At 35.4% G+C, this 72,089-nt stretch overlaps 1 protein-coding gene and 1 long non-coding RNA gene across 2 annotated transcripts; one reads left to right on the top strand and one right to left on the bottom strand.

Moving 5' to 3' along the window:
- Positions 1 to 29,436: 29,436 nt before the first annotated feature.
- LOC141396312 (uncharacterized) lies at positions 29,437 to 35,752 on the bottom strand. The gene is made up of 2 exons (XM_073971690.1): positions 35,646 to 35,752; positions 29,437 to 30,412 (listed from the first exon to the last, which is right to left on the bottom strand). Exons 1-2 carry the CDS (start codon positions 35,712 to 35,714, stop codon positions 29,711 to 29,713), a joined length of 771 nt encoding a protein of 256 aa, XP_073827791.1. The 5' UTR covers positions 35,715 to 35,752; the 3' UTR covers positions 29,437 to 29,710.
- Positions 35,219 to 36,262, top strand: LOC141396313 (uncharacterized). Its single transcript, XR_012411141.1, has 4 exons — positions 35,219 to 35,502; positions 35,689 to 35,926; positions 35,992 to 36,049; positions 36,119 to 36,262. It is a non-coding gene; the product is annotated as an uncharacterized lncRNA (long non-coding RNA).
- Positions 36,263 to 72,089: the final 35,827 nt, after the last annotated feature.

The following is a 72,089-nucleotide window of genomic DNA, read 5'->3' as shown; positions in this document are numbered from 1 at the left end:
TTTAGCGATTTCTTCAAATTACAGATGTTGAAATTGAACAGTTATGACTTTCATTGATTTGCAAACATTTAGTTATTCACGACATCTGTTGCAATGGAAGATAACAAATGTCTTGTCTTTCTATTATTTAGTGGTTTACGATAAAATAAGTGCGCCTAGAAGTAAACTACAAAATTTGAAATTATGTGTGATCGTTTACTGTATCATGAAGTTATAGCATTGTTAATTTGACACATGTCTTGCAGAGGGCCAACTAAGTGCATAAGTACGTAATAATAATGAAAAATAAGGATTTTTGTTGTAGTTATTTTTTGTGGTTCCAGGACGAATTTTCTAAAACCCGGCCTTATCTCGCACATTTGCATCAACAGTGACCCACTGGTAAAATTTCAAGGTCCTAGCTTCAGCGGTTTTGGCTGGGCGTTGATGATGAGTCAGTCAGTCAGTCAGTCAGTCAATCACTTATCACCAAGCTCATTTATATATATAGATATACTAGCAAAATGCCCGCTACTTCGTATGCGGAAAGCATATAAAAAAGGAATAAACAATATATAATATGGAAATGACAAACACTGAAAATTTGGTCGCACTAATACCAATTTTAATCAATATTTATTTTTATCTTAGTACTGTACGTACCCCTTAAGTTAGATTTTCAAAAAGATCAGCCGTATCTCACCCTTACACATTAACAGCGAGATCAACGTTGCACACCAATACACACCCTAACTCCAAAAAATAAAAATTCCAGCACTGTCCCTACACCCAAAAACAAATTGAGTACCATTAAGTAATTTTGCTATACTTATGGTACGCATTTCGACGACATATCTCAGCCATACACGGACATTAATACAAAATAATTACAGTAAATTCCATAATAATTACAGTAATTCCAAATCTCAAGATTCCAGCTGTATCCGTTCGTCCAATTCCAAATTGTACCAAACTTAGTATCAAGTCGAACTCTTCGTATCCATAAGTAAGATTTTCCAAAACTACCTCAATCCCTCACTTTAGTAGTAATCTTACTTCCAAATTTCAGGATTCAAACTCTATCCGTTAAACCAAATTAAAATTGTAAAAAAATTTAGAACAATTTAGAATTTTCGTACCAATTTTCAAAACTTCCTCAACGCAACATGGCTACAATAATCATACTTTCAAATTGCAGGATTCCACCGCTATCCGTTCACCTACATACAAATTGTATTAAATTTAGTACCATAAGTTTGCTTTTTCAAAACAACCTGAATCCTACTTTTCGATTGTAATCGTAATTCCAAATTTCAGGATTCCAGCTCTATTAATTCACCCGAATCCAAATTGTATCAAATTTAGTACCATTTCTTTCCCAAACAAAAATTTCAGGATTCCAGGTCTACCCGTTCACCCAAATCCATATTGTACCATATTTAGTACCATTTAGTACTTCTCGTACCCATACGTACGACTTTTCAAAATTTCCTCAATACTACACTCCTGCAGTAATCTTAACTCCTAATTCCAACACTATCCGTTTACTAAAATTCAAATTGTACCAAATTTAGTGGTTTTCTTACCCATAAGTACGAATTTCCAAAACTACCTCAATTCTACTGTCCGGCAGTAATCTTAGTTCCGTTCATCCAAATCCAAATTGTACCAAATTTAGTACCATTTAGTACTTTTCGTACCCAAAGGTACGAATTTCCAAAACTATCTCAATCCTACACCTCTACAGTAATCTTAATTCAAAACTTTAGGATTCCACCTTTATCCGTTCACCCAAATCCAAATTTATTACTGCTCGTAATCATAAATACGAACTTCCAAAACCATATCCTTATTTCAACGCCATTTCCCTACCTTGATTCCCATACCAAATTTGAAGATTCTAGCTTTATCCATTAAAAATATGCAATTGGTTCCAAATTTAGAAAGTTTTAGTACCTTTCGTACACTTATAGGTCGAGTTTCTAAATACCCTTTGGTACATCTTCCTAACTCTCCATCAATTCTAGCTCTTCGCGTTTGCCTAATACAATGGATTCCATATTTAGTACACTTTAGCACTTTTCGTACCTTTCTACGACGAATTTCCAAAAACCCCTTTACACAAAAACAAATTGTACCAAATTCTGTACAATTCGATTTTCCAAAACAACCTTAATCCTTCACTTAAACAGTAACCATAATTCCAAATAACAGGATTCCAGCGCTATCCGTGCACTCAAATCCAAGTTGTACCATTTGGTACATTTCGTACCCATAAGTACGAATTTCAAAAACTACTTCCATCTCAATCTTATACTCCAACAGCAGTCTGACCGAATTCCAGGATTCCAGCTCTATCCGTTCCCCCAAATCCAAATTGTATCACAGGTAGCACCACTTAGTAATTTTCGTACCCTTACTACCTCAGTCCTACACTCCAATAGTTATCTTAATTTCAAATTTCAGGACTCAAACACTATCCGTCACCCTAATCCAAATTCTACCTCTATAGCCTACCGCGAACGGGTTGCAAATTCTAACTCTTTCCGTTTACTAAAATTCATACTTTAAATTAAAATAAATAAAATTAAAATACTTAAAATTCAGGATTCCAGTTCTATCCGTTCACCCAAATCTAAATTGTAATAAATTTAGTACCATTTAGTACTATTCGTACACATAAATACGAATTTCCAAAATTTCCCCAATCCTATGCTCCAACAATAATCTCAATTTCAAATTTCAGGATTCCAGCTCTGTCCGTTCACTCGAATCCCTATTGTACCAAATTTAGTGCTTTTCGAACACATAAGTACGAATTTCCAAAACCACCCTCATATCTCAGTCCTACACTTCACAGTAATCTTAATTCCAAATTTCAGGTTTCCAGCTACATACATACGTTCACCCAAATCCAAATTGCACTAAATTTAGTACCATTTAGTACTTTTCGTACCCATAAGTACGAATTTTCAAAACTACCTCAATTCTACACCCCACCAGTAATCTCAATTCCAAATTTCGAGATTCCAACTATATCCGTTCACCCAAATCCCCATTGTCCCAAATTTAGTACCATTTAGTACTTTTCATTCACATAAGTAAGAAATTCCAAAACTTCCCCAGTCCTACACTCCAACAGTAATATAAATTCCAAATTTAAGGAATCCAGCTCTATCCGTTCACCCAAATCCAAATTGTACTAAATTTAGTACCATTTAGTACTTTTCGTACACTCAAGTTTCCAAAAACCCTTTAGTGCATCTTTCTTACTCTTCATCTGTGATCCTCAGTCCAAATTTGAGGAATCAAACTCTATCCGTTCACCCAAATCGAAACTGTACCAAATTTAATGCTATTTAGTATTTTTCGTACCCTATGTACGAATTTCCAAAACTTCCACAATACTAAACTCCACCAGTAATCTCAGTTCCAAATTTCGAGATTCCAGAGCTATCCGTTCACCCAAATACCCATTATACAAAATTTAGTTCCATTTAGTACTTTCCGTACACATAATTACTAATTTCCAAAACCACCCTCATATCTCAATCCTACACTTCAACAGTAATATTAATTCCAAATTTCAGGTTTCCAGCTCTTTCCGTTCATTCAAATCCAAATGGTACTAAATTTAGTACCATTTAGTGCTTTTCGTACGCATAAGTACGAATTTTCAAAACTACCTCAATCCTACACCCCACCAGTAATCTCAATTCCAAATTTCGAGATTCCAGCTTTTATCCGTTCACACAAATCCCCATTGTATCAAATTTAGTACCATTTAGTACTTTTCATACACATAAGTACGAATTTCCAAAAGTTCTTCAATCCTACACTCCAACAGTAATCTCAATTCCAAATATCAGGATTCCAGCTCTATCTGTTCACCCAAATCCCTATTGTACCAAATTTAGTACTACTTAGTACTTTTCGTACACATAAGCACGAATTTCCAAAACTACCCTCATATCTCAATCCTACACTACAACAGTAACCTTAATTCCGAATTTCAGGTTTCCAGCTCTTTACGTTCACCCAAATCTAAATTGTACTACATTTAGTACCATTTAGTACTTTTCGTATACATGATTGGTAATTTTCCAAACCATTTCCTTTTAGAAGCACCACTTCCCAACGTTGATTTCCATATCAAATTCCTATATTCCTGGGGCCTATTATTGATTTCATTAATTATTTAGCGATTTCTTCAAATTACAGATGTTGAAATTGAACAGTTATGACTTTCATTGATTTGCAAACATTTAGTTATTCACGACATCTGTTGCAATGGAAGATAACAAATGTCTTGTCTTTCTATTATTTAGTGGTTTACGATAAAATAAGTGCGCCTAGAAGTAAACTACAAAATTTGAAATTATGTGTGATCGTTTACGGTATCATGAAGTTATAGAATTGTTAATTTGACACATGTCTTGCAGAGGGCCAACTAAGTGCATAAGTACGTAATAATAATGAAAAATAAGGATTTTTGTTGTAGTTATTTTTTGTGGTTCCAGGACGAATTTTCTAAAACCCGGCCTTATCTCGCACATTTGCATCAACAGTGACCCACTGGTAAAATTTCAAGGTCCTAGCTTTAGCGGTTTTGGCTGGGCGTTGATGATGAGTCAGTCAGTCAGTCAGTCAATCACTTATCACCAAGCTCATTTATATATATAGATATCATGATTTTAGTATCAATATTGCTGAAAAAATTGAAAATATTTCCCAATTTTTGAAGAATTTTTTCCCTACTTTTTTTCGAGTTGAAAAGAAAAAAATTTAAGAAAATTAGATTATAACTTTATATAATTTGGTATGAAAAATGTTTGTTCTAATTTTGAACTATTAATTTGACATAATTCCATATTAGCACAAAATGTAAGAAGATCCTTTACTGTTTAGGGATATTGTTAAGAGACTAAATTTTCAATATCACACTTCAATATGAGTCTGAACAAAAGAAATCTGTAACCATAGCATTTAACGTTCTTAATAGCCCTTTGTTTTGGTATATAGTTTAAGGCCATATTTTACGATTTCTGGTCAGATTGTCGTTACCATTGAATACTAAATATATTTCATTGACGTTTGTTAGTCACGAATTGACCAGAATATGTTGTGCGCTCCATTTAATCAGCCTTGTACATATTTGGAAATATTTTCATGTTTTTTTTTTTCAGCAAAATTGATACAGAAATTTTTATGATATATAATGTAAACGGAGACTTCATTTCTTTGGTGACCTATAATGAATATCTTTGTCTTTGATGTCATCCCTCTAAAACTATGAAATGTGGGACAATTTTTAATAAACTCAGATGAAAACCGACTTTAACTTTAAAATGTGTTTTTTCATTTCTAGATATTTCTGGATTTACAGAATTGGTGTATTCTGAGACCTATAGTAAAATTTTATGACTACCGATTTTGTAGAATTTTTGATGTGACCACTAGGGTTTTGGTTTTTCCCGGTTTTTATCATTCCCGGGAAACGGGAATCAAAAATTCGCCACTCCCGGGAATCCGGGATTTCCCGGGAAATTTTGAAATACGAGAGTGGATCAATATTTTCGTGATTTTTTTATCTTCTCATAGTTACTTATATGAAATACAATATTTTCAAAGAGTTGCGGGCTCAAAAATGGTTAACACGTTTTCGCACTATCGATTAAAAACGAAAAAAATATGGAAAAAATGCACCATGTTGCCCGGATTTTGCTCACACTGACCATTTCCATTATTCAAAGCTAATGAAATCGCTCTATGCAAGTGATATGGCTCAAACAATGAAGTTATTGATGAGAAATGATAAGATTGCTTGAAACAAGTAAGAAAGTATCAGTCAGCTGTGCCGACTGAGATAAACCCTCAGCCTCGCACCTAAAGAAAAGAATCAAACACAATACTTCTGACGTTTCTAGGGACTTTTTGTGTTTTTGAACAAATTTCTTAGGAAGTATGGATTTGCCCCGAAAAAAATGTCTACCGTTTTAACTAGGGTCGCACACAAAACATGTTGCCAAACATTTAAAAGAGAGAGAGTGTGGGAAATTTCTCTCTTGGACGGCTATCTTACGTACTACCCAATGTAGTTGGTATCGGCAGGCTTTTTTTTTTGAGATTTTGTGCTTTTACCTCAGGAAGCGTGGATATGCCCTCCCAACAAAAGTTGCGCCATCGTAACAGGGCCATCAAGTAGAATTTTTGGGAAAGAATTTCAAAACGATTCGAGATGAACTGTTAAACTGCACTTTTCCTAAATTTTGTGTTGGAGGTGCCCGAAGGGATGGACCGATATAGTCCATATTCCAACCTGATACATGACTAGATGAAATAATACGATATGCAAAGTTTGGACCAATCAGAAACTTCCTGTCACGGTTTCTTGGAGCTTTTTAGACATTATCTCAGGAAGTATGGACTTGCTCCCGACAAAATTTGTACTGTCCGTACAGAGGGCCGTAAGACAAATTGCTGAAAAAAAACTACCCGAGAAGAGCTCTAAAACTTAACTTTTTCCCAATTTTGTGTGGAACCCGTTCTAAGCCTGGAACTAATATTACCATACGCAAAATTATGACCGATTCGGTTATTCCCTTCAAGAGTTATCGTGCGCACCATTTTAGCGATAATTGAACTTTTGTGGGAAAGGTACCGGAAGTAGTGGACCACCGATATGGTCCATCTTCGAACTTAAAAGTAAGTTTGAAAAAATCTCGAATGCCAAATTTTTGACTTGATCGGTGGCTTCTTTCGAAAGTTATCGTTCGCACCAGCCAGGAAGCCGGATCCTTTTTAGCCCAATGGCTGAGGGTACAAAAATGGGACTTTAAAATAAAAAAAGTCCCATTTGGTGCGGCTCTTATAACTTTTTCCCTGAAGAGATTTTTGTAGATTAAAATTATTTCCAAATAATTTTTAATTTATTGATTCTGTAAAATCTGATCGAATTTTGATTCTATGGTATAAAAGTGACGGGCATAGTTTATTCATTAATTCAATATTAGTTGTGATAAATGTAAAAATATATTTCCCGCTTTCCCGGGAAATATGATTTTGTTTCCCGGGAAAATCCCGTTACCAAAAAACCGAGAATTCCCGGGAATTCCCGGTGCGGGATTTCCCTACCCAAAACCCTAGTGACCACATTTTAAAGGTTTCTTAATGATTTTCGAAAAAAGGACCAAACAGACCCCTTTGGTGAAACTAAAATGCAAGGATTTCAAGATATCTTAACTCGAACTTGCCCCGCCTACTTTGGTTACTTCCCGACGTAAACACTAAAAACGCCGATACGCTTGTCTCCTATTTTTAGCTCTATTTCATGATATGTGCAGTTTTCCTTGTCATTTTTTGTTGTCCCACAGTGTAATACAATAGATGCACTAACAACGAACATTATTGTGGTAACCACGAATTTACAGTGATTCTTGAAATAAAACAAGCAATAATGAGGTAAATGGACGAGAAAAATTTTACCAGAAACGACCCATCCATGTAATTCTATTTGATCTATAAAAGTAGAAAAATAAAAGACGTCTGAGGTCCACAAATCTAAGAAAAAAGCATCGAAATAAAGCATTAAACAAAAGGAGAAATATGCGAAAACCCATTTACCGCATAACATATCAAACAGCGCTTTTAAAAGCCATTTGAACCTTTTTCATATTATGCATATTAGCACCATATTACACTTCAATACAGTATAGAGTATTTGGCATTACAAGGGCAGTGTAAGTTTTTGCGAAATTAAATTTTGCTTAAGTCTGAAGTATTTCCCCATTGGCTTAACTTCATCATTACCTTTGAGAGTAATGTTTACAAAACGCATTGACAGACTATAAATACTCCATTTAAAAATATAATGATGGGAAGACATTGCTGTTCTTTCCATTGACCTTACTTACTTAGCTGGCCCATTATAGAACATTTGTTCCATAGCCCGAACTAAGAAGAGATCTCCATTTCTCTCTATTTGTTGTTTCGCACTCTGGAATACCGCGCCTTTTCATCTCATCATCCACTTGTTTGCGCATCTACTCCTTGGCCTGCCAATTCTGCGTGCACCGCCAAGCGGTCCGTATTTATAGGCTTTTTTGCGGGTTCATCATCATTCATTCTTATGATATGGCCTAGCCAACGCAATCGCTGCATCTCGATATGTTTAACAATATTGGTGTCGTTGTATAGCAGATACAGCTCGTGGTTCATGCGACGTCGATATTCACCGTCAACGCAGATTAGTCCGCAATGCAATGCTTTGCCATTGCGCTGATTTGTTATCGGGATGAGGAGTGCTTTGATCAAGCAATTGGGCTAGTTGAGTGGAATATGCTGTGGCTATCTGTTGTGATTGCAGCTTGCCGATGTCTAACTTTCGTGTTGTGTCTGTTCGTACTTTGTTTGCAACGTTTAAGCGGGTGCGAACCTTTGCTGCAACAAGATAGTGGTCCGAATCAATGTTTGCGCCTCGGAACGATTGTACATCCAACACGCTCGATGAATGTCTTCCATTTATCACAACACTAGCTGACCCGGTCCGTTTTGCTGGCCCGTTGTTTGGGTTCTCCGTGTAAACTTTAGTTATCTATCCAGTATTGATACACCCATAATTAGGCATCCCTCTAGAAACTTCATAATATAAAGCAATGTTTTGACATAAATTCCATATAATGGTATCCCCAAAATTTAAGATAAAAAATCTCTTTTATTATACCCTTCACCATAAATCGACAGTTTAAAGCACTTTGTGACCCACATATAATGGTCGGTGCACGTCAATTGACATTGCTATATATTGGATTGTTGGTCTCGGTTGGGGTCGTAATTATTACTGCAAAGAATTGTTGGTATAGGTCCACGTTTTGATATAGCTCCCATAGAACGGTGCCTGCCGATTTTCGTTATTTTTGAGGATTTAACATCATTATCATACCGAAATGGCTGAAATCTGATTTTAATATATTTTAAAGAGGAGAGCATAAATATTCGTATCGACGGAAAGACACGCCTTTTTATTTGCGCTCGGTATGTAACAGTAATAGGTTCACGTTTTGATAAAGCTCCCATAAAACAGTACCTCCCGATTTTCGATAGTTCAGAGATATAGCCACTGTTCAGTATACGTCCTCGTTTTGATATAGCTCCCATAGAACGGTGGCGCCTGATTTTCGCTATTTTTGGTGGATTTAATCTCATCCAGCCCGGTCGAACGTAACGCCTTTTTTCTTCGCGCTCTATATGCAATAGTGGTAAAATACCCCTCAGCGAAATGTATGTTCCTTCGGGATATGTATGGCAACATTTATATAATTCATAAAAAAATTACTTCTATAAATTGTAGTTATTATCGAGATTTTGCTGTATTTAGAAAATGTATCTTTATCTAGCTATTCCAATGATTGAAATCAATGCTCATGAAGTTTCACTTCCCACATTTTGAGATTTTATCCGTAATTATATGTTTATTTATTTATGTTTATTTATGTTTTCTACACAACAAGACATTAATCTTATAATTAAAGTGTAGATGTATAATCAGAAAAAAATATCCTAGTTAAGTAGGGTCACAATGAATAAAAAAGGGACGAATTAAATAAATATAATTAAGTTAAAAAAAAGATATATAATCAGAAAGAAATATCCTAGTTAAGTAGGGTCACAATGATTAAAAAGGATGAAATTAAATAAAACCTGATAAATATTAATTTGAAAAATATTTGAAAAAGCATTAATATCCACGTTGACTAATAATGTGCTGAATGTGCTGAATAAGGCGTTTTTTAAATGTGAGAGCGTTGCTGATGCTTTGAATATTGTGTGGTAAATTATATCAAAGACGTATAGTGTTGATATAAATAAGTAATAGTTTCAAAAATCGAACACGATCGCGGTATTCTGATTCCAATGATGATATTGTATTGTATATCAATAACTGTGTCTGATTTTCAATCGATCTTTCTGGAATTTCGATCTTGTGACATCTGAAGTTATCGGGATTTTACTGTATTCCAAAATGTGGAGTTGATCGCGCTATCCCACTTATTGTTTAGTGTTCAGCGTTTATAGCGTTTATAGGCACGCTTACAAAATAATGTATATTATCTGAAATAATAAATGTTTGCAAGTTTTGTGATGACCGCGATATTTCACTTTTGGCGATATTTCAATTACCATAGCATTGCAAACAATTTGTAAACAATATATTAAAACGTACCTTGAATTTCGCGGTTTTCCTAAAAAAAATTGTAGGGAGGACCACCGGTCACTACACTTAGCGGGATAAAAAAATAGATTACGACCTATTCTCAGACCTAAAAACTCCACATACAAAATTTCATAAGATTTCCCAATCGATTTTTCGGAGTTTCTATATAGTGACATCTCAATTTATCGGGATTTTACTGTATTCCAAAATATGGCGTTGACCGCGTTATCCCACATATTGAAGCCAGTGTTATAGCGGTTTCGTAGTCACGCTTACTAAAATTAGGTATATCATCTGAAATAATACATTTTTGAATTATTTGGACTAACATACACACATTGCCTTTTATATATTAGATGATCAATTTGATTTCTTGTTTTCTGATCTGGAGACAGCCAGGTGCCCTTATGAATATCGAGATGATTAAATCTGGTACTGCTAACTACCATGTTTTTTGCAGCTGCAAAGTCTATCAGCCTTATACCATTGTCAGATGTTTTACTGTGGAGACTGAATTTCCCGACTGTTGGGCCAAAGATGTCCTCCTTTCCAATTTTGGCATTAAAATCGCCTAGAATGATGTTAATGTCATGGGCTGGGCAGGGCAACGGTCATATGTTTCTTCTAAGCGCTCGTAAAATATATATATCTGTTCGTCTTTTTCTTCAGTGGGAGCATGAGCGCAAATAAAGCTGATGTTGAAGAATTTAGCTTTTATTCACTGGGGTAAAGCTGGATACCAGATGTTTTAGTCTCCGACAAACTACGAATCCGCAACCGAACTCATGCTCTACGTCATGGCAGCTATAATACAGTGCGTCACCTTTAGTTGTTGTTGTGACGCCTTTCCCAATCCCAGTATTTCCTGTACGGCAGTAATATCGGCCTTGTACTTTTCAAGTACGTCTGCCAATGCGAAGACTGCACCTTCTCTATAAAGAGTGCCAACATTCCAGGTGCAGATTCGCAGATCGTGGTCCCTAAAACTTTTGAGGGGTTCGTCAACTTTAGAGGGGTTCGTTTTTTTTTCTTTTCTTTCGTTTTTTCATAGTAGGCTGTTTTTTCTAGGGGTGGGTTACTAACCCGACGCCCAAACCCAAAGTTTTTAACGCTCTTATGGGTGAACGCGCGGCACACGTTAGCTCACTACCTTTAACGGGTGTTAAAGGCAGTTCCCCAGGTGACACTACGGGGAGGTCAGTGTCCACTTGAGATGAAAGAGGGACCAAGATAAATCCTGGGCTTTGCCATGTTAAAACCGGTCAGGACCGTTGATTGGTATCTTCCATCCCCTACGTCACCCAATTTCTTTCTTTCTTTCCATGGACCATGTACAATAATACGTCTCATGGGATGCTAGGTGCATCCAACAGTCAACAGTCAGTGGATAGATTAATAAAATTAAGCAAACGGTCTGCTTAGTTTGAGTGGTTGTAAGGCACTAATTTTATTTAAGATATTTACAAATTAGTTGCTTACATACAATTTATTTCATAACTTAGCAATAGATAATTCTTATTTCTAAATTCTTCATTGATCAAACCAAACAATCCGCTGATCAATGAACATTTTTCCCACATTGTGTGTGTCATAAAAATGATCATAAACGTTCATAAATGCAACCACAATGCACAGACAATATTAGTGATAACACCTACTGCTGCATGTGGGATCTTAAACACTATCTTCTATTTAATGTGTTCACGAAATATAAAAATATAATTTATCACTTATGATAAGAACTCATAATTGTAATAAAATACTTATTTACTTAGGCTACTGAAAATTCGAGTGGAAAATTTATTTGTAATTATCAAATTTTCCAACGCCTCGACATGAGCCGAACGTTCACATGTGGAATACCTTGGCCTGCCAATTCTGCGTGCACCGCCAAGCGGTCCGTATTTATACGCCTTTTTGTGGGTTCATCATCGCTCATTCTTATGATATGGATACAGCTCGTGGTTCATGCGACGTCGATATTCACCGTCAACGCAGATTGGTCCGTAGATTTTTCGAAGAATTTTTCTCTCAAACACACCAAGCACTGCCATATCTACTTGCGCAAGTACCCAGGCTTCGGAGCCATACATCAGCACGGGTAGTATCAATGTTTTGTAGAGCGTTTGCTTGCTTAAACCAAAGTAGCATCTGTTGGCCAATACAATTCTTCTTTTTATTTCACAACTGATGTCGTTTGTTGTGTTTACGGAAGTGCCGAGGTAGACGAAGTCTTTTACTACCTCAATATTATAGGAACCAACTTCCACAGTCGGTCCGAGCTCAATGGACGCATTGGGCGTCGACACCATCAACTTGTTCTTCTCACCGTTTACCGCCAGACCCACTTTAGCAGATTCTCCTTCGACATTCATAAAGGTATCAGTTACATCTTTTACTGATCGGCCCATGATGTCTATATCATCAGCATAAGCAAGTAACATGTGACTATTGGTGTAGATTGTGCCACTTCTTTTGACGTTTGCCTCACGTATAACCTTTTCCAGCAGGATGTTGAAGAGATCACACAAAAGGATGTCTCCTTGTCTGAAACATCTTTTGGTATCAAACTCTTCGGAGAGGTTCTTTCCTATTTTAACTCAGGACCTCGTGTAAGTTAAAGTCATTTAACAAAGCCGGATGAGCAACGTTTAAGCGGGTGCGAACCTTTGCTGCAACAAGGTAGTGGGGTGAATCAATGTTTTCGCCTCGGAACGATTGTACATCCAACACGCTCGATGAATGTCTTCCATTTATCACAACATGATCAATTTGATTTCTTGTTTTCTGATCTGGAGACAGCCATGTGCCCTTATGAATATCGAGATGATTAAATCTGGTACTGCTAACTACCATGTTTTTTGCAGCTGCAAAGTCTATCAGCCTTATACCATTGGCAGATGTTTCACTGTGGAGACTGAATTTCCCGACTGTTGGGCCAAAGATATCCTCCTTTCCAATTTTGGCATTAAAATCGCCTAGAATGATTTTAATGTCATCAGCAGGGCAACGGTCATATGTTTCTTCTAAGCGCATGCAAAATATATATATATCTGTTCGTCTTTTTCTCCAGTGGGAGCATAAGCGCAAATAAAGCTGATGTTGAAGAATTTAGCTTTTATTCGAATTGCAGCGAGTCTTTCATTCACTGGGGTGAAGCTGGATAACAGACGTTTTAGTCTCCGACTAACTACGAATCCGCAACCGAACTCATGCTCTAGGTCATGGCTGCTATAATAGAGTGCGTCAACTTTAGTTCTTGTTGTGACGCCTTTCCCAATCCCAGTATTTCCTGTATGGCAGTAATATCGGCCTTGTACTTTTACAGTACGTCTGCCAATGTGAAGACTGCGCCTTCTCTATAAAGAGTGCCAACATTCCAGGTGCAGATTCGCAGATCATGGTCCCTAAAACGTTTGAGGGGTTCGTCAACTTTAGAAGGGTTCGTTTTTTCTTTTCTTTTGTTTTTTCATAGTAGGCTGTTTTTTCTAGGGGTGGGTTACTAACCCGACGCCCAAACCCAAAGTTTTTAACACTCTTATGGGTGAACGCGCGGCACACGTTAGCTCACTACCTTTAACGGGTGTTAAAGGCAGTTCCCCAGGTGACACCACGGGGAGGTCAGAGTCCAATGATAAGAACTCATAATAGTAATAAAGTACTTATTTACTTAGGCTACTGAAAATTCGAGTGGAAAATTTATTTGTAATTATCAAATTTTCAACGCCTCGACATGAGCCGAACGTTCACATGTACAAAAATTATTTGTACAGACCAATACTTGCAATTTTCCGAACTGAGCTTTAGTATCTTCTGGCAATACACAATACTAAATTACAGCAATCTCACTTTGAAGTTTTGAAAAAATCTAAGAAATACATAAAATTGGGCAATAATCTAGGATATATATGGAAGGTATATTTGCTAGAAAGTTTTCTATCTTCTGGAAACACAAAAATCCAATAAACGACCAATTCGGTAAAATCTTATATGGGGCTATACAAAAACGCGGACCTATACTCTGTATAAATGTTTTGTACCTTTAGCGAAGACTAAATACCAAATTTGAATAATGTGGCTAAAATTTTCAAAACACCGAAAATCGGAGGGTACCGTTCTATGCGGGCTATACTAAGACGAGAGCCTTCTTCTTCTTTATTTGCAAATTCGGTATTCGAATATAAGCGACCATACAATTGTAGCATATTTCATTTCAATTACATAGATTACAAATTTGATATTTTTTCGTGGCATTTTTAAATTATTGACAATTCTTTCAAAACTGCTTCTATTTCTTGATATACTAAGAAGGATAGCCGTGTTGTTGATATTTGTCCAATCTTCTATGTTTTTTATCCAAGTCATATCTTTTCTGCCTCTGGTACGGCGTCCTTCAATGGTCACTTTAAGTATTGCTTACAGGAGCTTATACTTTCCATGTCGCATGATGTGTCCTACGTATGCCGTTTTTCGTTTTTTGATGACTGATGCAAGTTCTCCCCGTTGGTTCATTTTTGTCAGTACTTCGAGATTTGTGACGTGTGCGATCCAAGATATTTTTAATACTCTTCAATAAATCCACATTTCGAAAGCTTCTAGTCTTTTTATGTCAGCAGCTTTGATGATCCAGACTTCTGCAGCGTATAATAAGACTGACCATACATAACATTTAATAAATCGTACTTTTGTCTCAATGTTTAAATCATGGTTGGTCAAAACTTTTTTATATTTGAAGAATGCATCTCTTGCCATTTCTATACGACATCTTATTTCCTTTGAGGGATCCCATTGGTCATTAATTAAATCCCCGAGGTATTTAAAACTTTGTACTCTCTCGACGTGCGCGTTGTTTATTTTTAACATTGTTTCATTGTGCGAATTTTTTTATCAACAATTATCAGTTTTGTTTTGTGTGTGTTAATTTTAAGACCATATGATTCGCTGCGTGAAGTGAGTTCATTTACTAGTTTTTGAAGTCCGGATATACTATCGGCTAATACTGTGGTGTCATCTGCATATCGGATGTTGTTAATATAAGCACCGTTTAGTTTTATTCCTTCTTTTATATTTTTGACGGATTCTTGGAAAATTCTCTCTGAGTATATATTAAACAGCAACGGAGATAAGATACAGCCTTGCCTGACCCCTCTTGATGAAGAATAAAAAAAATTTCCTTGTTAGCCTCTGGACATTTTTGAATAAGGAACTGAACACAGTATAATGCTTCCCTCGTCCCCATGCCTTCTTTGAAGCCGAATTGATTAACACCCATAGCTTGTTCACATTTTTTACAAATTCTGTTGTGCAGTTTTAAGGAATATTTTAAGAGCATGGCTCATTAAGCCGATAAATCGGTGGTCACCACAGTGTTCCGCATGACTTTTCTTAGGAATTGAAGTTGATTTTAGCCTATTTTGAGGGTAGTGTCCAGTATTATATACATGATTCACTAACCTTGTTAGCAGGTCAATATTATTTTCATAGGTATGCCGACTATTAGAACAGGCCAGTTTTTATATGGTTCCAAACGTCGGCCACCAATAAAAATTTAATTGATATGTATTTTATGTAGAGTTGTACAATCTAGTTCATTTAAAAGATCTAGTTCAATAGTTCAGCTTTTTTAACTGAAATAGTAGAGTAATTTAGTTCATAGCTCAGTATACAGTTCAATCATTCGGATCCACTACCTTGATCCAAAACATACAGAAACACATCACATTACGAGGGCATCACATAACACAGACGGGCGTCACTTTATGCATTTGTGAACGACATGTTGAACTAGATTGTGAATCGTTCGTTCGTTGATGGTTCTTCGTGAATCTTTCTATGGCGTTCAGTGAACTATTGAACTTTAATGAACTATATTGACTGATCTAGTTCATACGCTCTTTTCGATGAATCGATCAATTGAACTAGTTCCTTCATTAACTATACAAATCTGGTACTTAGTACTTAAAAAAAAAAATTTATCTATATTAAAGGTGTGATTTTTTGAGATTTGTCACCCTTTGAGTTTGGGGAAATAAATGAGTGATATGAGAAAATAAAAATTCAATAAATATAAATGTTAAAATGATTAAATTAGCGATATAGAGAAATAAATGAAATTAATTTGATATTCTATAAATATAAATGTTAAAATGAATAATTTCTTGCTATATTTGTAAGGCGTATTAATGTAAATGAATTCGTCAGATTTAAGTTTTATTAATTGATATAAATATATGTATTTAAAGGATTTAGTCGAAATAAAATCTTATTTTTTTAAGTTTCTTCCTTTTTCTGCAACGGTAAATGGGTGCCGACTATGGGAACATCAGTGGCCGAGCTTAGGAACATGCATGCCGACTATTAGTACACAGGGTGTTTTTTTTTTTCAAAAAATGCAAAATATAATTAATAAAAAAGTTTATAAAACCTGAAACATAACCCTTTTGTGAAGTGTAAAATTAAATATTTACAGCACAATAATATTCCCACAACCTGTGACACCAGTATAAAAATGAAAAAAAGTTAAAGGGCCGACTTACCCTATTTATTATTTTCCTTTTATATTCCTGACAGAATTGGATTACCCTGTCGCCTCTCTCATTCCTTTCTCCTAATCCATATTGTCCAGTAACAGCGGTCACTACTTCTCGTGCAAACTTTGCGTTAAAGTCGCCTTGTATAATGGTTATCTCATGTCGTTTTGTTAAGGGCTGTTTACACCATCTATCAATGTCGTATGAGATGCCAAATTTTCTACCTGCGAATGTTGTACACATAGTGTAACCACTATGAAAATTTTCATCTATCAAAATGATTTGGCAACTCATATGTAAATTTTTCATTTAGGGAGCGCTCTATTTGATACGGCATTCTCGTATGTAAACATGAATTTATCAGCTGTTTTCTGACATTCTCAAACAAAAAATGAAAAACAAAATCTTTTAAAAAAGAAAATGGAAAGGTATGTATATTTAAATATTCAGTAAAGTAAATAAATGGCGTTTATAATGTTATTTTCAGATCGATTAGTCGAAAGAAGCAGTCTTTGAAATGAATGTTTGGTGGCAAAAACGTGAATGCCTCTATAACTCCAAACACCAATTCTACCAATTCAGTTTCCTTCAACCAAAATTAAAATTTGCGCAAAATTGCAACTCAATAATAAGTGTAAATAATGACAAATACAGCTGTTTTTATATTTTTAGGTTATGTCATACGAAAATAACACTTGCAGGTATGAACGCACAAATTGAAAGTTGTATGGATGACGTCAATTTTGACAAACATAGAGAATGTCGAATGGGTGAAAGAAATGGCAGCTCATATGACATTGATAGATGGTGTAAACAGCCCTTTAGTTGTAGCAATTCTTCGATTTCATCGTAAAATGTTCGACTTCTTCGTTACTTTTGTCCGACGTTGGCACGTAAACTTGAATAACATTAATTGTAATTGGCTTGGCACCAATTCTTATCATCATATAAATTCTCCACAATCTGGCCTCCACGTTTCGCATATTCCAAGTATATCAATTTGGAGTCTGTGCATTCCAGTTAAGATATTTGTAATGCATTTACATTAATAAAACCGCTTTGGTTGGAGTTCAAATGCTTAATGTACTTTTATTTCGTTTATCAACATGACAAAGCTTAGAACTAGCAACCTGTATGTATGTCTATGTGTGTATGCATATAAGTTCCCATGTATCTTTATCACTCAGAGATAAATAGATGAGAGTGAGAGTGAGTGAGGCTTGTAACTGCATACAGTAAATAGCATTGATAAATAGGAAGAAGAAGATCAACTTGTGTATAAGGTTGAGTCATACAAAATATAGTTAATATAGTCATACAATATATTAGGGTGGAAAGAAATACAAATACTATATATGCTCCCCTAAAGTTGCAATTAATATAAAATTGAAAAATTTGAATATTTATGTACAAAATAAATTCATTGAATGTGAATAATAAATAACATTAATTTGATTTCATAAATATGTAATGCTAAAACAATTTAAGAAACAATTTTTTTATAAATTGTCTTTAAAAATGATGAGATCATATTAACATATTTTAAAGAGAAATTTGAACCTTTTTTTTAAACAATTAACTGAGATATTTTAATTTTTCTTTACAACTCTACCATCTTTTCTTGGTCTGAGTTCTCTTCTAGGGTGTATAATCTCTTCTGGAGCATGGTTTTCATTATCAACAAGTGAAGAATTATCATTATTTACATGTGATTGTAAATCAGGCTCAATGACGTGTTGATTTTGTTGTCTACGTTGTCCTCGGATTTGGTCAAGATTTGGACATAATTGTTGTGATTTAAAATGCAGGAATAAGATTGATGTCCTAGTTGATGTTTTATCGTTGCTTTAGTCCAACTAGGTTTGTTAGCAGGGATGCCAACTGTTCCGAGGTAAAAATCGCTACAGCCACATACGCACCATAGGTCGGTAGCGATTTTTACCTTAAAACAGTTCACATTCCTGCTTAAACAGTGGTTTTTGTACGCCAAAAATCACCACAAGTAGTGGGAAAACCACCAACTTGGCACCCGTGTTTGTTAGGGTTGCGATAATCACGCACCATTACTTCCTGACCTTCGCAAAACTGGCTGTCACGCTTACCTTTATGATTTAAATTGTGCTATTGTGAATTCACGATCCTTTCTTTTGTTGTTTGTCAACTTGACAATAGTGAAATTTGTTATCATATCCTTTGTCTTAAACACTTCAATAAACACTTCAATAATAGGCAAACTTTTGTTGCTACCAAACAAACATAAGAGGGGACGATGATCCGTTCGTAAAACTAATGGATTTCCCAATAAATATTGACGAAGTTTTGTAACACAAAACACTATAGACAAAGCTTCTTTCTCAGGAATGCTATAATTTCTTGAAACCAAAGCAATTGGTCTTAAACCATCGGAAAAGTTATGCGATAAAATCCCAGCTACAGCATTATTTGATGCACCTGTAGTTAAAACAATTGGCAGATTAGCGTTAAAATTAACCAAAGCTTGGTCTGAGGTTACAGCCTTCTTAATTTCATCATAACACATTTTGCATCTTTCTGACCAATCGAATGCTACATCCTTACTGAGTAAATGATAAAATGGCGACATAATTTGCGCAAAATTTTTAATAAATTTTGAATAATAATTTGCCAGACCGACAAAACCTCGCCATTCTGAAACATTTTTGGGAGCAGGAGCAGAAATCACACTCGAATTTCTCTCATGCTATAATTTCTTGAAACCAAAGCAATTGGTCTTAAACCATCGGAAAAGTTATGCGATAAAATCCCAGCTACAGCATTATTTGATGCACCTATAGTTAAAACAATTGACAGATTAGCGTTAAAATGAACCAAAGCTTGGTCTGAGGTTACAGCCTTCTTAATTTCATCATAACACTTTTTGCATCTTTCTGACCAATCGAATGCTACATCCTTACTGAGTAAATGATAAAATGGCGACATAATTTGCGCAAAATTGTTAATAAATTTTGAATAATAATTTGCCAGACCGACAAAACCTCGCCATTCTGAAACATTTTTGGGAGCAGGAGCAGAAATCACACTCGAATTTCTCTCATTATTCTTACGAAGTCCGTTTTTGTCAATATTAAATCCTAAATAGGAAATTTCTGATTGTAAAAACAATGATTTGTTGACATTAAGTTTCAATCCAGACGATTGAAGCTTCTGAAGAACCAATCTTAAAGTTCTGATATGCTCTTGCATATTCCTGCCAGTGACTGTAATGTCATCGTGGTAAAAAACAACATATGGAATATCTCTTAAAAGGTTTTCCATAGTTTTCTGAAAAATAGCCGCAGCTGTTTTGACACCAAAAGGTAATATTTTAACTTTTAAAGTACCAATATGTGTACTCCAAGAACATAATAAATGTGATTCATCATCTAAAACGAGCTGATTATAAGCATTTGGTAAATTAAGCTTTGTGAAAAGTTCACCACCCTGCAATGATGCAAAAATTTCATTAATTCTGGGTAATGGATACTTAAAATCCAACAAACATTTTTTTAGGGTAACCTTGTAGTCACCACAAATTCTTAAATCGCCATTAGGCTTCAAAATTGAAACTGAAGGAGTTCCCCAATCAGGATTATCAACCGTTCCTAAAACACCGGATTTAATCAAATCTTTTAATTTTGTTTCAACTTTACTTTTCCAAGCCAACGGTAAGGGTCTTGTTTTGCAAAAAATAGGAATTGCGTTTTCGTCAACTCTCAACCAAACTTTAGTGACATTAAACTCTCCCAAGTTTTCTTCAAAAATACCAGAAAACTTGTTTTTGATTTGATTAATAATCATAGAATTTGAGTTTGAGCAATCAATTTTGTTGACTTGCAACAATTCAAAATTAAATGAACGTAAGAACGTACGACCTAATAAAGGAGGATTCGATGAATCTACAACAACAACTATGTTGTTTTACCTTGAAAAGTAACCGAGGCATCATACTCACCAACTAGGTTCAACTTATCACCGCTATAATCTACATATGGCACAAGGCATGGACGAAGCCTCTTCTGAATATTATTCTTCTCAAGGAACGACTCAGGCAACAATGTACACGGAGCACCTGTATCACAAATATGTTGTTGTTGTTTTAAATTTTCTCCTCGTTGCCAAATTGTAATGTATTTACATTAATAAAACCGCTTTGGTTGGAGTACAAATTTGAATGTGTAGTTTTTCAGCTTTGTAAAGACTGCGTACATTCCATGTACCTTGCATTGCCGGAGACTAAGGACCGTGTATTTTGGTTTGTATTCATAATTGTATGGTTTTCCAGGCAGATTACTTCAGTGGTTTCCCGTTGCCTTCTAAAGGGTTCAGAATGTTCCTTTTCTATATCCAGCCGCTCCTCCTGGAGTTCGGACGCTGTTTGTGACCGCTCAATATGAGACAGACGTCGCATTGTTGTGATCAGTTCATCCGCCGTAGTTGCATATAACTTATACCGTTGACTTCCCACGTTGCGGATTGTTCTTGGCTTCAGCGTTCACCATCGACCTTACCGGCATGGGTGGCCCTACCAGTAGCTACGCTACCGCCGGTATAGCTCTTAGGATCTTCACGCTTACTAGACCAACCCATCGCGCTTGAGATGACAATCCATCGATGAGAGCCTATACCGACTAATATCCGGTGGAAAGTTTTATACTCCAACGAAGACTAAAGACCAAATTTCAGCCACTACCTTTAAAATACCGAAAACATGTCGTTTTGTTAGTTGTATCAATTCTTCGATTTCATCGTAAAATGTTCGACTTCTTCGTTACTTTTGTCCGACGTTGGCACGTAAACTTGAATAACATTAATTGTAATTGGCTTGGCACCAATTCTTATCATCATATGAATTCTCCACAATCTGGCCACCACGTTTCGCATATTCCAAGTATATCAATTTGGAGTCTGTGCATTCCAGTTAAGATATTTGTAATGCATTTACATTAATAAAACCGCTTTGGTTGGAGTTCAAATGCTTAATGTACTTTTATTTCGTTTATCAACATAACAAAGCTTAGAACTAACAACCTGTATGTGTGTCTATGTGTGTATGCATATACAAGTTCCCATGTATCTTTATCACTCAGAGATAAATAGATGAGAGTGGGAGTGAGTGAGGCTTGTAACTGCATACAGTAAATAGCAACGATAAATAGGAAGAAGAAGATCATCTTGTGTATAAGGTTGAGTCATACAAAATATAGTTCATATAGTCATACAATATATTAGGGTGGAAAGAAATACAAATACTATATATGCTCCCCTAAAGTTGGCAATTAATATAAAATTTAAAAATTTGAATATTTATGTACAAAATAAATTCATTGAATGTGAATAATAAATAACATTAATTTGATTTCATATTTAGATATTGACATAGTGATTGAATGATAAATATGTAATGCTAAAACAATTTAAGAAACAATTTTTTTATAAATTGTCTTTAAAAATTATGAGATCATATTAACATATTTTAAAGGGAAATTTGAACCTTTTTTTTTTAAACAATTAACTGAGATATTTTATTTTTTCTTTACAACACTACCCTCTTTTCTTTGTCTGATTTCTCTTCTAGGGTGTATAATCTCTTCTGGAGCATGGTTTTCATTATCAACAAGTGAAGAATTATCATTATTTACATGTGATTGTAAATCAGGCTCAATGACGTGTTGATTTTGTTGTCTACGTTGTCCTTGGATTTGGTCAAGATGTCGTTTAATGACATAATTGTTGTGATTTAAAATGCAGGAATAAGATTGAGGTCCTAGTTGATGTTTTATCGTTGCTTTAGTCCAACTAGGTTGGGCTGTCTGGCTGTCACGCCTACCTTTATGATTTAAAATGTTGTGCTTTTGTGAATACATGATCCTTTCTTTTGTTAAGAGGTTTGAAAAGTGAAAAACGTGTTTTTAGTGTTCTACCAAAGAAAATTTTTGCTGGAGACTCACCAGTACTACAATGTACCATGTTTCGGTAGTCCATTAGAAAACGACATAAAATTTGGTCTAAATTTGAATCCTTATTTTGGTCCAAATTAGCCAAAATAGACTTTTTGACAGTTTTAACACAATGTTCTGCCTGTCCATTCGTAGATAGATTTCCAGGAGCAGATAATATATGTTTAACCCCATTTAGAGATAGAAATTTTTGAAATTCGTGGGAATTGTGAACCTTTGTCACTTACAAATCAACAAGTCCATAACGAGAAAACATCTCTCTCTACTTGACAATAGTGAAATTTGTTATCATATCCTTTGTCTTAAACACTTCAACAAATTTTGAAAATGAATCAACGACTATTAAAAAGTAAAATGTTTTCATTGGGCCAGCAAAATCAATGTGAATTCTACTCCACAATGAATCACTAGGCACCCAAGGAATTAAAGTACTCTTCTCAGGACTTCATTGAAGTTTTTGGCATGAAATACAATTTGATATTAAATGTTCAATATCCTTGTCAAGACCAGGCCACCAACACAACATAAGAGTGGACGATGATCCGTTCGTAAAATGAATAGATTTCCCAATAAATATTGGCGAAGTTTTGTAACGCAAAACACTATAGACAAAGCCTCTTTCTCAGGAATGCTATCATTTCGTTCACTTTTTGACAAAGCTCTTGAAACAAAAGCAACTGGTCTTAAACCATGCACGTGTAGTTAAAACAATTGGCAGATTAGCGTTAAAATGATCCAAAGCTTGGTCTGAGGTTACAGCCTTCTTAATTTCATCATAAGAATTTTTGCATCTTTCTGACCAATCGAATGTTACATCCTTACTGAGTAAATGATAAAATGGCGACATAATTAGTGCAAAATTGTTAATAAATTTTGAATAATAATTTGCCAGACCGACAAAAACTCGCCATTCTGAAACATTTTTGGGAGAAGGAGCAGAAATTACACTCGAAATTCTCTCATTATTCTTACAAGGTCCGTTTTTGTCAATATTAAATCCTAAATAGGAAATTTCTGATTGTAAAAACAATGATTTGCTGACATTAAGTTTCAATCCAGACGATTGAAGCTTCTGATGAACCAATCTTAAAATTCTGATATGCTCTTGCATATTCCTACCAGTGACTGTAATGTCATCGTGGTAAACAACAACATATGGAATATCTATTAAAAGGTTTTCCATAGTTTTCTGAAAAATAGCCGCAGCTGTTTTGACATCAAAAGGTAATCTTTTAACTTTTAACGTACCAATATGTGTACTCCAAGAACATAATAAATGTGATTCATCATCTAAAACGAGCTGATTATAAGCATTTGGTAAATTAAGGGGAGTACACACTATCATTCAAAACTGACAGTCAACGTACTTTTAGGAAAATTTTCGGGCAAATAACAGCTTTTATTTAGCTAAAACGTTTTTTCAGTTAGGCTTTGATATTCACGAAATAGACTTCGATGACTGTCAGTTTTGCTTGTCAATGTGTACTATACTTTAAGCTTTGTGAAAAGTTCACCTCCCTCCAATGATGCAAAAATTTCATTAATTCTGGGTAATGGATACCTAAAATCCAAGAAACATTTTTTATGGTAACCTTGTAGTCACCACAAATTCTTAAATCGCCATTGGGCTTCAAAATTGGAACTAAAGGACTTCCCCAATCAGAATTATCAACCGTTCCTAAAACACCGGATTCAATCAAATCTTTTAATTTTGTTTCAAATTTACTTTTCCAAGCCAACGGTAAGGGTCTTGTTTTGCAAAAAATAGGAATTGCGTTTTCCTCAACTCTCAACCAAACTTTAGTGACATTAAACTCTCCTAAGTTTTCTTCCAAAATACCAGAAAACTTGTTTTTTATTTGATTAATAATCATAGAATTTGAGTTTGAGCAATCAATTTTGTTGACTTACAACAATTCAAAATTAAATGAACGTAAGAACGTACGACCTAATAAAGGAGGATTCGATGAATCTACAACAACAACTATCGATGTTGTTTTACCTTGAAAAGTAACCGAGGCATCATACTCACCAACTAGGTTCAACTTATCACCGCTATAATCTACATATGGCACAAGGCATGGACGAAGCCTCTTCTGAATATTATTCTTCTCAAGGAACGACTCAGGCAACAATGTACACGGAGCACCTGTATCACAAATATGTTGTTGTTGTTGTTTTAAATTTTGTCCTCGTCGCCAAATTGTTATGTATTTACATTAATAAAACCGCTTTGGTTGGAGTTCAAATTTTAATGTGTAGTTTTTCAGCTTTGTAAAGACTGCGTACATTCCATGTACCTTTTATTTCCGGAGACTAAGGACCGTGTATTTTGGTTTGTATTCATAATTGTATGGTTTTCCAGGGAGATTACTTCAGTGGTTTCCCGTTGCCTTCTGAAGGGTTCAGAATTTTCCTTTTCTATATCCAGCCGCTCCTCCTGGAGTTCAGACGCTGTCTGTGACCGCTCAATATGAGACAGACGTCGCATTGTTGTGATCAGTTCATCCGCCGTAGTTGCATATAACTTATACCGTTGACTTCCCACGTTGCGGATTTTTCTTGGCTTCAGCGTTCACCATCGACCTTACCGCCATGGGTGGCCCTACCAGTAGCTACGCTACCGCCGGTATAGCTCTTAGGATCTTCACGCTTACTAGACCTCCCCATCGCGCTTGAGATGACAATCAATCGAGGAGAGCCTATACCGACTAATATCCGGTGGAAATTTGTATACCCCAACGAAGACTAAAGACCAAATTTCAGCCACAACCTTTAAAATACCGAAAACCGGAAGGTACAGTTTTATGGGGGCTATATGAAAGCGTGGACCTATACTGACAAACTTCAGGTGGAAAGTTGTCCAACAACATATACTAAATTTCAAGTATTTCGGTGTGCTAATGAAGTTAAAACTTTCAATATACCAACAATCGGTAGACATTGTTCTATGGAGGCTTTATGAAGGCGTGGACCTATCCCGACAAATTTCAGGTGGAGTAGTGTTGTGACCCCTAGGAGCCTTAAATGTCAAATTACAGCTTGTTAGGTTAAAAACTGTAGCTGAAACCCTCAAAATACCGAAAATCGGGAGGTATCGTTATATGGTTGCTACACCTAAACATGGTCGTATGTTGACAGTTTTTGGTGGAGTAGTGTTGTAACCCCTAAGAACCCTTAATGTTAAATAACAGCTCGTTCGGTTAAAAACTGTAGATAAAATTTTCAATATACCGGCACTTGCCAAAACATGGGCTGATATAGCACATTTTTGAAACTTGATATGCCCATGGAAAAAAGATACTCGGCTGCAAAAATCTAGCCTACTAGACCAATTTTTGCGGACTATGGAGTGATTACAATAGACGGACAGACGGACAAACTTAATATACCATCCATACTGTTGTGGAGGATATAAGAACATCGTTTTTTTTTAAACCTTTCTGAATTACGTTCAGGTTTTGATTTAAAATGTCTGTTACTCGAGCTACTGGCGCTTTGGTTAAATTTGACGCCAGATTAAGTGCCCAACGGGACGATGAGGTCGATATTTACATATAAGAACTGTAAGAAACTGAGGTCAAGAGATTATGGGGCAGAGTTAAAACTACTTTTTACGACTGTCCCAATTATTAATAAAGAAGATGAAAGTTGCGTTAACGAGGGTACTGCTGTTGATGGATCTTATCTAAATGCCATCGCCTCTATTAATAGAAGTTTAGATAAACTTCGGGCTCCTCCCACGTCATCAGTAGCAATATCTTTCCTCAGCGTGGTGTAGGCAATAGAGCACGCCGTTCCGACGTTGCATTTCCAATTTCTGATGCCACGCATCATTCTCACCATTCCTCCAATACATAATTCACATCTTGCGGTGGTGAACATATTGGACATATGCTAAATTTAGCACCCTGCGACACTGGAGTATTTAACAGTGACTTCCTTTCTTGGTCGACATTTAGAGACCTATTTTCGGCAGTGTATATTAGTAATACTGTCTTAAGTGACATTGAATGTCTGTGCCATTGAAACAAAAATACCATTGGGCACGTTCATAAAATTGTGGAAAGTTTTCACTAAAACTAAACTGTGGTCCTGCGTGGAAAGCTCTTAAACAGACTAATGACACTCCGCGTATTTTGGTGAACCACCAACTTAAACTTTTATTTGACGTACCGGTTTTAGATCGTGAGACTAGTTCAGGGTTAAAGAAATTACAGAGGGGTATCAATGGATGAGTTTCTTCCACTCTCCACTGAAGACTGGGGCCCGTAATGTCCATATGTCTTCAGAGACTCAGAAAAAACAGTGTCACAAAATGTTAAAGATAAGTCTGCTTTGTCTTCCTGGGAAGATTTGGACTTGTTCCTTACAGAAAGAATACAAACTCTTACCTGTCTTCGTGACATTAGGGGTATAGACATTAGAAAATCATCAACAATAAAAAGAGTTAGTTCGCATTTTTCGAATGCTGGCACGAACTGTACCCCTAGATTTTCTCCTCGGAATTAACAGTAATAAGAATGAACCGTAATTCCGTTTTTCAAACTTTATTCATTGAACGATATCTTAAGACTAACTTATAGCTAGATGCTTATTTCATATCAATGGTCAAAATGCTTAGCTTGACTTTTGACTATTCTGGATTGGTCTTTGGTTGTGTGTACATATGTCTTATTGTAAAACTGTATTAATGTATTGAAACTTGGGTGGCTATTTGCTGTTTCTTAATTCTTTGTTCTGCAACATTGTTGCAGATTTGAATTTCTTTGTTTTGATCTTTATAAATATTTCCACTTGGGTGGCAGTTTATTGATTTATGTTTAGTGTTTTTTAATAAATTTAGTTATATTGATATTTTGTAATAGTTTTGTTAGGAGATCAGCTAGCATGTCTTCAGTAGGACAATACTCAAATTTTACCTCTTTGGATTGCTTGATTTCTTTAACAAAATAATATTTATCGTCAGTATGTTTTGTACGAGGATTAATTTTTTAGCATCTAATAATATTAAACAACTTTGATTGTCTTCTTTTAAAGTAATGTCAGCAATATCGATTCTCAGATCTTTAAACATTCGTCTTAACTAAATTAGCTTCAGCCAATGAAACAAATTCCGCTTCGGTAGATCACAAAGTAACGTGGTTCTGTTTTCTGCTAGCATACGAAATTGTTGCACCGCCAAGTTGAAAAACATATCCACTTGTAGATTTTCTACCTCTTATATCCCCGGCAAAATCAGCATCAGCGTAACTCTTCAATTTGAGATCCTCGATATTAATGCACAACTTAAGACTTTTAGTGCCAATGAGATATTTAAAGACTCTCTTAACTTCGTTCCAGTCTCTTTTTGTTGGAGCTGATATTTTACGGCTTTGTATGGAAACAGCAACGCTAATATCTGGTCTTGTATTATTTGCTAAATATAGTAAAGACCCAATTGCACGTATATATAAGTCATTTGATCACAAAACCTCTTCACTTGATGAGTATTCTTTTATATATCCGACATCTAAAGGATCTTTTGATGATTTATAGCTTGCCATATCATAATCATTCAAGATTTTGTTTATATACCGCTGTTGGTGTATGTAGGACTAGTTGTCTTCTTTTTCAACTTGTATTCCGAGATATAATTTCAAAGGCCCCATATCTGTGATACTAAACTTTCTTGAAATGTCTTCACTGTGTCATCAATTTATTTTTTATGCTTCCTAAAGATCAGTATGTCATCAACATAGACAAGCAAATAAATTATGTTATCATTGTCTCCGTTTGTATAAAGACAACAGTCAGCATCTCCCCTTCTGAATCTTAAACTTACTAAAAATTCGTTAAGTTTCTGATTCCAACATCTGGCTGACTGTTTTAGTCCCTACATACTTTTGTTCAGTTTGCAAACTAAATACTGTTTGTCTAGTCTTGAAACCTTCAGGTTGTTTAAGAAATATTTCATTTTACAAATCCTTATTTAAAAAAGCAGTTTTAAAACCAATGTGGCGTACAGTCAAATTTTTGTAAGATGCCATAGCCAAAAGTTTTCTAAATGTAGAATGCTTCACCACTGGCGCAAAGGGTTCATCATCTTCTTGACCGAATTTTCGGCAAAATCCTTTAGCCACCAGGCGAGCTTTGAATATATGAGAACCATCGGATAATGTTTTTATTTTGTATACCCACTTACATCCTACCCACGTATTGCTTGCATACATCGATTGCATCTCATCTTCCAAGGCTGCAATCCATTTTTCACTGTCAGGGCTCTGAATTGCATCTTTATATGTTGATGGTTCGCTCGACGATACAATTTTGCATTCATATCTAGCAGGTAATTTTCCCTTGTTTACTCCAGTCGATTTTCGAATGACAGGTTCTGTTTCAATTTCTCCTGATTCTTGACCATTAACTAAAGTATCATCTGCTATTAGGCTATTACTGGAACCTTCAGTATCGCTATCAGCCGTATCGTAAATATCATGATCATTGATCACTCTTTAATTTAAGGTGAGTATAAATTATAAAATCAAATTATTTATAAGTTTTAATTAATTATTTTTATTTATTTTCAGGTTACGGATTCTTTGGACGGTGAGAAGAAGACGAGAGAGAAACGCTTGTAGTTGGCGGGTAAGTATCAACACAACTGAATTCATTTTATTACTTCATTTTCTTAATTCTATTTTGTTTTCTTTACAGCTAACTTAATGGAGATTTACATACTAATATACTACGTTAATTTGCATCCAAGGAATTCATATTAAGCTACGTTAACATTAAGAAAACAAATTCAAATTAAAATGTAAAACAAAGAAATCAATAAAAAGCAATAAATCAACAAAAGCAGCAAAATTAAAATTAAAAAAAATAAACAAAAACAATAATAAAAAAGGGAAATTAAAATTCAAAAATAAAAACCAAAATTAAATATCCATCACGCTCCAACATTCCGGCCCCATTGAATGGCCGCAGGACTTCAAACCATTGGTAGTGGAGCTAGCTTCGCAATTGGCCTCTTATAAACTCCGGTCTTGGTCCTTACTTCCGCCACCCTGACTCTTCCGTCCTTTCCTTCGGTGACGCTGACGACTCTGCCGGTGAGCCACTCCTGAGGAGGCAGACTGTCCTCGTGGACCAGCACTAGGCGCCCGACCTCGAGATTGGGCTGAGGATGATGCCACTTCGCCTTGCCTTGAAGACCCAGGATATAGTCCCTGGACCAAGCCCGCCAGAACCTCTGCTTGAGACCGGAGAGCATCTGCCAACGCTTGCAGTACCTCACCTTGCTGTCGCTGTCTTCTACGTCGTATTCTGGCGGCAGCGAACGCAGACCCGCTCCGACTAGTAGATGCCCGGGTGTCAGAGCTTCCACGTCGTTGGGGTCTGGAGACAGCGGTGCTATGGGGCGACTGTTTAGCACCGCCTCTACTTCTGCGAGCATCGTCACCATCTCTTCTTGTGTCAGCAACACTTTGCCGACAGCTCGCAGAAGCAGGAACTTCGCCTGTTTTACGGCAGCTTCCCACAGGCCCCCGAAATGAGGAGCCCTCGGAGGAATGAAGCTGAACTGCACGCTGCACGAGGCTGCGTATTCCTCCACGGCTTTGTGGCTTGCTAGGAACCTCTCTTGCAGTTCCCTCAGCTCTCGGCTGGCTCCTACGAAATTCGTCGCATTGTCGCAGTACATCTTCTTTGGGAGCCCACGGCGTGCGGCAAACCTTTTAAATGAAAGAATAAAAGTATCAGTGGATAAATCAGATACTAATTCTAGGTGAACCGCTTTGGACGTAAAACAAACGAAGACGGCAATATACATTTTGGTAGGTGGTCGCCCGCGTATTTTTAATGTAATATCAACGGGTCCACAAAAGTCTACGCCTACTATTAAGAAAGGACGTAAAGCTCTCACTCTATCAGTGGGTAGATTTCCCATTACTTGGGTCATCAGCTTTGGCTTATATCTATAGCAATGAATACAATTCCGAACTATTCTGTTACATTCTTCTCGGGCATTTATTAGCCAAATTTGTTCACGGGACAAAGCAACTAGGGCCTTTGTACCAGCGTGACAATTTTTGAAATGTAAATCTGTCAAATATACTGAAACAAAATGATGCTTTTTTGGGAGTAAAAGGGGAAACTTCGTATTATGTGGTAACTTCGCATTAAGTAACCTTCCACCTACTCTTAAGAGAGAAAATGTTCTTTTACACTCAGATAAATCGTGTATAAATGGCGTCAATTTTTGAAGATTTGATTTTAGGCAGATTGATTTCTTTATTTTAGAAATATCCTCTGAAAAACTGGACTTTTGAACTACTTCGACCAATTTCAGGAAAGACCAATTCAACTCTTGAGCTGTAAGACAGATAGAATTTGGAATCTTTCGCTTCTTAACCCTATCAACGAATCGAAAGATATATGAGACCACTCTAAGAAGCTTTTTATAAGATGAGTGATCATTTATTAATTTTAGAAGAATGCTCTCAGAACATTCCTTATCTGTCTTACTATCTGACGCCAATAAAACTTTGGATTTTCTTACTTCCAATGATTTTTCTTCCTCAGTCAATTCAAAGTGTTTATTGACTGGCCATTTAGACATATCGTCTAATAGAAATTTAGGTCCTTCGAACCATATTGAAGACTTAAGTTCTTCAACACTGCATCCTCTCGACACTATGTCGGCTGGATTTTGTTTGGTGGGCACATGGCGCCAAATCCCGCTCTCTGACCACTCTTGAATTTCTGCGACTCTATTCGAGACGAAAGTGGCCAGAGTCGAAGGATGGGTTTTTAACCAATACAGTACAATTTCTGAATCGGACCAAAAGTATATATTTTCGACTTCAAAGTTCATCATTGGGTTAATTCGTAACCACATATTCGCCATTAAATGTGCTGCTGATAGCTCCAACCTCGGAAGAGACATTGTTTTGAGCGGTGCTACTTTAGATTTGGCCGTCAAAAGTCGACAAGAAACTCCATTGGAGTCCAAAGCACGCACATAAAAACAGCAGCCATAGGCTCGCATCGAAGCGTCTGAGAATCCGTGAATTTGGATCCTCGAGGAAGTGGTCGTGTTTACGAATCTTGGGATTTGAATCGTATCTAACTTTGAAAGGTTAAATTTGAAGTCTTCCCATGCTGAATTCAAACGCATAGGAATCGATTCATCCCAGTCTAATTTATTTATCCAAAGTTCTTGCAAGAGCATTTTGGATTTGGTTATTATAGGGCACAAGAGACCGAGGGGATCGAATAATCTTGACGAAATGGACAAAATGTGTCTTTTTGTAGCCTTCATATCTTGAAAGCCTCCCTCAATATAAAATTTGAACACATCATTTCTTGGAGCCCAATGTATTCCTAAAGCTCTTGCAGTTTCTGAATCTGAGTGCAATAATTTTTCACTGCAACTTGTCTCATTAAAGTCAGGATGATTTGAGAACCATTTGGTCAGTTTGAACCCTGCAGAACTAAGAATGTTAGTCACTTGGTCACGAATTGTGATCAGACTACTCAAATCAGCAGCACCAGTCAATAAATCATCCACATAAAAATCGTTGCGAATAACTTTAGCCGCAATTGGCAAAGTCTCTTTGGACAAATCGCTTAAATGGCTAAGACAACGTATTGCCAGAAATGGCGCAGAAGATGTGCCATAAGTGACCGTCTTCAATTTGAAAATTTGTAACGGATCACTATCGTTTTGTCTCCAAAGGATTAAGTGAAAATCTCTATCTTTCTCGTCAAGTAAAACTTGACGGTACATTTTCTCAATGTCTGCAGTAATTACATATTTATGTAGACGGAAACGAAGCAGAGTGGAGTACAACTCTTCTTGAATAGTTGGACCAACCATCAAGAGATCGTTGAGCGAAACATGTGAAGATGTCTTGCTCGAAGCATCAAAAACGACGCGAAGTTTAGTAGTTGTACTTTGCGGTCGGAAAACACATTGATGAGGAATGAAATAATGTGGCGTATTAGGAATTTTATTATTTGTCATTTCCATGTGACCTAAGTCAAGATACTCTTTCATAAAGGAATTGTACATTTCTTTAGATGTGTCGTCATGAGAAAGTCTCCTTTCCAAAGAGAGAAACCGCCTTTTTGCAGTTTCAAATGACGAACCTAAACGTTTCACATCTTCCTTGAAAGGTAAAGACACTTGAAAGCGCCCTGACGGTAAACGTCGCACATATTTTTGGAAATGTTCCTCACATTTATTTTGCTCATCAGACCAAATCTTTAATGAATTATTTGGAATCTCTTCCAACTCCCAGAATTTTCTAACAATTGCATCAATCGTTTCACTATTCCCTATTGAACTATTTAAATGGCATATAGTAGAAGTGGACCCCTTTGACTCATCGTATTTTCCAGCTACGATCCAGCCAAGCGAAGTTTTTTGTAAAACTGGAAGACTCGGATTTGGTTTGATTTGGCCTACACAAAGAAGTTCGAAGAAAACTTCAGCACCAATTAACAAATCAACTCTCCGAGGTTCATTAAAACTAGGGTCAGCCAGTTCAATATTTTTAGGAATGTTCCAATCAGAAATTGATATCCTTTTATCGGGTTGAATATTTGTTATTGAACTCAATACCCAGAACTTAGACGAAAATTGGGTAGAATTGAGTCTCGACATTATAGACAGTTGGACACTATTCTTTGAGAAAGATGATAACTCAGAAATCCCAGTTAAATTTAATCTGCCACCTTCTCGTTTTACCTTAAGCCTCTGTACCAGGTCCTCAGTAATCAAATTAGGTTGAGAACCGGAATCTAGAAGAGCTCTAGCCAAAATGTATTTCCCAGAACTACTTCTTACCTGAACTAGTGCTGTGGCCAAAATTACGCCTTCACTCGACGCCGAATGGTTGACCGAAGCACTGGAAGTAGAGGGCTGCTCTTGATACAGATTTGAATTTAGATTATCAGAAGCATATCGATGCAGTAAGAAATGGTGTGCACCACTGCATACTCTACACTTCACTCCTGAATTGCATTTGGCCACCGTATGACCCTTCTTCAAACAATTAATGCAAGCAGGGACGGCTTTAATGAATTCAAATCTTTGGAGAACTGGTACAGCAGTAAAAGAAGAACAATTTGTTATGTTATGCTGCAAAGATCTACAGAAGACACACTTTTCTGGAGATTGTTTCTGTTTAGAAACAGAAAGTGAAGTCTTGAAATTCCTTTTAGGCTGATTATCAAATTTGGGTTTGTTTAATTTGGGTCTTGCACCAGAAGACTCCTCAGCAGAAATATGCTGGTATCTTTTATTTAATGCAGCCTCGCAATCAGACCATAATGGGAGCTTTTCGAAGTCAAGCTGTTCTTCCCATTTGGACTTAGTGATTGGATCGACCTTTGACATAACTAAGTGGATTAATATTGCGTTCGTAATCTTCTTGTCATCACCAATAGACAACAAAGAATCATAAATGGCAGAAACAGTGTCAATCATGCTTCGCAAAGCAGAAGCCGAAGGTTTGGTGATCTCAGGAAGATCAAAAAGTTTGGCAATATTATCAAAAAATATTAAGCAATCATTATCATAAACCTTTTTTAAGCTGGCTAATGCTTTGGGGTAATTTTCTTCAGAAATCTGAAAAGCTTTGACTGTGCCAAGTGCTTCATCGGACAAGCATGAAATTAAATGGTTAAACTTCTCTATGTCTGTTAATGTCGGATCTGTATGAACTAAGTTTTCGAAAAGACTTATGAAATTCTTATATTCGGAATATTTTCCGCTGAATTTTGGCAATTTCATGTTTGGCAATCTAGATTGATGCGATTGAGCACAAAAAGAAGTCTCAGGCATACTGCTCCTCCTATTTTTAGATAAAACTCCTAAAAATAGGGACTTTGCCGATACACATAAGTCTTCCAATTCACCACGATCATCATTATCGGGATCTAGAATATCTAGTTCGGATTGCAAATGCATTGCCTCATCAATATATTTGTTTAAAATGTCTAATCGACATTCTAATTCAAATGAATTGAAGGATATTTTCTTTTCTCGGAAAGAAGTCTTAATTCTTTCAATATTTTTTATTATTTTTTCCTGTTGTTGCTTCAAATTGGCTATTTCCGTATCAGGATTACTTTGGTGTTTCTTACCACCAGCCATTTTGATATTAATCAATAAGTTTAAAGGAGTTTCAAACAACAGAAAAACTCTACACACTTTTATATTTGTTAGTGGTAGGAAATGTCAAGTTTATTATCAAATAAACTCTCGCTTTTTTGTAATAAAAATATAATTGTCAGCTTTAAAATAGTATATTAATACTATCTCAATTAATTAATTTTAGTTCGACAATTGAAAACACAAAAATTTCAGTAAATTAGAAATTTTGGAAAATTGCGTAGTCTAAAGCACCCTTAAGTATTTTGTGTATATCGATAACACCGATAACACAATTGATCAAATTGAATAACCGAAGATGGGTATTCAATTACTCACAAAGTATGTGGCACTAATGAAATTAAATCAAAACAAAAGAAAAATATTAGAAAAGTGGCAAATGTGCGAAAATAATAATTAAATTATATCAAATTGCCAAAAATAATAAATATTTTGTGTAAATAATTTCACTCGCGAAGTAAAATTGAATAATAATCGCGGAGAGTGGTGCTTTGAAAAGACCAACAACACAAACAATTGGAACGGCTGACAAAGTGAAATACAAAGCGGAATAGGAAAAGAAAAGCAAACTTAATTTAAATGTAATAATTAAGTTTGTGTTATTTTGCCGCGAATAACTATTGCCAAAGCGTTTCACAAAATGTAAATATGTTTTAATGATGAAGCGTATAGTGATAATTTGTGTGAAGTGTATATATTACAGACAAATTTGAACAATTTACAAATTCTCTAAACCTGAACAATTTACAGGTTAGGATTCACACAAATTATTACAACGCTTTTACCTGTGAATCAGAATCACTCTCCTGATTATGTTTGGATTTGCAGAGACGGCAATCACAGAATCGGGGCATTGATGAAGATCTGCAACACAGCAACAGGCAATAATGCGGGAAGTATATATTTTATGTAAAAGGTCTTTATGTTAAGCACGGTTTTTTATTAATGTTCTTCTTCTTCTTTTGCAGCAATTTAGCAAAATTTGGTTTTATAGAAACTTAATAAAACACAACCGACACTTTATATCCCGGGTTTCGGCACCAAAATGATCACTCTTTAATTTAAGGTGAGTATAAATTATAAAATCAAATTATTTATAAGTTTTAATTAATTATTTTTATTTATTTTCAGGTTACGGATTCTTTGGACGGTGAGAAGAAGACGAGAGAGAAACGCTTGTAGTTGGCGGGTAAGTATCAACACAACTGAATTCATTTTATTACTTAATTTTCTTAATTCTATTTTGTTTTCTTTACAGCTAACTTAATGGAGATTTACATACTAATATACTACGTTAATTTGCATCCAAGGAATTCATATTAAGCTACGTTAACATTAAGAAAACAAATTCAAATTAAAATGTAAAACAAAGAAATCAATAAAAAGCAATAAATCAACAAAAGCAGCAAAATTAAAATTAAAAAAATAAACAAAAACAATAATAAAAAAGGGAAATTAAAATTCAAAAATAAAAACCAAAATTAAATATCCATCACGCTCCAACAATCATCACAAATGCCAATATTTTCAATATTATCACTAATATCTTCTTCAGCTAGATTTGACAACCGTATATGAACCTGTTTAAAATTATCTTTACTTTCAGATATGCTGCCGCTGAAATTTTCTTCGAATTTCGCATCTCTTGAAATTATGATCTTATTAGTGTCGTAATCCAATATCCGGTATGCTTTTGACTCGTCACAAAATCCAACTAAAAACACCTTCTTTGAAGCATTGTCCAGCTTTTGCCGAAACTTTTTATTAATATTGTAATATGCATCGCAACCAAATGTCCTAATATGTTTCATACTAGTTTGTTTAGAGAACAACAATTCGTACGGCGTCTTCTTAACCGATTTTGATGGCAGCCTGTTTTGCAAATAATTCGCTGTATTTACTGCTTCGGCCCAATACTTTTAATTAGTACCGGATTGAACAATCATGGTGCGAGTCATTTCGATTAAACTTCTGTTCTTCCGTTCGGCCACACCATTTTGTTCAGGTGTGTAGGGCTCTGTGAACTGTTAATAATTGTCCATATTCTTATTCATAAATTCACTAAACCTGTCTATTCTTAATATTTTTACTCCTTTTTGAAAGAGAGTTTCGACATATTCAAGATATTCTTTTATCTCCCCAAATATTTGGTTTTTACTTTACAAAAAAAATATAATACAGTACCTGGTATAGTCATCAATCATCGTTAGAAAATATTTATTTCCACTTGGATTAACTTCCTGCATGGGCCCGCACAAGTCAGCATGCACCAAATCCAAAATTCCTTCTGCTTTATTTGCGTTGCTTTCGGAAATTCTTGCCTTGTCATTTTTCAGAAGGTTCATATGTTCTAGGAAGTTGTTAACTGACATCTTACGTACATTTTGGTAGTTCTGTTTATTCTTGAATTTTGCACGCTTCGGTATCTATGGACCAGAATCGGAGAAAAAAGTATAAAAATCGAATATTTTCTAAAGTTTTTTGCTATTTTGACCTTTAAGAACAGTTCGTAGTGGGCTCTGATGTTCCACAAAGTTGTATACTGATATATTCGCTACATAATTGTGGTTGAATGTTTTCTTGAATTTTGAATGGTTTAATTTCCATGGAGCAGAAACCGAAAACAGAAAACAAAAATTGCATTTGTTTTGCTATATTGACCTTTAAGAACCATTTCTACATGGTTCGTATGTTCTAGAAAGTTGTTTATTGAGATCTAAGGTACATTTTTGTAGTAGTTTGTTTGATTCAAATTTGATCGGTTTGATATCTGTAGGCCAAAATCTGAGAAAAATTATAACGGAAACTTGACCTTAACGATTTTGACTTTGAAGAATGGATTTTATGTTTTCACAATTATTATTCTTTAAGATAAGAGCTACAACTTTGCCCCCACGAGCAAACCAAAATTCTTAGCGGTTTAGGAAATATGAGCCTGACAAAATTGTCCTTTTTGACATCAAGGCCTCAGGTCTTTGGGTCCCATAATCGCGAAATTCGAAGTAACAGGGAAAAACGCCGAGACACGTGTCTTCTTATTTTTAATCTTCTATCACGCTGCGGTGTTAGAATGTGGTTAATTTTTTCGTGTCGCACAGTGATAAAAAGTGTCGCACAAGAGATTATCTTTCTTTAAAATCCAGCTAGACAAAAAATGATTACAAAGGATGAATTTGTAAAAATTTTGATTTTCAATTTCAAATTAAAACAAAAATTCTTTCAATAATGTTTGGTTTGTCGAGCATATGAGATGCTGTTGAAGACAAAATTAGGGTATAAAATTCAGAAATCGGTCAGAAATAACAAACATAATTTCTATCAAAAAAATAGTTTTAATGTTGAGATTTTCTTTATAATTGTGTCACTTCCGCTAACGAAGTAGCGGGCACATGCTACTGTTCATGTAAAACGCCGTTAAAAGAAATCAGCGAAATATTGTAATAATGTACTGTCGTTAAGACTTAACGACTACTTTTTTTTGGTTGTTAACTTAACAATCATTTTCGGTAAATAACGACAAAATTTACCGACAAAAATCGTTAAAATTGGTATACAGAATAGCACATACCGAAAATTGTCGTTAACTGCCGACATTTGTCGTTCAGGAGTTACAGAATAGCACTAATGGCATAATTTATTGTATTGATTTCACGATGACCGAATCTTCGATGAAGTGTGTGAACGCATTCAACTTCGCTTCCCTTTGCAAGATTTGCGCGATGTTCTTGTTGAAGAATGTACAGATTGTTCGCCAGTTTAGCCGTTGCCAGCACATTTTCGCCATTCAAGATTTCAAATGCCTTTTCTCTGAAAATAACTTGTAACCCTATTCTGACCATTTTTGACACTGATAATAAATTTCCTTCGAGTTCAGCTACAAATAAGACGTTTTTAATAGTCAATTTCCTGCCACAACTTTAAATGACTCCTTATCCACAACCTTGAGCGTTTATATTTTTACCATTTGCCAAAAAAATGTTACCCCCAATTTCCGTATTTAATGATGTAAAGAAATTTCTGTTACTACTCTTATGACAACGGGCACCAGAATCGATGTACCGTTCATCCTGACATAATTTTTCACCAGAGTTCAAACAAAATTCAAAATTTTTGTCAGTATCAGATTTTTCAGATGTTTTCTGGGCTTAGAACTTATTGGTTTTGTTTCCTGCATTCTTGTTAAATTGACATTCACGTTTGAATTGTCCATATTTACGTGTTTGATATTTGGTATTATTCGACATTTTTATTCAATGTAACAAATAAGAAGTTTTTTGAGCTTGAGGTCATTATATTTGTTTCTTTATTTCTTCATTCTTTTTCCCAATATTTCGCAATTATTTAATTGCATCATCAGGGGCTAATCTACAAACAATATAAATATTGATATTTTATTGTATTATCACAGCGGTATTATAATTTTTAGACATAAACATCAAAATAATTTTTATAGAAAACAAACATCATAATATATCTAACACAAAAGAGTATAAATTGCTTACATCTACGTAAAAACTAAATTCGTCAAATATTTCCTACAAACTACCGTAGTTTCACTACTATTGTCGGCTGTAAATATTGCACTAAAAGTTCTACGTATTGCACATTCTCTTTTGTGTTAAATGTCTGTAACAATAAGCTGCATTTTCTGTGTCGCTCTTGTAGTTGATCTTCTTCTTTGTTGGTATGTTGTTGATATGCAGCATCTCAAGAGTCAAGCGTGTGTTGTAGTTGTTCTCTGTTTGTAGTATACTTACGTTGTCGAAATTGGGTATATGATTGTTAAGCTTACAATGGTCCGCAAGCGCTGTTTTTTGTGTTATGTTTTGATGCCTTAATTTAATGTCCGATTTATGTGCTGATAATCTGGTTTTTAGTTTATTTTTGGTTGTTCCTACATATACTTAGACACATTCATTCTCTTCATTTCCACTACATTCAATCTTATATATAACATTGTGTCGTTGTAGGTTTGTAGTATTATCTTTTGTTTTGCTAAATAGGCTTTTGACAGTGTTGTTGCAGCTTTGAGCTATGTTGTATGTATTTTTATCATACATGTAGGAATTTTGGAATCTTTCCGATATTCCTGGGATGTAAGTCATGGATTTATAACATTTTTCAGAATTTTCTCTCGTCGTACTTGTGTAAAATCCAGATAAAAGGTTTTCAGTTATTGTTTTTGGAAAACAGTTCATTGTTAAAATATTTCGAATGTTTATCCTTATCACTAATATTCAAAATTCTATTTACGAGGTTACGTCCAGTGTTAAAAGTTAATTATACGTCCAGAGGCAGTTGGTTTTTGGTACCAGTCTATCAGTAATTTACCATCTTTTCTTGTTATGTATATGTCAATGTAGGGAATGGGCCCATTGTTCTCTTCTTCCATCGTAAATTTAATATTATTGTTGAAATTATTAAGTACTCCCAATGTGTATAATATTGTATTTTGTTCAAGATACAGGAATAAATCATCCACGTATTTCGTCAAAATTATAAGTTTGGTCTTAAATCTATCCATACCGGTGTCAAGTAGTTTCTCCATCACTATATCAGCTACAATCGGAGAAGCAAGAGATCCCATCAGTAGTTCTTTCTTCTGTTTGTATATTTTATCGTCATATTTGAAATATCTATTGTCCTTAATGCAGAATTTAAGAATAGGCTCTTCGTAATATTTGTGTATTCCTTTATGGTATCCCACTTTTTTTCTATTATCGTCAATGCCATATCCACTGGAATGCTTGGAAATAAGGAAACTACGTCAAATGATACCATTTTCTCGTTGTCCTTAATCGTCAAGTGTTGCATCTTACTCCTAAATTGCACCGAATACCTCACATTGTACTTTGAGTTACTAGTCAAGTTTTTTAAAATTGCAACAATGTATTTACATAGTTCCGATGATGGCGAGTTGATGGATGAATATATGGGTCCGAGTGGGTAGTTTTCCTTATGGATTTTTGGAAGTCCGTATAACGGTGCTGTAGCTACGTCAGTTTTTTTTCTCTCTAAAGGTGAAATAACGTTATTCTGGAACATCTCTTCAACGAGTTCATTATTCCTTTTAGTTAGATTAGTGGTGGGATCTTTATTTAACCTCTGGTAAGTCGTCATGTCTAATGTTATATCTAGCATTTTACGCCTACATTCATGGTAGAACAAATACAAGGTAAAGTTAATACTACAACAAATACAACTCGAACAACAACCACAAAGGAATTTGTTTTTGTTTGTAAACCTTAGTGTCAACGTAAATGTAAACAAAACAAGGAAATGTCTATAAATTATTGGAATTTAAAAAACTAATATTTTTTCACATTTGATTGAATATTTTGGAAAACATGAATGAAAACTCGTTAGATTTTCAATTTGAATGTTTCCATATCATTCCACTAAATGCATAATTTCTCGCAGAAAGTAGAATACTTGCAAAAATGTTTCGGGTCGCTGGTAATTCATTGAAAAAAGAGAAGATGTTTCAATCATTTGCTTTTGAAAACAAAAAAGCACATGTTTATTAGGGCTTTATTCTTTTCAAGTTTAACAAAATACCACACATATTAACAAATATTGTACCGCCTCTATAAGCGATGTTTTAGTGTGCGGCATGTCGTTCGGACCTGGAGGAGGTTACATGTCAATGATATGAAGCCGTCTTTATGGGAAATAGTTTTTTTTTCTGATGAATAAATTTGTTCTTCAAAAATATATATCCCTAATATACATCGAACATAGAAATAAATACATAAAATGTCGAATGGAATTTGACACTAACACTACAACCCAGTTCAGTCAGCTGGGTATTGCTGCTACCTTTTCTTGTTCTACCATGGCCTACATTCATCCTTCTCCATAGCCGCTGTCATATTGCCTTTGTTTGCATTTACAATAATTATGTTTTAATTTTGTTTGAAAAAAATTTCACTGCGTTCAACTGTCCTGTGTATGAATTTATCTCTTGCACTTAGTCTCATTCTGTTTATACGTGTGTCTAACATAGTCGTGAATTTCGTTCTCATAATTTCTTGCTGTTCTTTATCATTATTGAAACGAGATATCACAAAGCTACATATCCCAGATTGGGAAAATACAGCAGCAAACAGAGAGGATTGGAGATTTTTTCTTAGTTCGGCTTATGGAACAAATGTTCTGTAAAAGGCCAGCTAAGTAAGTAAGTAAGTAATATCCTCTCCATCAGCTATAAACTTAAAAAATGGAAAATTGGATTTGTTGGTAGGCAAGCTAAATTTCTCTCCCAACGAAAGTATCCATTTGATATCTTGTGGTATATCGATGTTTGTTTTATTCACAAACCAATTCTCATTATATTGTATGTTGAGATCTTCTATCTGCTCTTCTTTTAGTTTGTCAAATTTTCGTTTATAAGTATTCTTTGTTTTGTTATGTACTCTTGTTGTAATTATTTCTTCCTTGTTGTGGAAGGTATCAAGTTCTTCTTGGGTCATTTGCTTGTGTAATATTATGTTTAATGTCTCAATTTCTTTGTTATTGTAGTCGACTTCGTTGTGTTTCTGTTCTATTACTAAATTGAGAATTTTGTTTTTAAATCTGTCTATATGTTTTTTGAGTTTGTTTTGAATGTGATGTATATGTGGTGTTTTGAAGATTAAATATATATTTTTCATTACAAATTATCATTAACACTGGACGTAACCTCGTAAATAGAATTTTGAATATAAGTGATAAGGAGTATCATGAGAAAAACAAGTACAAAATTCGAAATATTTTAACAATGAACTGTTTTCCAAAAACAATAATTGAAAACCTACTATACGGATTTTACACAAGAACGACGAGAGAAAAATTTTATAAATCCATAACTTATATCCCAGGAATATCGGAAAGATTCCAAAATTCCAACCTGTATGATAAAAATACATACAACAAACGCATCTTTAGCAAAACAAAAGATAAAATTACAATCCTACAACGACACAATGTTATATATAAGATTGAATGTAGTGGAAATGAAGTGAATTAAAGTGGCCAAGTATATGTAGGAACAACCAAAAATAAACTAAAAACCTGATTATCAGCACATAAATCGGACATCAAATTAAGGCATCAAAACATAACACAAAAAACAGCGCTTGCGGACCATTGTAAGCTTAACAATCATATACCCAATTTCGACAACGTCAGTATACTACAAACAGAGAACAACTACAACACACGCTTGACTCTAGAGATGCTGCATATCAACAACATACCAACAAAGAAGAAGATCAACTACAAGAGCGACACAGAAAATGCAGCTTATTGTTACAGACATTTAACACAAAAGAGAATGTGCAATACGTAGAACTTTTAGTGCAATATTTACAGCCGACAATAGTAGTGAAACTACGGTAGTTTGTAGGAAATAGTTGAATTTAGTTTTTACGTAGATGTAAGCAATTTATACTCTTTTGTGATAGATATATTATGATACTTTTTTTCTATAAAAATTATTTTTATGTTTATGTCTTAAACATATAAAAACGCTGTGATAATACAATAAAATATCAATATTTATATTGTTTGTAGATTAGCCCCTGATGATGCAATTAAATAATTGCGAAATATTGGGAAAAAGAATGAAGAAATAAAGAAACAAATATAATGACCTCAAGCTCAAAAAAACTCTTATTTGTTACATTGAATAAAAAGGTTGAATAATACCAAATGTCAAACAATTATTATACGGAGAGCACGCCGAAATATACAGCCATGATCTACAATAACACAATGATGAAGAACAACATCCGACACAGCAAAAACAGACATAAGAATATTAAGGTAAAAATAGCAAAACTCAAAACGTCATTAACCTTCCTAATTCGTTGCCGAAGTCATGGAATAATTCCTCATTTTATAAAGAATGCAATGAAAAAAATATATTTAATCTTCAAAACACCACATATACATCACATTCAAAACAATCTCAAAAAACATATAGACATATTTCAAAACTAAATTCTCAATTTAGCAATAGAACAGAAACACAACGAAGTCGGCTACAATAACAAAGAAATTGAGACATTAAACATAATATTACACAAGCAAATGAGCCAAGAAGAACTTGATACCTTCCACAACAAGGAAGAAATAATTACAACAAGAGTACATAACAAAACAAAGAATACTCATAAACGAAAATTTGACGAACTAAAAGAAGAGCAGATAGAATATCTCAACATACAATATAATGAGAAATGGTTTGTGAATAAAACAAACATCGATATACCACAAGATATCAAATGGATACTTTCGTTGGGAGAGAAATTTAGCTTGCCTACCAACAAATCCAATTTTCCACTGATGGAGAGGATATTATACAAACAAATAATGATAAAGAACAGCAAGAAATTATGAGAACGAAATTCACGACTATGTTAGACACACATATAAACAGAATGAGACTAAGTGCAAGAGATAAATTCTTAAACCGGACAGTGGAACGCAGTGAAAAATTTCTCAAACAAAATAAAAACATAATTATTGTAAATGCGGACAAAGGCAATGTGACAGTGGCTATGGAGAAGGATGAATATAGGGGTAAAATGCTAGATATAACATCAGACATGACGACTTACCAGAGGTTAAATAAAGATCCCACAACTAATCTAACTAAAAGGAATAATGAACTCGTTGAGGAGATGTTCCAGAATAACGTTATTTCACCTTTAGAGAAGAAAAAACTAAAAACTGACGTAGCTACAGCACCGAAGTTATACGGACTTCCAAAAATCCATAAGGAAAACTACCCACTCAGACCCATATGTTAATCCATCAACTCGCCATCATCGGAACTATGTAAATACAGTGTTGCAATTTTAAAAAACTTGACTAGTAACTCAAAATACAATGTGAGGGATTCGGTGCAATTTAGGAGTAAGATGCAACACTTGACGACTAAGGACAACGAGAAAATGGTTTCATTTGACGTAGTTTCCTTATTTCCAAGCATTCCAGTGGATATGGCATTGACGATAATAGAAGAAAAGTGGGATACCATAAAGGAATACACAAATATGACGAAGAGCCTATTTTTAAGTATTCTTAAATTCTGCATTAAGGACTATAGGTATTTCAAATATGACGATAAAATATACAAACAGAAGAAAGGACTACTGATGGGATCTCTTGCTTCTCCGATTGTAGCTGATATAGTGATGGAGAAACTACCTGACACCGGTATGGATAGATTTAAGACCAAACCTATAATTTTGACGAAATACGTGGATGATTTATTCTTGATTCTTGAACAAAATACAATATTAGGCACATTGGAAGTACTTAATAATTTCAACAATAATATTAAATTTACGATGGAAGAAGAGAACAATGGGTCCATTGCCTACCTTGACATATACATAACAAGAAAAGATGGTAAATTACTGCTAGACTGGTACCAAAAACTGCCTCTGGAAGTATAATTAACTTTTATTCCAAGCATCCCAAGCAAATTATCATTAACACAGGACGTAACCTCATAAATAGAATTTTAAATATTATTGATAAGGAGTATCATGAGAAAAACAAGTACAAAATTCGAAAAATTTTAACAATGAACTGTTTTCCAAAAACAATAATTGAAAACCTATTATCCGGATTTTACACAAGTACGACGAGAGAAATATCTGAAAAATGTTATAAATCCATGACTTATATCCCAGGAATATCGGACAGATTCCAAAATTCCAACCTGTATGATAAAAATACATACAACATAGCTCAATATGTTTGGAATCTTTCCGATATTCCTGTTGTATGTATCCAACCTGTATGATAAAAATACATACAACATAGCTCAACGCTACAACAACACTGTCAAACGAATTTTTAGAAAAACAAAAGATAAAATTACAAACCTACAACGACACAATGTTATATATAAGATTGAATGTAGTGGAAATGAAGAGAATGAATGTGGCCAAGTATATGTAGGAACAACCAAAAATAAACTAAAAACCAGATTATCAGCACATAAATCGGACATCAAATTAAGGCATCAAAACATAACACAAAAAACAGCGCTTGCGGACCATTGCAAGCTTAACAATCATATACCCAATTTCGACAACGTCCGTATACTACAAACAGAGAACAACTACAATAGACGCTTGACTCTTGAGATGCTGCATATCAACAACATACCAACAGAGAAGAACATCAACTACAAGAGCGACACAGAAAATGCAGCTTATTGTTACAGACATTTAACACAAAAGAGAATGTGCAATACGTAGAACTTTTAGTGCAATATTTACAGCCGACAATAGTAGTGAAACTACGGTAGTTTGTAGGAAATCTTTGAATTTAGTTTTTACGTAGATTTAAGCAATTTATACTCTTTTGTGTTAGATATATCATGAAGTTTTATTTTCTATAAACATTATTTTAATGTTCATGTCTAAAAATTATAATAACGCTGTGATAATACAATAAAATATCAATATTTATATTGTTTTGTAGATGAGCCCCTGATGATGCAATTAAATAACTGCGAAATATTGGGAAAAAGAATGAAGAAATAAAAAAACAAATATAATGACCTCAAGCTCAAAAAACTTCTTATTTGTTACATGTCCATATTTACCACAGTTAAAACATTTTAACTTTGCTTTAGTCTGCAAATTCAAGGCAAGATTTGATGAGCTTGTTGTTCGATGCCCTTCTTGCCTACGTTTATGTTCCAGAATCAGCTTCTCTTTGACAAGATCTAGAGTATATTCCGCATCCGCCCGAACTTCTAAAGTAGTAATTATAGAGTTGTACTCATCCGGAAGCCTTCCCAATAAAAATGCCACTTGAAGATGATTTGATATGTTCTCACCCCGTCCATTTAATCAGGGGATCAGGCTTTTTTTTGGAAACTATATCCCACAAATCCTCTTTTATAAGCAAGAGTTCCAATTTGTATTTCCAAATTTGGTGATTTTCCCCATTTACTTTCTTGACACACGATTTCACGTCTTCCATTTTGCAATGTTTTACAGCACATATTTTCACAAATCAATTCTTAATCACAAACGGACGAAGGTCCATAACCTGTTGGAAACTAACGTTATCCTTTTGGGTTAATGAAGAATAAGAAAACATTGGTGTGATTTTTTATAATAGATTGTGAAAAAATATTAAAATGTATTTAATGTTGAAAGGCAGAATTCGGAATGAATAAATACTTTTCATGTATCGATACATTACTACAGTGTTTTTTCAAACAAGTTAGATACATTCAACAAACTCCCCCATCGTTTGTCAATGCTTCGTCCTCGGAGTATTTTTGTTTTTCATTATGACATACTTTGTTACATATTTTGCAAGTAGTAGGATGGAACCTACACAGCAAAATGTTCGATGCCAAAGATGTTATTCAATCATGGGTGCAAGTGATCTGGCATGTCATCATTTTAGCATCTTCATCGATGAATTTTATATGAGCGTGGACCCCAAAAGATGCTATTCATTTTTTGATCCAAAGCATGTCATTTACACCAATGCTTTGACATGTCATTTTCACCAATTCTTTGGCATGTCATTTCCGCCAATGCTTTGGCATGTCATTTTCACCAACTCTTTGCAATGACATTAACATTACGACGAGAGTTTTAACAACATTGGTTGTGATTTCGAGTCTCCGACAAAATCAGGCCTATTGTAAATAATTAATCTTATAGATTTAGAAAAATGTGTATAAATAAAAACACAAAATTCGTCTCTATTGAATCAATGGAATAGGTTCAAACTCTGATGAAAGATCGGATCTTTCACGACTTCCATTGCATGGGTTCAAATGCTGATGAAAAGATCAGATCTTTCACGACTTCCTTTGCATTGGTACAAATGCTAATGAAAAGATCGGATCTTTCACGACTTCGTTTGAACCAACGCAAAAGATGCCATGAAATCAGGTCATCGCATGGAACCCCTTCCTTCAAATTTTGCTGGGAATCAATACAATAAGGATCATTATTTACGATAATATATTCTCAGCAAAATGTTCAATGCCAAAGATTCCATTCAATCATGGGTGCAAGTGATCTGGCGTGTCATCTTTTTAGCATCTTCATCGATGAAAATTATATGAGCGTGGACCCCAAAAGATGCTATTCAATTTTGGATCCAAAGCATGTCATTTACACCAATGCTTTGACATGCCATTTTCACCAATGCTTTGGCACGTCATTTCCACCAATGCTTTGGCATATCATTTTCACCAACCCTTTGCAATGGCATTATTATTACAACGAGAGTTTTAACAACATTGGTTCTGATTTCGAGTCTCCGACAACATCAAGCCTATTGTATACAGTTGATCCGATATATTTAGAAAAATGTGTATAAATAAAAACACAAAATTCATCCCTATTGGATCGATGGAATGGGTTCAAATGCTGATGGAAAGATAAGATCTTTCACGACTTCCTTCGCATGGGTTCAAATGCTAATGAAAAGATCGGATCTTTCACGACTTCCTTCGTATTGGTTCATATGCTAATGAAAAGATCGGATCGTTCAGGATTTGAACCAATGCAAATGATGCCATGAAATCACGTCATCGCACGAAACCTCTTCCTTCAAATTTGCTGGGTTATTATGGATTATCTTTTGTTTTGATTTTGCTATTTCTTTTCCAATCTCCGCAGTTTTCATATTTATAAAATGTAAAGGTATTGCCTCGGAATAATTTTCACTTTCAATTCGTTTTAAGTAACCGGGAAATATATAATGATAAATAACAATTTCATTTTTATTTACAAATAATTGATTATAATTATTGACTGAACAATTTTCAAATTCAATAATTTAATTCCTTCCATCAATATATGCTCATCATTGCAATTTTGAGTAATATTTTTTCCTTTTAAGTTTTTTATTATTAAGACACCAAATCAAATTTCTTTTACAAATTCTTCGGTTCTTTCTTAATTTTTAAACAGTTTTGAATTATTGCTGAATTAAGTATCTCTTCAATACATTTATCATTATTAACTACAAGGTTTTTAACTTTGTTATTCTTAGGGGATGTCATATAGATGTTTCTCTTATTATCTAGAAGTATTTCATTGTTTGTTAATAATAAGCTTTCATTCACCAATGTCTCCAAAACATAGTTTTCTAAAATTTGAGTACTGAAACGCGGTTTTAAGAGCGTCAAAGCAATGTCATTTCCAAAGTTTAAGGAAGCTATTTTTATTTCTCTAAACTCGCCCGTTCACCTAACTAAATCATTTTCTTTGTCCGTCAGTATGTTATGTTTCTTGTTAGTATGCCCAATCTACTCGTCAAAATGACGTCCTCTATGGTATCAATGAAATGTAATAAGGAATTTATGTCATTATGAATCTGAAATACGATTTTCATATAATGGAAGTTATCTTTTATCTAAGTATTGAGGATAAGATTTTTCACATTACTATATCTTTGTTGATTCTCTATATTCTTCTTTAGATTCTTCATTTGAGCTTGTAGTTATTTATTGATCTTAACTTGTTTATTGTTTTCGTCAATTAAATTTGATGTGTCCGTATTCAAGGTTCTTAAGGATTCCATTATTTGTTGCCTAACTGCTTCGTCCATTGTTCCCGAAAAAATTGTTAATATTGGGTAATATTGATTTCAATTTTATGTCCAATTCTTTAAAGGTCCTTGATAATGTTTTATAAATACTATCGTTTTGTGTAGTCACTTGGCAACGTTTTATGCAAGAAATTAACATTTTCCTCTACTGCAAGTTTAGCTACTTCTAATTCGGTGATGTTCACGATAGGTAAGATCTTGATATAATGATTTATTAGCTTCATCTCTCCAACCTTGATGGGCAAATATTTTCGCCATCGCATAGGATAGGAATATGAGGGCCAGTGTCAGTCCCATTTCTGCAAATATAACCGAATTTATTTGAGAAAAGTTAATAATATGTCAAACAATGTCTAGTTATTATTATTAATATCTAATACGTTACCCCTTCTTGAAGTTTGTTGAGTTGGTAACACAATACTATCAGGATTTTGAAATCGTTTTTTCTTCCTTACGTGTGTTTTGTAATATATATGATTGGAGTTTTCGTCTTTAAATGATTATCGTCAACCTTAATTCCTACTATTTTCCTAAATTTAAGATAATTTTTTCCTCCTCGCATCTCCCTGATATAATTAACGTCATCCTCAATAGGCATGTCATCAGCTCTATTCTCATTAAGCTTTGCCGTTTTAAGTTCTTTTTTCTTCACAAGTTTTTCGTATATATCATTATATTCATTCTCTTTTTTTTTGCCATTCACAAAATCAATGGGTTTTATATTGGTTGTGCTATGTATAGTTTCGTTATAATATCTACTAATTAGAATCATTTGTTCTTCAATTGGAATATGTCTCATAATATGCTTTAAAATTCTTAGATGTTCATTTATTGTATTATGGAGTCTTTCCACATCACTGTTACTGTTATGATTTAGGCTTGATGTAAAATGGATTTCAATATTTTTATCTTTCAAAAATTTATTGATTCTGAGTTCGGGATCTGATTTTTTTCTATTATAGTATTAAGGGCAATCTTTGTAAACTTATCTATCATTGGGATAAAAAGGGATTTATTGATAGAGTAAAATACATCCATATGAAATGTTCCGTTGGGCGCTTTTGGAGTTTCTGATATCATGTATGGTATCGACTGAGGGTTTCTTTCATATTTAGCAAAATTGCAAATCTCACAGTTATTTATGAATTCAACTATTTTTTCTCTTAATTTTGGATAATATTATGTGCATTTTATTTAACCAAAATTTTCGTCTATACCTCTATGATTATTTCCTGAATGTTCTACAGATATTAGATTTTCCTCGTCTAACACGTCAATAAATTTATTTAAACATCTGGTTATTTTTGTTCCTTGTAAAATTCTCGATGATTATTTCAAAAATTTCAAATAATTCGTCTGTCAAGTAAATAACGCTGTGTTTACCTACATGAAATTGATTTGAAATAATGGTTTTAACAAAATCATTATCGAATTTTTTGGTTTTAATAGCTTTCGTTTGAATGATGAATTTTTATTGTTTTTATAGAAGCTTATCCTGAACATATTTTTTTCTATTATAATTCGATTCTTAAAGAAATTTGTGGATCTATTACTAACATTTATTAATTTCTCTGGCTCCTGCTCATCGATATTATGATTTCTATTCGACTTAAACAGTCGGCTACTTTGTTTAAGTGTCCCTGTTGGTAGTATATTTCGTAATAATACTCGGTTATTTGCATGCTCCACCTCATTAATTTAAAATTTGGTTCAACCAGACAAAGGGTTTGTGATCTGTATATAATTTAAGTTTTCTTCCATATACGAAAGGTCTAAACTGTTTAAGGCACAATTCCTAAACATTCTTTTTCTATGGTTTTGTAGTTAATTTCATGCTCGTTAATGTTCTGGATATGTATACTATGGGCTTGTCATTTTGAGACAAATTTCCTCCTATAGCTACGTTACTAGCATCCGTTGTTATTTCGAATGGTATATTAATATCTGGATATACCAGTATCGGGGATTCAGTTAACTTTTTTTTAAATTATTAAATGCAGCAATACAGTCTGGGTTTGTAATATTGATGGTGGAATCCTTTTTTAAACATTGTATCATTGGTTTTGCTATATAAGCGTACTTTTGTATGAATCCTCGGTAACAACCGGTCATTCCTAAGAATGATTTTACACCTTTCTCTCTTTTAGGAATTGGTAAGTTATTATTATTTCAACCTTCTTTTTGTTAGGATATTCTCCTTTTTCATTCGCAGTATGACCAAGAAATTCTACCTCTTTTCTTAGAAATTCACATATGTATAGTTGTACATTAAGTCTTTCATTTCTTAATTTTGACAACACAGATTTAAAAATTTTAATGTGTTCTTCTAAACCATTTGAAAAAATTATTATGTCATGTGCCATGTACACCATACGTTCCTTTTTTGATACATTTTCCCTTAGAATGTTATCGACCAATCATTGAAAAGTGCTCGGTGCATTTTTCAATCCAAATGGCATCCTATAAAACTCATAATGACCATTGTCAACTGAAAAAGCAGTCTTAGGTCTTTCTGTTTTTCGATTCTATTTGATGAAAGCCACTTTTAAGATCAAGAGTGGAAAAGTAATTGAATTTTCCTAATTTATCCAGAATATCAGTTATATTTGGAATCGGATAATTATCATCCGCTGTTTTATCGTTTATTTTCTATAATCAATTACGAGTCTGCATTTTTTTATTCCAGATGAATCTGATTTTTAGGTACCACACAAACAAGACTGTTGTAAGGAATATCGCTCGGTGCAATAATGCCATTTTGCAACTGTTATTTGGTTTTGAATTTTTTCCTTATGGATGTTGGGATACCTGTATATTTTGCTCTATTAGAATTTCGTATTTAGCAATTATACTATGTTTTTTTATAAATAAAAGATAACTTTTCATTACCTGGGAATATTTCTTGGAATTCCATATTTAATTGATTTCTTTCTTCAGAATTTAAATGTTCGTTTCTAATTTTGTCCATTTCGAAGTTAATAAGGGAAAAATTTACCCACATAATTTTTCCACACCCGGACCTTTAGTAAAGTTGTGTATTTCACTAACTTCTTGAATACATAATAATTCTTCCATATCTACCAAAAGCTTCTGATCTGTTTTGTTACATGTTTTACTTTTTATCTCATTATCCTCGCAATTATATAAGCCTTCGTTGAATATTATGTTTTAGAATTTTTTGTTACTTTATTTATTAGGATATTTCAGTTATAATAACCATATGGGACTTTATAGAGGTGTTCCCCCGATGAAAGGAGGAAAGTCGTACTGAATAGACTTTTCTCCTTTCATCGAAATATAATGGAATTCTCTCCCCATTTAATAGCATTTAATTACTTTCAAAATATATGATTGCTTTATACTTTCGTAAAATATCATTACTTGTTAGACCCTCATACTCACTGTTAAAGTCATTAATAAAAAAATTCAAAAGTCTCACCTGAAAGTCCAAATTTACGGAAAGCTTTAACAATCGCTTTTTGGTGACTGCGTGTTCGTTGTTTAATACATTCATTGTTATTGGATATTTATACCCTATACCACAATGTGGAAAAGGGTATTATAAGTTTGTTTTGGTAAAAATTCATGTAACACCGCGAAATATTCGTCGGAGACCCCTAATGTGGTATACCAATCTTCATATCTCGACGAGATAAAGCGATTTTGGGATGTGTGTCTATCCGTCCGTCCGTCTCTCCATTATAAATTGTAAACATGCTCCAGGCCGCAATTATGGACCGATCGTCACGAAATTTTGTATGGAGATCGAGTTCAGATTAGAATAGATCCCTATTCTTACTGGTGATGATCGTGAAATATTTAGCGGGTGAAATGGACCAAAAACATAATATTTATCCAATTTTCTAGCGGCTCTGAATGTCTCAATAATAGTCCGATCAACGCGTACTTTTAAATAAGGTAAGAGTATATCGCAAAGGAGTAGCTTGCAATTTGAGATGGCGATCGGATAATATTTAGAGGGTTAAATGGCCCAAAACTTTTGTGTGAAAATTTTTAATATACAGCTTATATCTTAATTCCTTGAAGTGACATTCCGGACAAGTGAGATATACTTAAAAGTGGAACGCTTGACCTTTCAATTGATGCCAATTATGTTGGTGTGCCTGATCAGATAACAGAGTTAAGGCCTAATATATTCCGTCATTTGTTTGTAGTTTAATAATAAACTCGCTAGAAGTCGCAATTTTACATCAATAGTCACGAAATTTTGCGCCGGTTAAGAGTATAGGTCGAAAAAGATGCCTAAAATTTTGAATGATGATCTGATATTTTTTAGCAGGTGAAATGGACCATTACTTTTGTATGAAATATATAAAAATTTTATTTTTGGTCGATATTTTAATTCCTTGAGGACATATCGGCCTTTTAGTTGAAAATTTACTTTTGTTGAAACTGTGGTATGGGGTATTGTAACTCGCGAGTTGTTGTAATATACCATAACTTTTGAACGCATTAAGGTAAAATAAACTGTTTTAGCACGACTCACCGATGTATTTCTTGAAATTATAATTTGAGCGTAAAAAATAGGAAAAAATTGTTGAAGGAAACGAGTTTTTTTAAGAAAATTTTCAATTAGTGGCTTTACAATACAATGTAGAGTACAACATTCAAAGAAGAAGTTAAAGAATACACTTCAGAGATGAAGTTTCTAATGTATGATTTTTTAATATAAACACTGCATCAATCTCAAACGGATGCTGACATTTTGAAGACTGAAAAATTGGATTTTTTGAATTTTTGCTCTAATCGGGACGCGCAGCTGTATCCGTTTAAAAAATGATTATGAGATTGTAGTACTCACGATTTCGCATTTTTTGATGTATATCTCGGGCGTGTAGCCTTCAAAGGTTCACAAGAATCTCAGCTTAAAGTCGAAATTTATGTGCGTAAATTTTTATAAAAAACTTGTTTTTTGATTCAAAATTTGCAACTGTCATACGATTTCCGTGGAAACCCGCGCGAAACTTAGTTTTCTTACGTTCTGAATCTAATAAGCCATGACGCGTCCAAATCCGTCAACTAGATTCGAAAATCTGCAAAAAATTTTTTTGAAAATTGCGCGCATTAAACGCGTTTTGGAAATGTAATTTTTACTGAAATAAATAGAGCTATATGCCTGTTGAAAATGTGCAAAAACATATATTTCAAAACTATCGCTGATACGGAGATAAAATTGATTTTTTCTAAAAATTAAGTGCGATGCTACATTCACGGTTCTTCATGGATCACAATAAAACGACATCAAATGATGTATTTTTTAAAGGTTATCATCGAAATCGGATGCGCATAAAATGTAAATGAACTTCGTGAAAATTATGACCATATTAATGCATTTTGCGCACTTATGTGCAACATACGCTTCATCGTGGCCGCCAAATAGAATTTCACAAACTGTAAATCAAATAAAAGGGATTGATTCGCTGTGCTGGAATATCGGATGCGCATCATGTCATTTTCGCTATTACGTGGTTTATATGCGTTTCAAATGTTGTAATATTCAATATAACATTATTTTAATGTTATGCAACAATTGGAATTTCTTGTGATTTAATATAATGTTCTAAAAATGTTCGCCAATAGGAAAACTATAACTATAATTTATTGCAACGGAATATCTTCATTATTGCGTAAAATTTGGACGAAAATGGCGAAGAACTCAAACCTTTTTCCTTCAATTTTTCCTATAAAACAATAAAAAAATAAAATTAGAATAAGATGATTTTTATTTTTTTCGTCATATTTTCTTTGTATTTTTGAAATTAACATGAATACTATAGCTCCAAACTTCACGACTTAGGTTTCATTTTATTTCTCACAATGTCTGGATGCTGCTATAATTTTTTTATATATATTTTTGTAAGTATAAGCGCTATTGTTTCAAAAATATGTTTGTAAATACGTGAAATTATTTAACAAATATAATTTTTCGCGAATCCATTGAAACTTTTTGAATTTTTTTGAATCATCGCAAAGGTTGCGAATTCAGTTAACAATAATAGGATATAACAGCTTACTATATTAAGCCGCGACTTTTTTAGAATTTTTTCTAATTAGCATAATTAAAACGGTCATATTTTTTGCGCGCAACGATCAAATTTGGTAACGAAAACAGACGTGGAATGACGATTTTTTTCCTAATCTATGTACCAAAAATCATAGATGTAGTATCAAAATTTTTTTTTATTTTTTTGAAATGGAAAAGACAATTTTAGAAATATTTCGCGATATATATCTCGCAAAGTAGCCTATATATGAAAAAAAAAACTACTGACCTTTCCTCTGATGTAAATTACAATAAAGTGTTTGCTAGATAACGGGCCTACTGCCTAATATATAATGGGTTCTGTGTAGAGAACCACATTTTTATCCCATGCTACACATTGTCTCTCCAACAGTTTATGTAACACCATGAAACATTCTTCCTAGACCCCTTATTTGCAAAATTCATATCTCGACGAGATAAAGCGATTTAGCGATGTGTATCCGTCCATTAAAAATTGTAAGCAAGCTTAAGGCCGCAATTATGGACCGTGATTAGTAATGTAAATAAAAGGCGGATATACACAACACTTGAATTGTGTAAACCTAGATAGCTTTACAATTTCTTGTAAACTACCTAGATTCTTTATTGCCAATTAGTATTTATACATTTTGATTAACTTAATTGTTATGGTAAAAGTGTAAACTAAGCATTAATAAATAGGAAATAAATTTACTTCAGTCAATAACTCATGCAATGTGAAACCAATCGAGTTATTTCTTTATTTGGATTATTAACCTGCATAATGTAAACAATGAAAATTTACTAAGTCAGTTTTTCGCTGACACTCTAGAACTACATTAAATAAAAAGTAAAGCTAACGTAAATATGTATGTTCTCTTTGAACATTCTCCCCCCACGTTGAACGGGGACGTTCAAGAGGCTAGCTGGTCGATGACATATGATGACGATGTTGACTGCCTCGGGGTTGGTGTTGGGTTAATGCTGCTGTTGGCGGAAGTTTTGTGTTGGCGAAGTTTGTTCGTGGCGTATATAACTACTACAATTCCAATGAAAAGCGCCAAGTAGCTGACAGTGTGATGATGAATGGACGACGAATTCATTAATTGGAGCAGGCGTCCGATATCAATGGCTTTCAGCTGTTGGTGTAATGTAATGAGCTCAGCAGTATGAGTTTCATAGGTGTTATTCCATGTTGTGTTCAAAAACATAAGCTGACTGGGTGAAGCTATTGTGTCCAATGCCTTGAGTCTCAAATATGATGTATGTACAATTGTTTTGTTTTCATAATGACCGTATATCGTAACGGTGTTGTCTTTTAGGGTGCAATCGGGGCCAACCTCTAATGTTCCAGCCCCTTGTGCCTCTAAATGCGTCATTTTTGTACCACAAATAAACGTCAATTCGGTAATGTTGGCCAGAGTAAACATCCATCGATTCTTCCGAGCCATATGGGTCCAAGGTTGATGAGAAACGGTTGACCGCAAGTCGCAAGCTTCTGATGATTTATTCAGGAAAAAGTTTACTTCGCAGAAATGCGACTGATCGCCCTTGTTGAATTTTGCTTGTTTGTTGCAGATAAAAACGTCGTTCGTAGAATGGATGCAACTGTGCATTTCATCTGCTGTGAGAGATATGAACTCGTCCCGATGAGCGTTGACTGCCAATACGGCTGACTTTATTGAGATTGAGATGAACTGACCGGACCGTATCATCGGGATGGGAACCATGTTGAATAGATCATACTGTTGGAGATCCACTAATGGATGGCGAATGATGCTATTTCTCATAACAGTTCCCTTACTCGTCATTAATTTGAAGAACTCTGTCAAGTTCTCTTCTTGAATAGGTAGAGCACGAGATGGTGGAATATGAGCCTTGATGGTTTGGAGCTCGCTCAACAGCTGATGTGGGGTCAGTAGCAATGGGCTTATACGATTGTGATGAGCATCTGTTAACACGTCAATAATGTTGTCTTCTACATGTTTCAACTTAGATGACAGTAGCGTGAGCTGCGATATAAGGAAAACAATTGACTGTGTTGCCTTTGCAACATCTTCCTCCTTTTTCACCTTATTAGCTAGAAGATTCATTGCAGCTTGGATGTCGCTAAAAGTCCTTTGACTCGCCCCTTCATCCCTTCGAATGATATTAATTGTTGAATCAATAATAGATGTCTGGTTCCTTAGCAGCTCAAGTATATGTTGCTTGTCTTCATTTGCCTTCTCAATTGTCACAGCCATTTGCTCCGCATATGCAGAATCCAAAACACCAAATAAGGAGTTCGCAAGGTTTCCAACTATGTTCAGCGCCCCTCGCCTGGTGCGCCTGGGAAAGATGTGCAAAGTACCAGTTTCTAGCTGTTTCTGGCCTTGAACCAGAGCCTCTGAAACAATCTCGCAGCTTCGATTTTCACCTGAAAGTCTGCACAACTCCTGAAGGGTTCTTATCCCAGACGAAAAGTCATCCATGTCCGCCCAAAACGGGAAAGTTCATAGTAAGTCATCAGTTTCCACTCTGCTGTTACGACCTTAGTAACTCCAATGCCTTCGAAGTTAATTCCAGGCTTATTCTCAAACTTACGCACGGTGAACGACTGGCATAACCATAATGGCAGGAATAGCAAAGCGATAAATATTGTTGACATCAACATGCTGCTGGACGGCTTAAACCGCTTTGACGATGGTCCTTCAACACTACTTACGTTCTTTAACGTTGGCACAGGAACATTTTCATCTTCCATCAAGGGAGCTAACCTGTTTATAGCCCGCTTAACTTCTCCGCTCTGCGTCTTTATATCAGCTACTCGGACGGCTCCATCATTTCCCTTGTACGTTCTGGTTATTCTGCCTAGCGGCCACTGCATTACAGGTACGTTGTCTTCCTTAATGATGACCAATTGCCCAGGCTCAATGTTTGGAGAAGGTGTGCTCCATTTCCGTCTTTCTTGCAGAGTAGTTAGATACTCCGTAGACCAACGTCTCCAGAACTCATGCTTTATTTGGGATACTATCTTCCATCTGCTTTTCAATGAAGTAGATGAGTGGCTGGCTGACTGAGCCGTTAAAGGTTCCCCCACAAGAAAGTGTCCAGGCGTTAACGCTGTTAGATCATTCGGGTCGTTAGAAATAGGTGTCAGCGGTCTAGAGTTCAGTATTGCCTCTATTTCGATGACGACCTTCTCCAATTCTTCGTGAGTCAATGACGCGCTAGTTGTGGTGCGCAGTAACAACTGCTTTGCTGACTTCACCGCAGCTTCCCATAGACCACTAAAATGTGGAGCTCTTGGGGGAATAAACTGGAAATCTATCCCTTCCCTTGCGCATCTGTCGGCTATTTTCTTCTTGCCTTCCTCTCCGAATACCGCCTGATTCAATTCGTCAAGCTGATTCTTGGCCCCTACAAAGCTTGTCGCATTGTCTGCATACAACGTTTGACATTTGCCACGACGAGCGACAAATCTCTTCAACGCACCGATGAATGCCTCCGTAGTCAGATCGGTCACTATTTCCAAGTGCACAGCCTTTGTTGCGAACAGACAAATACAGCAATGTAAACCTTATGTGGTCTCTTTCCTCGTATTTTATATTGGACCCACAAAGGCCCACAATAGTCAACGCCTGATACAATAAACGGCCTTGCTGGCGTGACTCTGCTAGGTGGGAGATTCCCCATGATTTGACTGTATAACTTTGGTTTTGCTCGGGTGCACTTCACGCAATTTTGCACAATGTTCCGTGCCATAGCCTTCCCTTTTATAATCCAGAACATTTGTCTTGATGGTGCAAGTAGTAATTGGGAGCCACAGTGATCATACTCCCGATGAATCATGTCCAGGACGAGTTTCACAATCGGATCGTTGTATGGTAACAACATCGGATGTTTTGCGTCGTATGCTAAGGTTGCCTCTTCCAACCTGCCACCGACTCTCAGTATTCCCTTGTCATCCAAAAACGGAGTTAAGCTGTGTATGGAACTTGATTTGTCCAATGCTCCATGCTTTCTCAACTGCTGTATTTCCTTCGCGAAATCCGACACCTGAATAGTCTTGACAATTAGCTGCATCGACCGACTCAATTCCATGGGGGTTAGCACTTCTGTCGAGCACCCATCCTTGCGTCCTTTTACCCCTTCGGCAAATCGTAAGACATAACCGACAATTCGCTGTAATCGGCTAAATGAATTCCTGTGATTTAGTCCATAAATAATATCCTGCAACCCGCTCTGTGAGGCCACTGCTGACACTGTAGACTTCACCTTGAACTCAAAATCGGTCTGATTTTCTCCATCCTTTGAAAAAGGTTCCGGCCAGAGAGATTCGCTTCCGTGTAGAAATGTGAGTCCATAAAACCACATCATACAACCTGACAGGCGATCCGACTTCATACCTCTGGAAATAAAATCTGCAGGATTGTCTTTCGTACCCACATGTCGCCATTGAGTTCCAAGCGACCTGTCTTGGATCTGTTTCACCTTGTTGGCAACAAACGTCTTCAGCGATGATGGTTCCGAGTTAATCCGTTACAACGTAATTTCCGAATCTGACCAATAAATCGTCTTCAAATCTTCGTAACCCAACTCTGTTTTGACCTTTGAGGTAAGTTTTGTTCCCAACTCAGCGGCTCAAAGCTCCAACCGTGGCAACGTGATTTCTTTTATAGGTGAAGCTTTTGATTTTGAACAAATGAGCCTAACTATATGCCTTCCGGCTGCCAACTTAGCCCGCAGATACATCACTGCTCCATACGCCTTTTCTGAAGCATCCACAAATGTATGGATCTCAACCCTCGTTGGTTTCTCTCCATTAAACATATGTCTGGGTAATTTGAAATCATTTAACATCTTCAAACTCTCTCGAAACGATAACCAATAGGATGTCAATTCTGCTGGAAGTTCCTCATCCCAGCCAATTTTATTCTTCCATAACTGCTGAATAAAGATCTTTACTGCGGACACAACAGTACCTGCAATTCCCAATGGGTCGAACAATCTCGCCAAATCAGATGTTACTTTGGGCTTAGTTACGACACTGCATTCGCTCATATTACTCTTCAGGCAAAATCGGTCCGCTTGGGGAATCCATGTCAACCCCAGCACCTTGGTTGATGAATTATCGAAGTCGAGGTCTACTTCTCTATCCTCTGGTGGGACCAAATGTAATAGTTTTAAGTGGTTGGCACACCACTTTCGCCATCTGAATCCTGCTTCTGACAACAACCTATTCAGCTCACTCTGCATCTCCATTGCGGTCGTTAAGCTGTCGGATCCGCACATGCCATCGTCAACATAGAAATTTCGCTAAAGTGCTGGAGCACCCAATGGATATTTATGCAAATTTGTATCTGCTAGTTTCTTCAGACGTCTCGTAGCAAGATACGGGGCGCAAGTCGTACCATATGTTAATGTGTTTAACATGTAGTGCTCGAGCTCCTTGTCTGGGGAACTCCTCCATACGACCAGCTGATATCTGCGATCCCTCGTGTCCACTAGTACTTGTCTGTACATCTTCTCGATATCCGTCGTGAACACAAATCGCGGTAATCTAAATCGCAACAGCATCCCAAACAGGTCTCCTTGCACCTTGGAAACTGAATGTAAAATATCATTGAGCGACCATCCAGACGATGACTTGCAGGACGCATCGAACACTACCCTGAGCTTTGTCGTACTGCTATCTGGACGCAGGACACAATGATGCGGAATGTAGTAATGACTGCCGCGCACCTCTCTTGGTTGTATTTTCGTCATGTGGCCTAACTCTTCGTACTCCTTCATAAACTTCGCATACTGCTCGCAAAGATTTGCATCTTTTGTTAACCGACGCTCCAGAGCGAAGAATCTGGAAGCTGCAATATTCAGCGACTCTGATATCTTTTCTGTATCGTCTGAAAATGGTAGTCGCACCACAAATCGACCACTCTCATTGACTGTAGTGTGTTGGTTAAAGGGACTTTCACACCTTTCGTCTGTTAGTGTCAACTTCTGGACCTCACCAACATCATCTTGTTCCCAAAACTGTTTTAACAACTCTTCCAGACCACGTTCCTCTTCTCCAAAAACAGCACACGTAACTGTTCCTGCTTCAGCATGTACCTTTCCACTAGCAATCCATCCTAGCTTCGAGTTCATCAATATAGGAAGTTCCTTGGACATCCGAATTTCTTGTGATAAAATCAAATTGAAATAGAACTCTGCTCCAAGCAGTACGTCGATTCTGCCCGTTTGGAAAAAGTGTGGATCAGCTAGCTGTATGTTCTCTGGGATTGGCCATGACGTGACGTCGATGTCAGTGCTTTGTTGCGGTGGAACTATGTTTGGTAATACAAAAACTTCTAGGCGCGCTCGGAATTTGCTTGTTAGTGACTGAATCTCCACATTGACTCTGTGGTTTGCTGTTCTTGATGTTCCGCCAACTCCTTCGATAGCGAGAGTCGCTTGAATTGGTTCAATACCCAATCTCCGCACTAGCCGTTCTGACACCAAATTAATCTGTGAGCCGGAATCCAACATCGCCTTAAATTCATAGCTCCTTCCATTATTGGCCTTAATGGCGACTCGTGCCGTTGCTAGGAGTACGTATGACTGAGCTCTATTTGCCGATGCTACTGTAGGTGATTGCTGAGTTGACGTTACTGCTGCCTTCTCTTCTGCTTGTGTCTTCGTGGAGAAATGTAGAAGTGTATTGTGCTTCTGTTGATGGTCCTCCTTAAAGCAATTCAGGCACATCTTGTTCCTAGCAACCCATTTCTGTCTTTCGGGCGCGGTCTTTGCCAAGAACTGTTTGCAATAGTAAAGTGCAAACACCTTTGCACATGTAACATTTTCGGGTTGTTGTTGAAGCAGACGTAGCTGTTGGCTTACTCTTTTGAACCCCGTTGACTGCTTCTAATGATTCGACCCTTCAGGCATTTCATGAAATGATCCATCGTTTGAAGCTCCTTGGAATTGACAATCGACTGCTCATACAACACATGAGTCGTCTTGTCCATCCTCTTTGTCAGGATGTGGATTAAGAGTCGATCCCATTCTTTTGACATTATTCCAAGGCCCTCCAGTGCTAAAAGTGATTCATGAAGACTGTCATGAAAGTCTTTCACTGATCTGCAATCGCCTGACATGTTAGGCAAGCTTAAAATTCTCTCAAGTATAGTTGAAACTTGAGCTCTCTTGTTATTGTATCGTTCCTGTAGAGTCGTCCAGGATATGTGGTAATTCGCCTCCGTCAACTCGAGGTGCCTTATGGGCTTCTCCAGTCACATTCGCCTTGAGGTACCACATCTTTTGTACCAGCGGCAATGCTTGTTCGTTGATCATTTTCCCAAAGATGTCCAAAAATGTCTGCCACTTCGAGTAATCCCCATTGAACTGAGGGATTGTAATCTTTGGCAGGTTAACTTGATTTGCCAAGTTATCGCCTGATCTCTGCTGAGATGATGGACGATCGACCTGTGATAGCGTCGATATCTTCTCCTTAAATTTTAATGTCTCTTCTTCCAAGAGAACGTATGCTGATGCATCGTACCCAACCACTATTGGGTCGTCAAAACTCTCGTACATCTTGAATTGGATGTCTTCCAGATTTGCCCACAATCGCTCAATTGAAGCCATCGTTTGAAAGGGCGCAGCTTGACCTGAGCTGCCCCTTATTAACGTTTGGATTGACTGCATTAGAGCCCTCTGACGTCTTACTAATGCAGCCATATTGCTGGTCATACTAGATCCGCTGGGTTGTTTCTGCTTCTCCATTTCCCTTACTGCAGGGAGTGGTTTTTGAGGTCCTTCTTCTTTACCTTTGTGTATCTCCTCCTGTATGGCGTCAACTGCAGCTCTATATTCTTCTCCAATGACCTTGTGCACGTCATTTGAGACATGGGGTTGTGACTCTGCTGCCGGATCCGCTAGTATCTTGTTCTCATTCCGGTCTATCTCCACCCAGAGTGCTTCCAACTCCCCCAATTTCTTCGTGTAGAACTCCACAGTTCTTCTCTCTATTGGAGCCTTCTTTACATTCGAAATCGCCTTCCTCAATTCGGCGATTGCTGCTTGCTGCTCCGAGATCATTGCTGACAGATCCATTGTGACGGTTTCTAGCTCCTCGTAGTTACTAGAATTCCGATGATTCGGCTCACTTTGGTTAAACTCTTCTCTGTTTGCTTGAATACCAGACGACTCTGGTTACTTGACTTCGATGTCTTTGTTGGAGGGCTTCATTTGAATTTGTGCGACCTTCTGATATAAGGCACGCTCCTGGTTCCTGTAAGGACTAAATTATTTACTCTCACAAATAAGTGTTTCAACTTCCTTACCACTGGTGGGGGGAAGTAAGAAATTTATAAGTGAGATCACGTCGGGGTCACCAAAAATGATTAAAAATGTAAATAAAAGGCGGATATACACAACACTTGAATTGTGTAAGCCTAGATAGCTTTACAATTTCTTGTAAACTACCTAGATTCTTTATTGCCAATTAGTATTTATACATTTTGATTAACTTAATTGTTATGGTAAAATTGTAAACTAAGCATTAATAAATAGGAAATAAACTTACTTCAGTCAATAACGCATGCAATGTGAAACCAATCGAGTTGTTTCTTTATTTGGATTATTAACCTGCATAATGTAAACAATGAAAATATACTAGGTCAGTTTTTCGCTGATACTCTAGAACTACATTAAATAAAAAGTAAAGCTAACGTAAATATGTATGTTCTCTTTGAACAGACCGATTGTAACGAATTTTTTAAGGTGCTTGGGTTCTGGACAGAATAGAAATGATTAGTTTTTGGTGATGATCCTGAAATGTTCAGGGGATAAAATGAACCAAAAACAAAATTTTTTACCAATTCTGTAAGTCAAAATAATAACCCGCAAAATTTTAAACGAAGTTTGAGTTTATGATGAAGAAGAAGCGTACAAACCAACGTGAAGATCAGATAATACTTAGCGGGTTAAATGGACTGAAACTTTTGTGTGATATTGGTAAAAATTTCAATAACGTAGCTGCTAAACAACGGAATAGTAGTACAACATAAGTGGGTTTCATTACATTTTAGTTTGTGTGAACTAAATTTTCCTTTCCTGCTACAAAAATGTCTTTGTCATGCTAGATAACTGTTTGGTTTTGGTCATAAGTATTATACATTACATCCCTGATATTTGATAACTAAATTTTCACAATCATTGAAAAGAAGTTCCGTGGAGGGCGATTGTCCAGGGATGGTGTTATGAGGTATCCCATGGTCGGCTCCGTCCGACTATAGACTTTTCTAACTTGTTTATCTTTTAGCGCACAAAAAAAAACAATTATTGATTTTACGGCAGTCTTCACCAGCGAGCCAGAGAGTAAGGGCTCGCTGGTGAGCACTCTTTTACGGCCGTGACGTGAGAGTTGGAGAGTGAAATTAGTGTAAATCGTATTTTGAATTATGTGCAAAACTCACAAGTGGTCTCTCGATCGTAGATTATTGGCCTTAGTATATTGTGTGTCAATGATTCTTTCGTGATAAAAAAATAAGGAAAAAACATTATTCTCATTACAAAATGCTATATTGAACAAAAAAAAAAAAAAAAAAAAAAAAAAACAATGTAAAAAAGAACAAACTACAGTCGAACGAATTCATTAATTTATAAATAAATATTTAAAGGAGAGAAAAAAATCGATTTTGTATACTTTTTTCTCAGTTAAGTTCTGTACCAATCCAATTAAAACCTAAAGCGTTCCAAAAATATTGACCGTTCTAATATGGCAACTCGTAAAAATATCGTGATTATACACATTTATTTCCTTAATAGCGTTGAAGAATGTCGATCGAAATAAAGTAAATATCTAAAACCGTTCAAATCTTACTTAATCTAAATAATAAAATGTTACATTCTACGCATACATACATATCGTTTATTTTACTTTTTGCTCATATATTAATGTAAAGGTAAGTTTTTTAATGTTTAAAATTATTTTTTCGAATATTACATCTCACTGAGGTTTTCAATTTCCATGAGTTTTAATTTACCATGTATTTCAAAGACAGATCTCTAAAATTTGGTATAGCCAAAAAATTTTAAAGTACATAAAACTATTACATAATAATATACATCAACAAATATTGTCATAGATAATATATCAATTAAAATCTTCAGAATACATCCAAGACATTACAGAAACCCTGCATTTCTTTCCACCAACGTGCGAGGAAATCGAATCGGCTCTTGAATCTCTTAGAAATGGCAAATCCAGCGGCCCAGACGACATTAGCAGAAGCCCTAACACCTATAATACGCAATGCATGGGTCTCAGAACAAACACCAAATTCATGGAAAAAAAGGTGTAACAATAATGATCACCAAAAAAGGCGACTTGAAAGAGTGCAAGAATTGGAGAGGCATTACTTTATTAAATGCGGTTGCAAAACTGATGGCCACCTTGATACTTAACAGAATGCGTCCAGCGGTGGAGATAATGTTACGAGGCGAGCAAGCTGGTTTCCGTCCTGGCAGATCATGTGCAGGCCATATTAACACTCTGCGAATCATAATTGAGCAGTCTAAAGAATATAACTCACCACTCTATTTACTGTTCGTCGATTTTGAACGAGCTTTTGACATGGTATCCCGTGAGGCACTATGGGATATTCTGTCTCTAAATGGGATCCCCACAAAATTATCCAACTGATCCGAGAGTTATATAGTAACGCAACCAGCTACGTACGCTTCAATGGTGAAGAAAGCACACCATTTGCAAAAACTTCGGGTGTAAAACAAGGATGTATACTCTCACCGACGCTATTCCTCATAATGCTTGACTACGTTATGTATCAAACAAACAACGAAGCACCATGTGGCATCCAATGGAACCTCAACAACCGCCTAAATGATATTGATTATGCAGATGGCATCTGTCTCATGGCACATCGCTTTGTGGACATTCAAGCAATTTTAAACAGGCTTGTAGTGAATGCATCGCACATAGGTCTCAAAATAAATATCAGAAAGACAAAGATGATGCGAATTGGCAGTAATGTAACAACGCCTTTGACTGTAAACGACATTGTCATTGAAAACGTCGACACCTTCCAGGTGCTGCATAAAGTTTGGGAATCCAACAACATAAGCCGTAAAACCAAACTGCGACTTTTTGATAGCAGCGTAAAATCTGTGTTGCTGTACGGTTCTACCACGTGGGGAATAACACAATTAAACATGAAGAAGCTGCAAACATTCGTAAACAGATTTCTAAGACGTATACTCCGCATCTATTGGCCAAACACCATAAGCACAAATGATCTGCTTGAACTTACAAATAACATACTTGTGGAAAAAGGAAATAAAAAAGCGAAAATGGACTTGGATCGGCCATGTTCTCAGAAGACCCGATGATGACATAGCCAAACCTGCATTGCAATGGAATCCCCAAGGCCACCGCAGACCAGAACGACCACGCACGACTTGGATAAGGAGTGTTAAGCATGAATATGAAGCCCTCAACAAGACATGGAACAAAGTTTAAACCATCGCTAATGATCGCAGAAGATAGAGAGAATTCGTAATCGCCCTATGTTCAACATGAACCTTTTGTTCTATATATTTGTTTACTTTTGAGTGTAGATATATGAAAAAAAATAAAGGACACACCCAGCAAAATGAAAGATGCCATTCAATCATGGGTGCAAGTGATCTGGCATGTCATCTTTTTAGCATCTTCATCGATGAATTTTATATGAGCGTGGACCCCAAAAGATGCTATTCATTTTTTGGATCCAAAGCATGTCATTTACACCAATGCTTTGACATGTCATTTTCACCAATGCTTTGGCATGTAATTTCCACCAATGCTTTGGCATGCCATTTTCACCTAAACTTTGTAATGCCATTATCATTACGACAGGAGTTTTAACAACGTTGGATGTGATTTCAAATCGTCGGCAACAACAAGCCTATTGTAAATAATTAATCTTATATATTTAGAAAATGTGTATAAATAAAAACACAAAATTCATTTCTATTAGATCGATGGAATGGGTTCAAATGCTGATGAAAAGATCGGATCTTTTACGGCTTCCTTTGCATGGGTTCAAATGCTGATGAAAAGATCCGATCTTTCACGACTTCCTTTGCATTGGTTCAAATGCTAATGAAAAGATCTGATCTTTCACGACTTAGTTTGAACCAATGCAAAACATGCCATGAAATCACTTCATCGCATGGAACCCCTTCCTTCAAATTTTGCTGGGTATATATATATATGTATATATATATATCTATATATATAAATGAGCTTGGTGATAAGTGATTGACTGACTGACTGACTGACTCATCATCAACGCCCAGCCAAAACCGCTAAAGCTAGGACCTTGAAATTTTACCAGTGGGTCACTGTTGATGCAAATGTGCGAGATAAGGCCGGGTTTTAGAAAATTCGTCCTGGAACCACAAAAAATAACAACAACAAAAATCCTTATTTTTCATTATTATTACGTACTTATGCACTTAGTTGGCCCTCTGCAAGACATGTGTCAAATTAACAATGCTATAACTTCATGATACCGTAAACGATCACACATAATTTCAAATTTTGTAGTTTACTTCTAGGCGCACTTATTTTATCGTAAACCACTAAATAATAGAAAGACAAGACATTTGTTATCTTCCATTGCAACAGATGTCGTGAATAACTAAATGTTTGCAAATCAATGAAAGTCATAACTGTTCAATTTCAACATCTGTAATTTGAAGAAATCGCTAAATAATTAATGAAATCAATAATAGGCCCCAGGAATATAGGAATTTGGTATGGAAATCAACGTTGGGAAGTGGTGCTTCTAAAAGGAAATGGTTTGGAAAATTACCAATCATGTATACGAAAAGTACTAAATGGTACTAAATGTAGTACAATTTTGATTTGGGTGAACGTAAAGAGCTGGAAACCTGAAATTCGGAATTAAGGTTACTGTTGTAGTGTAGGATTGAGATATGAGGGTAGTTTTGGAAATTCGTGCTTATGTGTACGAAAAGTACTAAGTAGTACTAAATTTGGTACAATAGGGATTTGGGTGAACAGATAGAGCTGGAATCATGATATTTGGAATTGAGATTACTGTTGGAGTGTAGGATTGAAGAACTTTTGGAAATTCGTACTTATGTGTATGAAAAGTACTAAATGGTACTAAATTTGATACAATGGGGATTTGTGTGAACGGATAAAAGCTGGAATCTCGAAATTTGGAATTGAGATTACTGGTGGGGTGTAGGATTGAGGTAGTTTTGAAAATTCGTACTTATGCGTACGAAAAGCACTAAATGGTACTAAATTTAGTACCATTTGGATTTGAATGAACGGAAAGAGCTGGAAACCTGAAATTTGGAATTAATATTACTGTTGAAGTGTAGGATTGAGATATGAGGGTGGTTTTGGAAATTAGTAATTATGTGTACGGAAAGTACTAAATGGAACTAAATTTTGTATAATGGGTATTTGGGTGAACGGATAGCTCTGGAATCTCGAAATTTGGAACTGAGATTACTGGTGGAGTTTAGTATTGTGGAAGTTTTGGAAATTCGTACATAGGGTACGAAAAATACTAAATAGCACTAAATTTGGTACAGTTTCGATTTGGGTGAACGGATAGAGTTTGATTCCTCAAATTTGGACTGAGGATCACAGATGAAGAGTAAGAAAGATGCACTAAAGGGTTTTTGGAAACTTGAGTGTACGAAAAGTACTAAATGGTACTAAATTTAGTACAATTTGGATTTGGGTGAACGGATAGAGCTGGATTCCTTAAATTTGGAATTTATATTACTGTTGGAGTGTAGGACTGGGGAAGTTTTGGAATTTCTTACTTATGTGAATGAAAAGTACTAAATGGTACTAAATTTGGGACAATGGGGATTTGGGTGAACGGATATAGTTGGAATCTCGAAATTTGGAATTGAGATTACTGGTGGGGTGTAGAATTGAGGTAGTTTTGAAAATTCGTACTTATGGGTACGAAAAGTACTAAATGGTACTAAATTTAGTGCAATTTGGATTTGGGTGAACGTATGTATGTAGCTGGAAACCTGAAATTTGGAATTAAGATTACTGTGAAGTGTAGGACTGAGATATGAGGGTGGTTTTGGAAATTCGTACTTATGTGTTCGAAAAGCACTAAATTTGGTACAATAGGGATTCGAGTGAACGGACAGAGCTGGAATCCTGAAATTTGAAATTGAGATTATTGTTGGAGCATAGGATTGGGGAAATTTTGGAAATTCGTATTTATGTGTACGAATAGTACTAAATGGTACTAAATTTATTACAATTTGGATTTGGGTGAACGGATAGAACTGGAATCCTGAATTTTAAGTATTTTAATTTTATTTATTTTAATTTAAAGTATGAATTTTAGTAAACGGAAAGAGTTAGAATTTGCAACCCGTTCGCGGTAGGCTATAGAGGTAGAATTTGGATTAGGGTGACGGATAGTGTTTGAGTCCTGAAATTTGAAATTAAGATAACTATTGGAGTGTAGGACTGAGGTAGTAAGGGTACGAAAATTACTAAGTGGTGCTACCTGTGATACAATTTGGATTTGGGGGAACGGATAGAGCTGGAATCCTGGAATTCGGTCAGACTGCTGTTGGAGTATAAGATTGAGATGGAAGTAGTTTTTGAAATTCGTACTTATGGGTACGAAATGTACCAAATGGTACAACTTGGATTTGAGTGCACGGATAGCGCTGGAATCCTGTTATTTGGAATTATGGTTACTGTTTAAGTGAAGGATTAAGGTTGTTTTGGAAAATCGAATTGTACAGAATTTGGTACAATTTGTTTTTGTGTAAAGGGGTTTTTGGAAATTCGTCGTAGAAAGGTACGAAAAGTGCTAAAGTGTACTAAATATGGAATCCATTGTATTAGGCAAACGCGAAGAGCTAGAATTCTGAAATTTTGAACGAGTGGTCATTGATGGAGAGTTAGGAAGATGTACCAAAGGGTATTTAGAAACTCGACCTATAAGTGTACGAAAGGTACTAAAACTTTCTAAATTTGGAACCAATTGCATATTTTTAATGGATAAAGCTAGAATCTTCAAATTTGGTATGGGAATCAAGGTAGGGAAATGGCGTTGAAATAAGGATATGGTTTTGGAAGTTCGTATTTATGATTACGAGCAGTAATAAATTTGGATTTGGGTGAACGGATAAAGGTGGAATCCTAAAGTTTTGAATTAAGATTACTGTAGAGGTGTAGGATTGAGATAGTTTTGGAAATTCGTACCTTTGGGTACGAAAAGTACTAAATGGTACTAAATTTGGTACAATTTGGATTTGGATGAACGGAACTAAGATTACTGCCGGACAGTAGAATTGAGGTAGTTTTGGAAATTTGTACTTATGGGTAAGAAAACCACTAAATTTGGTACAATTTGAATTTTAGTAAACGGATAGTGTTGGAATTAGGAGTTAAGATTACTGCAGGAGTGTAGTATTGAGGAAATTTTGAAAAGTCGTACGTATGGGTACGAGAAGTACTAAATGGTACTAAATATGGTACAATATGGATTTGGGTGAACGGGTAGACCTGGAATCCTGAAATTTTTGTTTGGGAAAGAAATGGTACTAAATTTGATACAATTTGGATTCGGGTGAATTAATAGAGCTGGAATCCTGAAATTTGGAATTACGATTACAATCGAAAAGTAGGATTCAGGTTGTTTTGAAAAAGCAAACTTATGGTACTAAATTTAATACAATTTGTATGTAGGTGAACGGATAGCGGTGGAATCCAGCAATTTGAAAGTATGATTATTGTAGCCATGTTGCGTTGAGGAAGTTTTGAAAATTGGTACGAAAATTCTAAATTGTTCTAAATTTTTTTACAATTTTAATTTGGTTTTACGGATAGAGTTTGAATCCTGAAATTTGGAAGTAAGATTACTACTAAAGTGAAGGATTGAGGTAGTTTTGGAAAATCTTACTTATGGATACGAAGAGTTCGACTTGATACTAAGTTTGGTACAATTTGGAATTGGACGAACGGATACAGCTGGAATCTTGAGATTTGGAATTACTGTAATTATTATGGAATTTACTGTAATTATTTTGTATTAATGTCCGTGTATGGCTGAGATATGTCGTCGAAATGCGTACCATAAGTATAGCAAAATTACTTAATGGTACTCAATTTGTTTTTGGGTGTAGGGACAGTGCTGGAATTTTTATTTTTTGGAGTTAGGGTGTGTATTGGTGTGCAACGTTGATCTCGCTGTTAATGTGTAAGGGTGAGATACGGCTGATCTTTTTGAAAATCGAACTTAAGGGGTACGTACAGTACTAAGATAAAAATAAATATTGATTAAAATTGGTATTAGTGCGACCAAATTTTCAGTGTTTGTCATTTCCATATTATATATTGTTTATTCCTTTTTTATATGCTTTCCGCATACGAAGTAGCGGGCATTTTGCTAGTATATATCTATATATATAAATGAGCTTGGTGATAAGTGATTGACTGACTGACTGACTGACTGACTGACTCATCATCAACGCCCAGCCAAAACCGCTAAAGCTAGGACCTTGAAATTTTACCAGTGGGTCACTGTTGATGCAAATGTGCGAGATAAGGCCGGGTTTTAGA

This window comes from Musca autumnalis, unplaced genomic scaffold (genome assembly GCF_047663935.1).
Source record: "Musca autumnalis isolate F117 unplaced genomic scaffold, ASM4766393v1 scaffold_225, whole genome shotgun sequence".
Classification (NCBI taxonomy): Eukaryota; Metazoa; Arthropoda; class Insecta; order Diptera; family Muscidae; genus Musca; species Musca autumnalis.
This window is presented reverse-complemented; position numbering and strand designations above follow the sequence as displayed.

What these genes read in the sequence shown, in the direction of transcription:
- LOC141396312 (XM_073971690.1), bottom strand. Translation starts at nt 35,714, where the DNA reads ATGCCCCGATTCTGTGATTGCCGTCTCTGCAAATCCAAACATAATCAG. An exon ending in AGAGTGATTCTGATTCACAG is followed by an intron (nt 30,413 to 35,645) that starts GTAAAAGCGTTG and finishes TTCATTTAAAAG; the next exon opens with GTTTGCCGCACGCCGTGGGC.